At 31.4% G+C, this 54,269-nt stretch overlaps 3 protein-coding genes and 1 non-coding gene across 4 annotated transcripts; 2 read left to right on the forward strand and 2 right to left on the reverse strand.

Moving 5' to 3' along the window:
• Window positions 1–11,804: 11,804 nt before the first annotated feature.
• On the reverse strand, window positions 11,805–12,920 carry LOC109799279 (uncharacterized). The gene has a single exon (XM_020359826.2). The coding sequence runs from the start codon at window positions 12,918–12,920 to the stop codon at window positions 11,805–11,807; it is 1,116 nt and encodes a 371-aa protein (XP_020215415.2).
• Window positions 12,921–14,049: 1,129 nt separating this feature from the next.
• Window positions 14,050–14,155, forward strand: LOC114915939 (small nucleolar RNA R71). The gene has a single exon (XR_003804203.2). It is a non-coding gene; the product is annotated as a small nucleolar RNA R71 (small nucleolar RNA).
• Window positions 14,156–17,399: 3,244 nt separating this feature from the next.
• Window positions 17,400–21,025, reverse strand: ANNAT4 (annexin 4). Its single transcript, XM_020359469.2, has 6 exons — window positions 20,870–21,025; window positions 20,423–20,598; window positions 19,250–19,468; window positions 18,240–18,464; window positions 18,020–18,088; window positions 17,400–17,906 (listed from the first exon to the last, which is right to left on the reverse strand). Exons 1-6 carry the CDS (start codon window positions 20,913–20,915, stop codon window positions 17,700–17,702), a joined length of 942 nt encoding a protein of 313 aa, XP_020215058.2. The 5' UTR covers window positions 20,916–21,025; the 3' UTR covers window positions 17,400–17,699.
• Window positions 21,026–29,319: 8,294 nt separating this feature from the next.
• ANNAT3 (annexin 3) lies at window positions 29,320–35,991 on the forward strand. The gene is made up of 6 exons (XM_020358661.3): window positions 29,320–29,509; window positions 29,857–30,002; window positions 31,072–31,299; window positions 32,157–32,369; window positions 32,623–32,712; window positions 35,522–35,991. The coding sequence occupies exons 1-6, from the start codon at window positions 29,434–29,436 to the stop codon at window positions 35,732–35,734; spliced, it is 966 nt and encodes a 321-aa protein (XP_020214250.2). The 5' UTR covers window positions 29,320–29,433; the 3' UTR covers window positions 35,735–35,991.
• The last annotated feature ends 18,278 nt before the right edge of the window (window positions 35,992–54,269 follow it).

Consider the following 54,269-nt stretch of genomic DNA (forward strand, 5'->3'; position numbering starts at 1 on the left):
ACCCAGTGGCCTATCTGAGCACCACTCTCCCAAATCCAGTGGCCTCCCAGAGCACCACTCTCATATATCAGTGGCCTATCCAAGCACCACTCTCAAGAGACTCTATGTGAGCTCTTCCAGTTCGAAAATATTTTTCCTCTCCTCAAGTCCTAGGCTAGACTCATGCCATAGGCATCACATGCAATCATGCATCATACATCATAATGGTCTGCCCACCATCATGATCAACAATCATACACATGTCATAAGACATCACATGCAATAATGCATCATACATCATAATGGTCTGCCCACCATTATGATCAACAGTCATACACATGTCATAAGACATCACATGCAATAATGCATCATACATCATAATGGTCTGCCCACCATTATGATCAACAGTCATACTCATATGAACATATACGCATGTCATATCATATTCAAACATTCATACGTATCATCACAAAGCATACATATGAATCACACCTCACCATACATCATATATCATACATACATGATCTAAAACTTCAACTTTAAACATGCATAAGCATCAATTCATTCATAAACTTATTCACGCTCGGCGTAGCCTGAGCTCGCCCAGCCTAATCCCAGCCTGAGAGTCCCAAGACTCATCCACGCCTAGCGCATTCAACCTGCGCCCGGCCTAAATTCCAGTAACAGAGTTCACAAACTCTCATCCACACCAACAAATCCAGCCACATGCAAACACAAAATACAATGCATAGGCTCCATACAACTTAAATAAACCTAGAATCAACATGCACCCATCTGATGCATCAAATTCACCAGAAACCCCATTTTTTTTTTCCAAGACTTTGAACAATTAGCGAATTCTCCGATCCAGCCATGGATCCTCAACTTTCATGCATCAATTGAGTTTCTAAACTCACATGCAACTTAAATAACAAACATTCTAGCTTCCCTTACCTGAAGGTTGGCTAAGAATGGCCAACAACTGTGACGAAAAAGAATTCCTTTCCAAAACTCAACCCGGAACTTCAATCCTCCCAAAGCAAGCTTTCTAATCTGAATTTCAAGAAAAGTCAGAAGGAGTTAGTGATCTAGAGGAGAAAAGGAGTCAAACAGAGAAATTTGGGAGAGAAAGGAGCTCACTGACCCAGAGACCTTCTCTCTAAAACTTCTCTCTAAAAACTCCAAAACTCCTGAAGGCCCCCAACCCCCTATTTATAGACTTTCGGATTGGCCCAGAACGGCCCGTACCGAGTTCGAAACGGCCCGTTCCGAACTCCCAAATCACGCACAAAATTCACACCCAGAACGGCCCGTTCTGGGACTCATCCGGAACGGCCCGTTCTCCCTCCAGAACGGCCCGTTCTCCCTCCAGAATGGTCCGTTCTCCTTCCCAGAACGGCCCGTTCTCAACTACAATATGTAGTTCAATTCAGTAGCTTGGAACGGCCCGTTCTGGGCTACTGAATCAGCTCTTTTTTTTTTTTAACAATGTTACAATACTCCCCAACAAATAGGAATTTTCGTCCCCGAAAATAGGTCTACCTGAAGAGAGGAATGGATATTGTTCCTTGAATTGACTCTCCACCTCCCAGGTAACCTCACCAGTAGCTGCATCCCAAACAATTCTCACCAAGCTGATGGATTTGCCACAAAGCTTCTTCAACTTGTGATCCACCACAGCTACCGGTCTCTTCTCATAGGTCAAGTTCTCTTTAACTTGCACCTCATCCATCTCTACCACTTGACTCAGATCTGGGATGTACTTCCTAAACTGTGAAACGTGAAACACATGCTCTCCCTCATCAAATTCTAGAGGTCTCCTCCTCCTATCGGCATAGGACTTTCATCAACTCTAGGTAGCCCTCAACCTTTCCTGAATCTATCTCACCATCTCATTAGTCTAAAAAACTAACTCTGGACCAATCACTACTGACTCACCCTCCTTATACCAACATAATGGAGCCCTACACTTCCTAGCATACAAAGCCTCAAAAGACATCATGCCAATATTCGAATGATAACTGTTATTGTAGGTAAACTCTACCAATGGCCTCCTAGCTACCCAGATGACCCAACACACAAGCTCTCAGAAGGTCCTCTAGTGACTGAATTGTCCTTTTCGACTGACCATCTGTCTGTGGATGATAAGCGAAGCTCAACCTCAACCTCGTCCCCAAAACCTGATGCGGAGTCTGCCAACCTGGAAGTAAACCTTGGATCTCTATCAGAGATAATACTAGAGGACACTCCATACAACTGTACTATCTCTCTAATATACAACTGTGCAAGCCTCTCCAAGAACCACCTCTTGACAGGAAGAAAGTGCGCACACTTTGTCAACCTATCAACAATCACCCAGATAGAGTCACTGTTCCTAGCTGTCCTAGGCAACCCAACCACAAAGTCCTTAGTGACACTATCACACTTCCACTCGAGAATCTCCATTAGCACTAAGCTCAAAGCACTAAGCTCAAAACCAGCTGCCTTCTCAATACCAAGCAATCCCAAAATCCTCAACAACTCTAGATCATGTAATTGCTTAGTTCCCACCTGTCTTAAGAAATCATTAGTTATGGTGATCATACCACAACTAATATGATCATGAACAACCACCACCTCTAGTCTCAAATCTCTAAACTACTCAATCAGCTCCAAGTCCTTAATCATCATAACCGACACATGAATGAATTTCCTACTCAATACATCTGCTACCACACTCGCCTTTCCAGGATATACATCAACTTTGAAATCAAAATCCTTTAGGAATTCCATCCACCTCCTCTGCCTCATATTCAAACTCCCTTTTATCACTAAATACATTGAATCTCGCATCATACAGATAGTGCCTCCACGACTTCAAGGCAAGCACCATAGCTGCAAGCTCCAAATCATGAGTAGGATAATTCCTCTCATGAGTCTTATGTTGCCTCGAAGCATACACTACTATTCTCCCTTCCTGCATCAACACACAGCCCAACCTCTGGTGAAAAGCATCACAAAAACATATCAAAATACTCACCAGTGTCAGGTAACACCAAAATTGGAGAAGTAGTCAATCACTCCTTCAATTCCTGAAAACTTTTCTCACAAGCGTCCATCCAAACAAAAGTTGATCCTTCCGAGTCAGTTAAGTCAAAGACATTACTATTCAAGAGAAACCTTCTATAAATCTCTGATAGTAACCCGTTAACCCAACAAAACTCCTAATCTCCGTAACAATCCTCGGACACTCCCACTGAATCACAGCCTCGACCTTGGCTCGATCCACTACCATCCCCTCTGCCGATATCACATGCCCCAAATCTCACCTCAGACAGTCAAAACTCACCCTTGGACAGCTTGGCATACAACTACCTCTCTCTCAGTACCTGTAAAACCAACCTCAAATGCTCATAGTGATCCTCCAAAGATCTAGAATACACCAATATATCATCAAAACATCGAAGCTCCCCTCAGTTGATCCATCAACTCATCAATTCTCAAAAGCGGATACTTATTCCTTATCGTCAATTTATTCAGTTGCCGATTGCCGATAATCACACAAACGGCCCCACCATCTTTCTCTACTAACAGTACCAAGGCACCCCAAGGAGAAACATTGGACCTCACTACTATTTCTCCAACAAATCCTCGATCTGTTTCTTCAGCTTTACCAACTTAGCTTGAACCATCCTATAAGAAGCCACTGATACCGATCTTGCACCCAATACCAGGTCAATGCTAAATACAACATCACGCATAGGTAACAATCCCGGCACATCATCTGGGAACACCTCAGGAAACTCACTGACAATCTCAATCCCAGTGATGGCCCTCTCCATCTCAATCATTCAAAACGACAAACAACATGAAGCACTCAGCTCCATCTTTCATCAACTACTCAGCCTGACCCGCTGACAACAACACCTCATCCTCCAACTGAGGAAATACCAATCTTCTCCGAGCACAATCTATAAGGATGTGATGGGCAGATAACCAATCCATCCCTAAGATTATGTTAATATCTATCATGAGCAACCCAATCAGGTTCACTCAGAACCTCCTACCAAAACACCTCTATTAGGAATCTCACACACATCTCCAATGTCATCAAAGAAATTGAAGCCAGAGTAGATACATACAAAACAACGTGCCCTGCAGACACCAACAACCCAATCTCCCCACACAATCAACAAAAATAAATGAATGTGTGGCACCAGAATCGAACAAAAAATAAAACATCCTCACATGCTGCCTTCCCTTTCCCCTTCACCAAGTCTGATGAAGTGGAAGCCTCTGCACCTGATAATGTAAACACTCTCCCCGCAGTTGTAGGTCTAGGTGGCCTCGGGGCACTCCCAGATGAAGTCGGCGGTGTCTGACAATCTCTAGTGATGTGGCCTGGCCTACCACATCTGAAGCAAACATTCCCCGGATGAGAACAATCTCTAACCATATGTGATCTTCCACATCTGTAGCACCGCACCGACTGTGCTCCGCCCTGAGAAGTAACAGGTCGAGGTCCTCTACTAACAGCTCCTCTCTGAGACTGTACAGGTCTGTCATAGGGTCCCCTCTACTGGCCTCCCCTCCTGAACTCTAGCAGCCTTACCACTGCTACTACCACCCTCCAAACTCTCAAAAGTCTTTGCCTTCTCAACCAAGGCAGGAAACTCCACTATGGACATAGGGACTATGACCCTCTTCAGCTCGTGCCTCAATCCCTCTGCAAACTTTCTACATCTCCAAGCCTCAGATATGGCCTGAGAGTAGAAACGAGCTAAATGCTCAAACCTCATAGCATAATCTAGAACAGACAGGCTCTCTTAATGCAATCCCTATCAACAGGTACACTCCTGTTCTCTAACATTTGTTTGGTGTCTCTCCACCAGTACTCAGCCTCGCCTGCCAGTATACATATTGCATAGGCCAACTTCCTTTCCTCATAAGATCTCAAAACACTGAAGATCTTCTTCATCTCACAAAACCACTAATATGCCACATCATGATCTGAATCCCCCTTGAACTGAAGAAGCTAACATCTCCTGAACTCTGCCTGAGAGACCACCGGTCTAACTGCCTCAACCACAGCTCTACCCACCTCCATCTGAGCAAAGTAAGCACTTTACTATTGCATCACTATGGCCATCATCTCCATAGTTCTAGCGATCTGATCAAACTGAGGTCTCATCATACTAAAAGAATTCAAACATTCTTTTACTAACACTTTACCACTACAACTCACCAAAATTAACACATATCAAAGATATGACACAACAGAAACATAGAAGGATCACTCCCCACAGAGCATCCTAACAGACTCGACCGGCTCTGATACCATAAAAGTGTAACGACCCGCCATGGTCTCTACACTTAGTGGAATCGCACTACTACTAGTGAACTAAGGAAAATATTAAATTGGATAACTCATACATACAGGTATAGATAAGAATAAAAATAACCAAATTCTTTAAATACAAAATAAAATGCCATATATGTACAGTCATCCCAAAAATAATATTTCCTAGTGCCGGTCAAACAGACAAAAATCGCTACCCAAAATGGTAACCCTAACACGAGGATCAAACTCCCCGTCTCGCAGCGGTCACCTCGACTCCAAGCTAGCCCTGACCTCATACCCCACTCCAACACTAGCTAAGGACTTAGAGGAGACTCACCCAACCCAGTGGCCTATCTGAGCACCACTCTCCCAAATCTAGTGGCCTCCCAGAGCACCACTCTCATATATCAGTGGCCTATCCAAGCACCACTCTCAAGAGACTCTATGTGAGCTCTTCCAGTTCGAAAATATTTTTCCTCTCCTCAAGTCCTAGGCTAGACTCATGCCATAGGCATCACATGCAATCATGCATCATACATCATAATGGTCTGCCCACCATCATGATCAACAATCATACACATGTCATAAGACATCACATGCAATAATGCATCATACATCATAATGGTCTGCCCACCATTATGATCAACAGTCATACACATGTCATAAGACATCACATGCAATAATGCATCATACATCATAATGGTCTGCCCACCATTATGATCAACAGTCATACTCATATGAACATATACGCATGTCATATCATATTCAAACATTCATACCTATCATCACAAAGCATACATATGAATCACACCTCACCATACATCATATATCATACATACATGATCTAAAACTTCAACTTTAAACATGCATAAGCATCAATTCATTCATAAACTTATTCACGCTCGGCGTAGCCTAAGCTCGCCCAGCCTAATCCCAGCCTGAGAGTCCCAAGACTCATCCACGCCTAGCGCATTCAACCTGCGCCCGACCTAAATTCCAGTAACAGAGTTCACAAACTCTCATCCACACCAACAAATCCAGCCACATGCAAACACAAAATACAATGCATAGGCTCCATACAACTTAAATAAACCTAGAATCAACATGCACCCATCTGATGCATCAAATTCACCAGAAACCCCATTTTTTTTCCAAGACTTTGAACAATTAGCGAATTCTCCGATCCAGCCATGGATCCTCAACTTTCATGCATCAATTGAGTTTCTAAACTCACATGCAACTTAAATAACAAACATTCTAGCTTCCCTTACCTGAAGGTTGGCTAAGAATGGCCAACAACTGTGACGAAAAAGAATTCCTTTCCAAAACTCAACCCGGAACTTCAATCCTCCCAAAGCAAGCTTTCTAATCTGAATTTCAAGAAAAGTCAGAAGGAGTTAGTGATCTAGAGGAGAAAAGGAGTCAAACAGAGAAATTTGGGAGAGAAAGGAGCTCACTGACCCAGAGACCTTCTCTCTAAAACTTCTCTCTAAAAACTCCAAAACTCCTGAAGGCCCCCAACCCCCTATTTATAGACTTTCGGATTGGCCCAGAACGGCCCGTACCGAGTTCGAAACGGCCCGTTCCGAACTCCCAAATCACGCACAAAATTCACACCCAGAACGGCCCGTTCTGAAATCAGAACGGCCCGTTCTGGGACTCATCCGGAACGGCCCGTTCTCCCTCCAGAACGGCCCGTTCTCCCTCCAGAACGGTCCGTTCTCCTTCCCAGAACGGCCCGTTCTCAACTACAATATGTAGTTCAATTCAGTAGCTTGGAACGGCCCGTTCCAGTTTGGGAACGGCCCGTTCTGGGCTACTGAATCAGCCCTTTTTTTTTTTTTAACAATGTTACATTTCTCTCAGTTCCACTCATCATTTTTATGAACATAAACATTGATATCATCTCTTCATTACTGCTCTTTGAGAGAAAATTAAGGATCACAAGGACTTTTGAAGGTTTTACTGAAGCTTGGCTAAAAAAAAGATGGTTTTTCTAGTCAGGAAAGTTTAAAACTCAAGAGAGCAAAATGAAAGTGAATCACTCTTTCTATTCAACTCCAACCATTTCTCTCACAGCCCAATTTCTTCCTTCTATTAAACACCCTACTTCCACAAGAATGTATGACCAACTTTTAAGAATCCCCCTCTCTCTTGAAACTTCATGCACAAGTGCTTGCTTATTTTTCTTTTGATTTTCATTTTGAATTTTTTTTATTTTTTTTATTATTTTTTTTTTGAAAATGAAAATAAAATTACCAAGCATAAGCACTACTTTTGATTTAAACTTGAACAATGATTTTGCTATAAGGGCGATTCTTTCCTTCAAAGTTTGCACTATCTTGATTTCACCATTTTCCTTCAACCTTGACAATTTTAACAACTCCCCCAACTTAACCCCCAATTCATTTCCATTATGCTCTCAAGAGTTTGGTAAGGGTGGAGAGTTGGTATTAGGAAAAGGCTAAAAGTTGGCTGAAGGTTAAAGCTCAAACAAGTTTTTCAAGAAAGAGATTCAATCATGGTTTACTGTTTAGCTCTAGGCTTAAGAAGGATTCAATTTTGAAAAATGAAATGCCTTGATCCCATCCAAAACTTCTCACAAGAGCAGTTATTCAAGACTCAACCAATGCAAACACATATATTATGATGATGGCCCTCAAAGAAAGATATGATCTATGCACTGTTTAGTTTCTTTCCTTCACCGGTTTGGCTAAATGTTCAATTATTGATCTTTCATGTCATGCTAATCAAATACCTCACAACTTCATGATCAAACAAATTGGATGAGTACAACCTCAAAGCAAGTCTCAAAACAAACCATTTTAAGGTGAATCAAAAGATGTGTTTTCACTTTTTGTTGATCTAAAAGCCATCTCATTTCCTACCTTTCAAGAATGATTTTCAATTTTTCCCAAATTTTTTTTTTTGGTGATTGTTAATTCACAAAAAGTATATAAACCACCAGATAGTCCAAACAATTAACAAAATAGAAACTAAAACAACTAGAATTTAAAATGACTGAAATTTAAAATGGCATAAAATTAAAGTGGAACTCCTCTTTCTCAGAACGAGGGTGACAACGACCCTCCATCATCTCCTTCTTTATCATTGTCTGCTCATGCTCCTGCTCCCCACCATGAAGTTATTCACCTTGATCTCCACCCCCTCCAGAAAATATAGGACTGTCCCCAAGCCAGAAAATTGTATCTTAGAATTGTTCCGGTGTAGGCCATGGGTATAGGCTACCACTTTCTTTCATTTATGATCAACCGGAATTTCGTGGGTTGGTCGAGAACCACCACCTCTTGAGCATGCTATCTAAAAATTAAAACCAACCTTGCAACCAAGTTAATCCATAAGTTGATCATACAAACCAAGTTGAACACAATTCTTCACGGGGCATAATGAATGATTGAAAAACAGTCTAACATGTGAAACGCTCAAGTTATTTCAAAGCCACCAATGAACAAGAAAATATTTCAACGAGAATTTTTCACATGTATTTAAACAAACAGCCACCAATGAAATGCTATTAGCACTAAATCCTACTTGCTTCCATGATCAGCCCACCACAAGATTCTTTTGATTTAGAAAAATGAAATCAATTTTCACTTAGGCATTTTGTCAAGCATATAGCAAGCAAAAACATGTAATGGTCATGCATGTGCAAGGTGGATTATTAAACATCCCAAAATTCAAACATTTCAGTCCAAGAAGAAAATGAATCATAAATCACCTCTCCATTGATCAAAGAATCTACCAAAGAATCATAAATCACTAGTGCAAAAATTGGATTTAAAATCGGAGTTTTAAGATCGGTTATAAGGTAATCGATCTTAAAAGTGACGCGGTGGCAATTTTGTAAATAAAATGAACACTTTTAAGATCGGTTCAAATTTAACCGTTATTTTATGACCGATCTTAAAAGGTATGTCTGACACAACTTTTAAGATCGGTTACAAAAGAACCGATCTTAAAAGTTGTATCAGCCATAACTTTTAAGATCAGTTATAAAATAATCGATCTTAAAAGTACTTTTAAGATCCATTATTTTATAATCGATTTTAAAAGTACTACTTTTAAAATCGGTTATTTTAGAACTGATTTTAAAAGTAGCACTGTTAAAATCGGTTATTTCAGAACTGATTTTGTATGTAGTATATAAAATCGGTTCTTAAATAACCGATTTTAAAAGTATCGTCAGAAACCTTTTATATTTCCCTCCAATCTCATTCTCTTTAATCTTTCCCTCCATTCGTTTTTTACTCTCTCGCGCTCTCATTTTCTAAAGAGGTAAATTTCATTGTTGTTTTCGTTTTCGTTTTCCTCTTCTTATGTGTCTTTTTGTTTTCTCATGCGCTTCTCTTGTTTCTGTTTTCGTTGTAGGTTCATTTTCGCTAAATTTCGAAGCTGGAACGGCCTGTTCTGAAAGGAGAACGGCCTGTTCTGCATGGAGAACGACCCGTTCTGCATGGAGAACGACCCGTTCTGCTTTCAGTACGGGCCGTTCTGATTTCCTTCTTCAAATAGTCTTTTTTACAATCTGGAACTGCCTGTTCCAGTTTTGGAACGGCCCGTTCCAGTTTAATTTTTTTCCTTGGCCAAAACTTTTAAGATCGGTTATAAGACAACCGATCTTAAAAGTTAACTTTTTTTAAAAGTCTAACTTTTAAAATTGGCTCTTTTAAAATCGGTTATGGAACCGATTTTAAAAGTGAAAAATAACCGATTTTAAAAGCCTTTTTTCCACTAGTGAATCTTGGTCATGAAAGAAAAAGAGCTCACTCACGTTTCTCATGCAATGAAGAGAAGAAAAATGGAACCTTGATGCTCTTTGAGGCTTCACCTTGAAATCCACGTGAATAGGGTGCTCTTTGAGGCTTTTGAGTGAAATGATTTAAGAAAAATGGAACCTTGGTGCCTAAAAGTGGGAACTTTATTGAGGAAATGTGAGGGAACGTTGAAGTGTGGAGAAGTTAATGGGTTTCATGAATGAGAGAAAAAGAAAGACGAAGAGGTAGAGGGGGAGGTTCAGTTTTTAAAACTGACTCAAAACTGTTCCTCTCCTTTTTATTTAAAACTGACTTCGTGCCCCACAGCTCAAGCTCCAATACCACCGCTGCAGCGTTGGGTGAGTTGAAGTGTGAAAAGGTTTTCCAGAGAGCTGGGGCTATGGCGTTGGTGCCAGCGCTGGAGCGGTGAGAATATGAAGATCCAAAGAATTGGGGCAGGGAGTTAGCTTCTTGGCTTAGAAGTTGGGGCTTCAACTGTGAACTTGTTTTCCATCTGAGAAATCCTTGCAGAAAATTGATGTTATGGCCATGAAATTGGCGCTTCAGCGCTGGTAGTTTTATATACAAAAAGGGTCTTGGCAGAAAATTAGCACCATGGCTGTGAAATGGGCGCTGTAGCAGTGAAATTTTTGAACTCAAGAAAGAGCTCCAGGGACTTGGCGTTATGGCTGCAGTTTTGGCGCTTGAGCGCTGGAAATTTAATATGCAAATTGTGCTGAGACAGAAACTTGGCGCCATGGCTGTGACGCTAGCGCTTGAGCGTTGGAATTCTAAACACACAAAGATGACCAATAGAGAGTTGACGCTATGGCTATAGCTCTCCATGCTGCAGCTGTAAAATTGTTCATGCAAAAAGTCCTTGACAGAAACTTAGCGCCTTAGTTGTGACGCTAGCGCGGAGCGGTGGGATTTGGTTTCTCAAAAATCAGCTACACTACCTATCATTCAGCATTCTATATTCCCCAAACTCACACTCCTTACCAAATATTTTAACTACCTAATTTATCATACCACACCAACAGATTGCCTAAGACACTCAATTGAATCAAGCTAATATAATTAGCATAACAATTACAACATACTATTAATCTTGCACGCACAAATGACTTTTCTCATGCTAGCACAACAGGCTCCAAATTTAAAACATTATAAAGATCAAACAACAACCACTATGAAATCAAATACCACTATGAACTAACATACTTCACTACACATCACCAAAAACACAAACAGACCCTCAAACAAAATCAGCAATCTTAACACACTTTAAGACAGTTCAATCATCAAATAACATTCATTTTGAACTCAAGCAACTCTATGAACAAAAAAATATTAACTACTAACTCTTCTATTTAAAACGAAACTCAATTTAAATTGTAATTAAACATCAACATCAACAGAAACTCAACCAACAAACAACAAGCAGAATGAACTCAGACAAAAACACACTACAAACACATGTTATTACAGACCAAACTCTGAGGCTCCAACTATTACACACAAACACACAATAAGCACAAAATAAGTTGTCAGCAGCTTTAACACATTATATATCATTCACATACACAACAACATGCATTATAAGACCACACTTAGCTATGAACAAAATCCATTAACAATCACTATTCAACACACAATTCGGAACTTAAACCAAGAATTAAACCAGAACATGCTAATTTAATGTCTTTAGCTTGACAATTCATGTATGATCATGGCTCCTTCAATTGAGTGATGGTGGTGAGTCTTTCCACTTCACCACCCAGATAATGCTTGAGCCTTTGACCATTGACTAACCAAGTCCTTCTAGAGACAGGATCTTCAAGTTCAATTGCTCTATATGATTTGATAGATTTAATTGAGAAAGGGCCTGACCACTTAGATTTGAGCTTCCCAGGGAAAAGTTTCAGCCTAGAATTGAACAGCAATACTTGTTGGCCAGGTTGGAAGTTCCTGTTCAGAATTTTCCTGTCATGGTATATCTTGGCTTTGTGCTTGTAAGATCTAGAAGACTTATAAGCCTGCAACTTCATTTCTTCTAGTTCATGCAATTGGAGCTTTCTTTTCTCCCCTACTGCCTTCAAATCATAATTTAAGGCCTTCAAAGCCCAAAATGCTTTGTGCTCCAACTCCATAGGGAAATGACAAGCTTTACCAATGACCTTATCCAATTCTTCGTTAGAGATAGGCAAAGCCTTCTCCAGTGGCGATGAGCTCTTGAAATCATTTTGAGTTTCCAAGTACACATCATCTAATACATCAATTCTAAACCAATCTTTGTTGCCTTTTGGAAAATTCGTTGTTTCAAATACATTGAAACTCACTTCCTCATCTTGGACCCTATCCTTTAGCTTTCCATCATCCATGTCAATGATAACTCGAGTTGTCTTCATAAAGGGTCTGCCCAATATCAAAGGAACTTCTACATCCTCTTCCATATCCATGACTATGAAATCAACCGGGAACATAAACTTATCAACCTTCACTATCATATCTTCCACTATACCATGTGGAAACTTGATGGATTTGTCTGCCAACTGCAAGGTCATTCTTGTAGGTCTTACTTCCATTTCTCCTATCTTCTTCAGCATAGATAAAGGCATCAAATTAATATTGGCTCCAAGGTCTAAGAGTGCCTTACCCACTGATAAATTACCAATTGATACTGGGAGAGTGAAACTGCCTGGATCTCTTGATTTCTGAGGTAAAGACTTCTGTATAATAGCACTGCATCCTGCCTCAAGCTCCATAGTCTCTTCTTCAAGAATTTTTCTCTTCTTAGTCAACAATTCCTTCATGAACCGAGCATAAGTGGGCATTTGTTCCATGGCTTCAGTGAAGGGAATATTAATCTGGAGCTTCTTTATGATATCTAGAAATCTCAAGAACTGTCTTTCTTTTTCTTTCTTAGAAGGAGCATGAGGGTAAGGTAAGTTTCTTACAACAATAGTGGAAATGACTTCCTTGCCCTTCTTTTTCTTTTTCTCCTTCTCAACTCCATTCTTCTATTTTATTTTCTCACTATTTACACTTTCATTTTTATCGTTTTCTTCCTCATTCTTCTCACACTCTTCCTCAACCTCCCTCAATTCAACATTTTCTTTCTTTTCATTTTTCTCACTTACCCCAACATCACTACCTACCACCTTCCCACTTCTTGTTGTTATGGCTTGGCAATACTCCTTGGGGTTGGTCTTGGTGTTGGCTGAAAATGGGCCTCCAGACATGTTAGCTAATTGCTTAACTAGTTGACCCACCTGTACTTCTAAATTCTTGATGGAAGCTTCAGTGTTTTTCTGGTTGTTCATAGACACCTGCATGAATTAGTTCAGAGTCTCATCCAATTTACTGGTTCTTTCATGCATAGAGGGATAAACAGGTTGATGTTGTTGTTGTTGTTGTGGTGGTGGCCTATTGGATGGTCCAGCTTCATTCTTCCATCCATATCCCTGGTTGTTATTTTTTTTCCAACCTTGATTCCCCTGCATATAATTGTTAGTATTATAATTATGGGAATTAAAATTACCTCCTTTCGGTTGGTTACCCACGTAGTTGACCTCTTCTTCATTTGAGTTCTTAGAACAATGGCCATTGGGATGATCTCCCCCACAAAAATCACACTTTAAAGAAGAATTTGATTGAGCTGGGGAGGAAGCAATGGCATGAAGCTGCTGTGGTATTTTGGCCATCTGCTTAGTCAGTGCTTCAATCTGTTGAGATAACAGCTTGTTATGAGCAAGGATTGCATCACTAGTACTGAGATTAAGAACTCCTCTTTTATGAGATTGATGTCTTCCATGCTCTGCTTGGTGATCAGAAGATGCCAAAGACTCTATAATTTGAGTAGCTTCCTCTGGGCTTACAGACATCATGGTTTCACCAGCTGCTGCATCTAATAACATCTTCACCTCAGGCTTGATTCTATTAACAAAGAAATTGAGTTGAGTTATATCTTCAAATCCATGGTTAGGACATTTTCTAAGCAATGACTTAAATCTCTCCCAAGATTCACAAAATGGTTCATCTGCACCTTGCCTAAAAGTTGTGATTTCTGATTTGGCCTTAATATACTTGGATGATGGATAGAATCTATTAACAAACTTATTTTCCACATAACCCTAGCTTGTCAAACTTTGATTAGGGTGAGATTGTAACCAAACTTTAGCTTTTCCTATTAGAGACAATGGAAAAAACCTCAAGTATACAGCTTCCTCATCACCTTCAGGTATTCCCATTGTTCCACATAGCTCATAGAAATTTGACAGGTGTGAGTATGGGTCTTCATGATCTAGGCCAGCAAATTGTTATGAGCTAACCAAAGTAAGGAAGGCAGGCTTCATCTCTATAGCTATAGAAGTATTTGGAACTGTAATACTGGAGAAATGCCTAGGACCATGTTGTTGTGCGTAATCACCTAGGGTCCTTCTGGGAGGTCTGGCTGGTCCATGTCCACCATTATGAGTTCCTAATCCCTCTTCAGCCATCTCTGATTCAAGGAATGGTTGATTTGATGAAGTAGAAGAACTTGGAAGATCTTGTTGTTGTTTTTGGATTCTCTCTAATTGTCTAAGCCTTCTTGTCCTACTGTTGTTCCTCCTTGCCGTTCTTTCAATTTCAGGGTCAAAATGTAATTCCTCGGCTGGAGTTTTCTGTCGCATACAATTTCAAGAAGTCTGCACAACAAGGTGAGTCCACAAAACACAACAAGACAAATGCATCTATATATTATAAATATTCACAAAATGAATTATTTACACAATTACAAAATCACAAGAACAAGAGTTACTAAATAGCACCAAATCCCCGGTAAGGGCGCCAGATTTGCAAACACACCACTTGGCAAGCAAACCAAGTTTCGATGTAGTAATTAAGTATCGTCCTCAGGGATTTGAGAGTTTAGTAATTCTTACTCCAATGATTAATAAAGAGATTTTGATATGATTGAAAGTGAGCTAATGTGAAACAAAATTAAAATGGTAATGTAAAAGTTATAAGAAAAATTATATAAAATAAGGATTGGACCCAGGAGCACTTGCTAACTCTTAAAATTCCTTAAAATAAATATGATTTCATCTTCATGATTTCCACGTTCATTTAGTAATTCAACAAGATCCCTCAAAGTTGAATCCTAAAGTGATTAATCTAAAACATGATTCCTCTATGTTTTATGATTAACACTTTGCATTAAGAACAATGACTTGAACAAGGTGATTAAACAAATCAAGTCTATTCCTAGAGCAAGAGATGTTTAGGTGAAAGATTCAGTTCGGGTTTTCAAAAACGTTTTCCAACCGGATTCAAAAATCAAATATCATATAACGGGTGATCAAGCCGGTATAAGCATTAAAAGTAGAATCAAGCACAAGTAATGAGAATGAAATGCATATATAGATTTAAGAAATAGAAGAGTTAGTAGTTACACCAGGACCAATCCTCAAAAGATTTAGCCACACATGGCCATTACAAGATCAGAGGAGTAGAAGAAGAAATCACAAAGTAAAAGATGAAGAGAAGGGGTTGATCTTCGTTCCCAAATGATCCAACTTCCCAATCTTCACTCTTGCCCTGTTTTTCTCCTCTTCGTACTCCCAATCCTATTTTTCTCTTTGTGTTTCATGATGCCCCCTGTTTTTCAGATTTTCCCCTTTTATATGAGCTTAAAACAGAGGCAAAAAGTGATTTTTCCTCCCACAGCTGCAGCTGTAAATCCACAGCTATGGCTGTGAAGGGTCCTTCAGGGTGAAGAAACCTCCAACGCTGCAACTGCAGATCCACAGCTATAGCTGTGGCAAATCCTTCATGGTGAAGTAAGTCTCAGCGTTGCAGCGGTGAAACCACAGCTATGGATGTGAATTTCTGGAACTTTTGTTGGATCCTGGGTGCTCCATGGCTTTAGCTGTGAGTCCACAGTTTTAGCTTCAAGTCTCTGGAACTTCAAAATTGCAATCCATATTTCCACAGCTATAGCTGCAGAACCACAACTATAGCTGCAAGTTTCTGACCTCCTAATTCCTTCCCATATTTCCACAGCTCGAGCTCCAGATCCATTGTTATGGCTGTGGATCTCTGCCTTCTCAAATTTTCTGCAAAAATGGAAGAAATTCCTTAAGATTTTGCTACTACTCTTCTACCCTTTTAGTATAATTTGATTCTTCCAATTTAGGGGGTAAAATAACATATATAAATATCTACAATTACCAAAAAGAGTACCAAAAGTTGAGTGTAAATGAAGAACAAAAGACACTCAACAGTAGCGACATTCTAAAAATGTTGACTTAATTTTTATATATTTCATATTATTATTATTTTATTTAATAATTAGCTTACCAAGTAAGGAACTATAAGGCAAATATTTCAATCTCTTCACTTTCAATTAAACTCAAGATTGAGGAAGTAGTGTACGATCCAACCAAGTTATTTGATATAATTGAGTTATGACCAAAAACGAATGATGCCCGAAGTAGACAATTATTGTATTTGTCATAAGGTTGGTTATAGTCAATTAGGGTCGATTATTAGAACATCATGTGTTATGAGAAAAAGTCCAATACAATAACAACTCAATAAAAGAGCAATATACAATGGAAATAAGATCTCCCAACTTACAAGAATTAGTATGGAGCACCAAAAAATAGAGCAAAAAGAAAAGGTAATCCAAATACACAAGAGACAAAAAGATTTTGAACGTGAAAAACTCTTCAATCTAAAGGTTAAAATCATAAGTTGCCCAAACCAAAGAGAATCTCCACTATGATCAACAAAGGGTACAAGAGAGTATCCAATGAATGCACCAAACAATGCTTACGATCAATCAAAAATATTAAGCACAATTGATTACAAATGACAAACAAAATGAAAACTCCAAAAATAGAGTCGTTGATACGGACAGGTTTTTTCTCACTCCAAATCTATTGTCCAAATTTTAGTCTAATTCAACAAAAAACAAATCTCTTAATGCAATATGAAAAATTTTGCAAGGTGGGAATGAAAAAATGCACAATGACTTTTCCTCTTCTCTTCTCTTTGTATTTGTTGTCGTTCTCTCTCAATAATAATTATCTCTCTCAACTCAAATCTAACCTTTTATTTTCGCTTGATTAAGTGAGATATAAAGGACTTACATATTTGAGTCTATTCCTTACATAAGAAAAGAGCTCAAAACCCAACAATGTGAAATAACTAGGTAAATAATTAAGTATAGGAATAACTGAACAAACCATATTGTTGAGTGTGTTTTGTAGATACTTCCCTATCTTTTCAAAAAAGAACTAAAAGACTCAATTCAGACAAAGATCATGCAGAAGAAATGGACAAGAATATCAAAGATTCTTTATTACTTGAAGAAAGGTGTATTGCAATTTTGTAAGTACAATTGGGATTGTAACAAGATGATAGAAAAGGAAATTTGTCTTGGAAGAAATACGTGAATAGTTTAATTTGATTACACTTCTCACTTTTCTGGAAAACTAATAATACAAGATGAAGCATCATGCAATGAAAATGATCAACAACAATCCAAGGAAAATTAGACGAAAAAAAATACACTGGATAGAGATTAAACTTGAAGTTCATCTTCCAAGGTTTTGTTCTCTTTTTATTTTCTTCAATTAGCCTCTTGCAATCAAGTTTAGCAAGAAATCCTTGTAGTTTCCTCTAGCAACCTCTTCAACTTTCTGTGGTAAAGAAACTCCATATAGGTTATGGTACTCTGCTTTTATGTCCTTTATATCAATGTCAGCTCGAGTAACAATAACACGAGTAAGTGATTTCTTAGTATTCTTGTCCACATCAATTCTCAATGCTGCATCCAAAACCTGGGGACAAAAAAGAATGCAATTTATAATAAAGTTTATTATTATTGTTATAAAATAAAAAGGGAACACAAAAGCAAGAACTTCGGGTGTTGGATTCTAAACTTGTAACTTACCTTACTGAAATATATCTGTGGGGTACAAAGGCATTGCACAGTCTCTTTAAATCTTAAATCATCAAGGTCCTAGCCATACGCATTGAAGGTTTAATTAGGAATAAAATCTCATCAAATTTGAAGTACAATAGAACCTCAAAACTTAAGGTAGCATATATAAGAGAGGATCATAAAAGAAATTCAAATGGCATAATTATTGGGCATTAGTAGTTTCTATTACCTCATCAAGGTTCTTGCCAGATATCTCTTTATAGTGCTTGTAAACTGCTTGTAGATGTAGCTTGCTTCTTGTTGCCAATATCCTTATTACTTCATCATCCTCATTAATAGGCTTCTTATGAACATTCTTAATGGCATTGGAAAGGATTTTGGCCTCTGATTTTGCAGTGTCATCTTTAACCTTCGATCCTTCATATCTATAGGCACTCACAAGGGCAACCAATAGCTGTTCAAAAAGATAATAGTGTTAATTTGACTTAGATATACTATTATTTTTCGAAGGACATACAAGTAAAATCATGCCCATAAAATATTCACCAAAACCTTCTTTTGTAATATAACATTTACTTATTTTATCAAAACAATCTTGCATCTAATATTTAAGCTTTGACATTATTGTCTACAATGCATCATTTAATTATAAAGACCATATAAAGTGAAGCAACAATAATTAATAGATTTAACAGCGATACATTCACATATAAAACAATTTTACGCAGTTATCCAAACACAATTCACCAAAAATGATAAATTTGTTGACTTTTATAATAACTAGTTTAAAAGTTATACAAAATGTGATTTTTAATTGGTTGATTATGTAAAACTTTTATACTAACAATGCATGAGTATTAAACTCGTAATATTTTAGAAATTTCAATATAAATTGTCTTATAATGATAAAACCTACAAACTAAGAAATTATCGTATGATTTAAGGCATTACGTATCTATGATCTTGATTGATCTTTAGAGCATCTCCAGTAGGGGTTGCTTATAAACAACTCCTGTGCCACATCATTGTCACATCAGTTTTAGTCCACTTTATGAGTTGCTTAAAATTTAGTAAAGTTGCTAAAATTTAAGCAACCCATAAAGTGGATCAGAACTGATATGGCAATAATGTGGCACAAGAGTTGCTTATAAACAACCCCCACTAGAGATGCTCTTATATGATATGTAACCAAGTATTGTAAAGAGATCCACAAAGATCATTGGTGCAAGTGTAGCTCACCTTTCGTTCGATGCCATGGATGTGAGAAGCAACATCTTCTTCAATGGAGTGATCAAAGAGAGAATGATAGGCCTTCCTAGCTCCCAAAAGCTCCTCTGAGGATCGTGTGCATGCGACCTCAACCAACACTCCATAGGCACTTGGGCCCTTCTTTAGGGCCTCTTTCACTAAACGAGCATCTCTTTCCCAAGGGTGCATGGTCCAAAGCACCACAGCATTCTGATTAAATCACTCACATAATAAGGGACCACGTATAATACTAATTATTCCAACTTTGGTTCATTATATTTCATTAGCTGAATCTTGCTTTTCAGAGTGTTAACAATTAATAAAGCCTAGTGATAATTTCCTGAACGTCTCATTACATTTTGTCTTTAATATTAATACAAAAGGGAATTTATTAATGATCATAAAAATAATAAATGAGTATTACTTCCATGAGTTCCTTCGTGTAACAATAACAAGTATACATTAATGAAAAGATTAAAAAAAATCCTAAACAAGAAGGACACGTTTGCTCTATTAAAAATGTGAATAAATATTTTGTGACAATAATTTTTAAGAAAAATGTGAATATCTTTTTGTTACATATTTAACATTTTTATAGAATTCATTACAAAAGTGATTTTGAGTTAAAAAAAATGTTTTTCTAATCAAAATATAAAACATTAGTTTTTAAAAAATGTTTTGTTTAAACTTTTGAAAGAAAAAAAAAAGAATCTGGAGCAAAATTTTGATTATTTTGACAAGTTACTTTTACTACTGAAAAAAAAATGTGATTCTATTTATTATAACTACCTTTTAAGAAAAAGTGTTTTACATAAGTATACTCTATTAAAAACATAGACTCACCAAAAAAAAAAAATATTAAAGGGATATAGCTTTTACTTTTCATAAAATCTCTAAATTATTCACTTTTTATATATTTTAATTTAAAAAATTTTAAACAGACACGGTTATTGTCAAACCCCTTCAGCAGAAAGAGATGATTAATTAACCAATTAACATTCTATATATGGTGATATATGCATTTTAGTTGGCACCTTCCATACATATTCTTATAAAAACAATCTGACTTTGACTTTACCAAATATATTATTAAAAAAATTAATATCTAGTCATGAAAATAAATTTCACAATTACTATGAAATCCAACTGATTATATACATGTACCTTAAAACGCACGAATTCATGCTTGAGAAGACGAACATAGTGATCATCACACCTCTGAAAATGACGTTCATGATCCTCAATGAACGAATGTGGTGTGTTCTTCCTGAAAGATTCTCTCTCTTGAGGATCCCATTTTCCCAGTATTGTTACCAATGATTTCTCATCCACTCCATGCCCTGAAATCATCAATCACTGATAATCAACATAATTCATATATATTTTCTATTTTTGACATATTATCTTCTTGTTTAATGTATGGTCATTCAGACATTAAATATGGACACCAAGAGTTCAAATCTTGGTTAGTCTCTTTCGTTAAACTCAATTATTATTATTTATTTTTTTTGTCAAAGGACATGCATATTTAACAATATATTGGGGGAAAAATAAATAATATATGAGGTAAAATAGTAGAAGCTTAAGGGAGTGTGAAACAAAAGAGAGAACCTGAGAAAGCTTGGGTGATAGCTTCTAACTCTTGATTGAAAGCCATTCTGATTCTTCTGTGTTTGAACTTTGAAGTTTGATAGAGTTGAGACAATTGAGATACTGCTATGTCCAATAAATGGTATGGTCACTTTATAGGACCACCCAAAGGCTATTTTCGTCATTTAAAATGTAATAAACAAATATCAAGTGAAGCTTGCTTTATTGTTACAGACACAGAAATTAACAAGTAGTTCAAAATTATTAAATGTTCATGATTTTAACCAACTACAATATGACATGTGTTTAAATTTTTTAATTTATGAAAAAAAATAATTAAACTTAATTACATGTCATGTAAATATTAGTTTCAATACCACTTAATAATTTCTTATTGTTATGGCTTTTGACCAATGTAGTATGAAGATGTGAAATATAAAATAAAAATAAATAAATAAAAGTTATGTTTGTACATTAAAAAAGGTTGTGCAGTGACTCATTTCTCCTTGACATCATAGTTGTCTGAACACGAGTTTTTCTGAAGTACTGAAATTAATTAGTAAAAATGTATAAAAAAAAAAAATAGTGAGTAACAGTATAGAAATTATTCTATCGAGTATGTTCTAAAACCGTACTGAATTTTAATGAATTGTAACTTAAATTGTGATAACCAAAAATTATGGTGAATTTATAACTCAAAATAAATATAAATATAAAGTTCAGTTATATATAAGGCCAGCTCAACAAATGATATAAAAGTTAAAACTATTAAAGAAAGAGACAGATGAGATAGAGAATTCATTAATTATTTTGTTGTAAGTTACATAATGTTCATATTGTTGTTGCAATCATGCCCTTCATTTTAGAGTGTTTAACAACATAGGCCTCAGGGTTATTTCAATTTCTAATGTGACCACTTAAAATGCTAATATTTAAATATAATGCAATCATCTATTTAAATGAAATCAAAAGAGAATTTCATATGAGAGAAACTCCAAAACGAACTTATTTTAAAAGCTTATATTTCTTTCATATGATTTTTTTTGTGTTTTGGTGTGTTTGAGTTATTTGTAAAAAAAAATTAATTAAGAGTTGATTATATTTATAATTAATTATTATTGTGATTAATTAATAGAAATGAGTTTTAGATTTAGATATGTCTAATGAAAAATAATTTTAAGACGATCTATTTTATTTAAAACATACAAAATAATAACATTTTTTTATAAACATAAAAAAGTTAATATGAAGTTATTTGTAATAAACTATATTGTATTTAAAATAATTAAATATTAAAGTAAAATGAAAAATTAAAAACTTTGATAAAAATAAGTTTTTTATTCGATCGTTCCATTTTTAAATTCATTTATCAAAAATAAGTTGTTAACTTTAAATCATAAAATCCTTTTTTTTTTATTTTTCATAAAGGTTTTTTTTGTTAAAATGTAATAAAATTATAAGCTAAAATTTTATGTAAATATCAAACTCACATGAATAGGATCTAAGAGAATTTTATAACACCAGAATTTTTAGTAGCAACGAAAGAAATAAGTGGAAAATAAAGTGAATAGAAATAAAAAAATATATATATAAGAAAGAGAAATATATTAATAGAAATAACTAATATATAGTATATTTAAAAATGTTTGATTTAAAAGAAATAAAGAAAAATAGAAAAGGATAAAAAAAATAATTTTAATTCACTAAATTAATAAAAAAGTTAATCAATTAGAAGAACTTTTAATTATTTAATTAAGGTTTGCTTTTAATAAACTAAAGTTTACTTTTCAGTGAATTTTTGCTGGAAAAGTTAATCAAAACATGAGTTGTTTTTATTTATTTTTTTCGTTATTTCTCCTTTCATTTGAGTAGAAATATTTTATAGAGGGATTTATTAATTATTTATTTCTTTTTTCTCTTTTTCACCTTTACTTTTTTTACATTACCTTTATTTTTATCTAATTCTCGCATACCAACCAGTGTTAAGGATTAGGAATTAATTAATCGTACAGCCTGGGCATATTATCACGAGGTATAAACAGAAAGAAAGAAAGATTGACCAGGAAAAATAATTTTTTTATAAGTTATATATATATATATATATTATCATATTTTAATGGAGAATATACATAAATAATTATTTAATTTAACGTTTACATTGGAGAAGTACAATGTAGAACTTGATATTGATATTTATCACACCTATATAATAAAATATATCAGAAGAAAGCTAAAAAATAATAATTAATTTGGATCATGTGTTTTGTTGACTAAAAAGAAATCTAGAAACTGATATGATACTTCTCACCCTTTAATTTAACGATTACAGATCAAAACTACTAAAATATAGTAGAACATTTTAATCTAATTAGCTTGAATATCTTTTTCTCCAACAAAATTATTGTTTTATTATATTTTAATTTGATTCCTAAATTTTTTGTTTAATTTTTAATCTTTGTAAAAAAGAAAATTTAGTCCCAATTGAGACTTTTCCAGTGTTTTGGATAACCTCTCAAACATTAGATGGTTTAAATTAAATTCACTTAAAACAGTATAAAAAAATTTGACTTATGATCTAAAATGTTAAAAAAAGTCACGATCGACAAAATTGTTTTTAATATATATATATATATATATATATATAACATAGATCAAAAGTTAAACAATTTTTTTTTAAAAAAATGGTATATTTGATGAAGAAAAAAAAACATATTTAAGTGAATTTAATAATTTGGATCATGTGTTGTCGACTACAAAGACACAATCATAGATAGTAATTGAATAGAAATTAAATAGAGTTTTATCGTAAAGAGCAATTTCAAAGATTTAGTGGTTATATTGATATTAGTGTGATAGAAGAATATCATTTTTTCTCCAACATGCATGATGAAACATTATCATTACTAAACAATCAAAGAACATCTAATTAGTCCAAACAAAACCTTTCAAATTCCAAAGTTAAGAATATATATATGTATGAATAATTTGGATGACGACAATGTTGTTAGCTGGCATTTTCCCATTAAATTAATTAATTGTAAAAGGGCCCATGTCACGTCAATGTATGGTGGGTAAGTGATGATAGGATATAATAAAATATATGAATAATAAATGCATCCATGTGAATAACGTTGTTTCCAATTCCAATTCCAACATGAGTGGACCTGAATGGATAAAATTGTTTGTTGTTTCCTTGTCAAATTTGAGAACTCCATATTCTCTAAACTAAAAAAATCATGAGTACCTCGGATGATACCTATCACAAAAACTTTGAAGTGTTAAGCTAAAAATAAAGAATAAATATCCGTTTTATATATAAAAATACCCCCTTGTTAAAATAAAATTAAAATATAATCCTTTTAATAAGATGTTTTATAATTTTTTATAATAATTTTTTTTTAATCTTTTAATTCTATTAAAGATTGTAATAATATGTTTCTTGTTATTAGATAATGAAGAGAGAGCTCTTCAATTAATTTTGATCGATAAAAAATTATTCAATTATCATTTATCAATTTTATTGATATTAGTATATAAATTTTGTTTTAAAATAATATTTTTACTTTATTCATGAAAATTTAATAGTAAAAAAATAAAATTAATATATAATAATTAATTTTATAAACTTAATAAAATTAATTATCATAATCATTCATGTTTATCCGTGTGTATTTCAATTAAAAATGTCTTATTTATAAAGACTAAGTTATGATTACAATCAATATTTAAGATTTAAATTATTTTCAATTAATAATGTTAGAATTTAAAATTTAATTTTTAAAATATTTATATAATTAAATCAAATAGAAAAAAAAAGATTTCCAATTAATAAACATGGCTATATATAATATTAGTACCTTGTTCAATAGTATATCAATTAAGCAGTTCATTAAGAAATTCATAACAAAATAAAGTGTAAAAAATTATTAATTAATATATTTAAAATATACTTATTTTTTTATAATCAAGAGTAAAATAATATTCTTATTGCTGTTTTTTTTTTTTTTTTTGGTTTGGTACTATTTGTTTTTGTTGTTTCTCTTGTTGTTTGTTACATATAGGGATAGTATTGTTGAGTACATCAATGCTACTCATGACAAGAACTTAGTAAACTAAAAAAATTATGTGCGCGTTGAAAAATATTTTTGATTTTAATTATATTAAAATAAACATATATAAACTTAAAATATTTAAATTATTTTATGTTATATTATTTTATGTCAGTATTGTAACCTTCTTAGTATACCAAGTTTAATTTTTATAAGAAAAAAGCTCTTCATATCTTAAAACTACTTTGAAATAAGTAAATTATTGCAATTGCATCTTTGCTAATATAATTTTTTTGGAGAAGCAATCTTTTTTTTTTTGTCAAACACTTAAAATTGAAACAATTATTTACTTAAATCAAATAAATTAAACCAAACATTTTCTCAAATCAATATATGCTTCGGTACACTTAAAAACATTCATTACTTCTTCAGATTTGTATTAAAAAAAATTGTATAATATTTTTTTCACACAAAAAAATCTAAGATTTTATCTTAGACTAATCATGTTTTGTTAGAAAGTAAATAATATTTTTATATAATAACTAGTGGGTGCGAATAAAATAAAAATATATAGTAAGATGTTTAATATAAAGAGAGAAAAAACAGTGCTATATTTTTTTAAACATAATATATATATATATATATATATATATATATATATATATATTTTTTATAACTCTGGTTTTTTATAATATAATTATTTTTAATTGACTTGAGAATTATTTTTGCACCACTTTATTTGAGACTTTTAGTGATAAAAAAATGTCATTTTACTTATATAGGTCAACTTAAATAATTTTTTTATGACCCATGCTGTATTCCAAATAAACTCATTTAACACAATGGAACTCTTCTCTTATTTATTAATTTATTCATCATTCATATATACTCCAAACTTTAATTAAACTCCCTTGGGACAGACAGCATTTTAATTTTTTTAAAATATTAAACATTTTAGCTAATAATTTAATATGATTTTTATTTACTATTAGAAATATTATTTTAACGAAGCTTAAAAGAAAAAAATCATCGATTATCATTCAAACACTTAACTTTTCTTGATTAGCCTGTTTATAAACGATTATCATTCAAACTTTCATTTTTGTTTTGAGTAAATTAGAACATAAATCATTGCTACTCTCCAAGGCGATTTCAAAGGACCAAAATAATGAAAATCCCTACCCCATCATATTCATTCATTAATTTATTGATGCACTAAGAATTTGTCCTCAAGGCTAGAAGGTTAGCATCATTTTGTTTATTCATAACAACTACTATATTATTTATTTTGAAATTTTAGATAAAAGTTTTTTTTATATTAATTTTGATTTGTTATTTTACAAAAAAAAAATTATGGAATTTCAGACATAGGGTTTAAAATGAACCCTTTCTTTCAAACCGTTTTTTTTATTATATAATTTTGGTAAAAACTTTGAAGTAAACTATATCCATACGCATACACACATGCACATTTAATTGTTTATATTTACTGATCTTAAAAGATAATAATGTATAACATATATATGTTTTTAATTATGTGAATTATGTGGGATAAGGATTCCTAAAGTATATTCATGCCACATTGTCACCATGACAGCATCATACTGAATCTCATATTGAATTTCATAATTGAACTTGCAAGTTATTAAGTTTTTAAAAAAAGAAAATAATATATAATTGAACTTGCAATGTGCATGCGAATTTAATTGAATATTTTGCGTTAGTTTGCTTTACAACTACGAATTCTGATAAGAGTTACGATAATAACGGAATCAATAAAAAAGCTAAACTCAGATTATGAGTTGGTCATGATCTGCAACTGCGAAGGTTCTTCTCCATGTGGCTTTAAGGTTCTTCCAACTTTTTTTATTAACAATATTAATTCATATATGATTCAACTAATTATAAAAAAAAAAAAGTGTTAAATAAAGTATTAAAAAAGATGGTACCCACTAACACTTTCGAAATTTCTTTTATATATGCACATGATGCACACTTTGCATATATTTTACGTAGTTTATACAACTTTTTTTTTTTTTTTTTCTTTTTCTTCTCTTTTTTACATTTTGTTATGCTTTCAGTATATGTCTTTATGTCGGTGGGAGATAGTTAAAGAAATTACTAAATAACAGAAGTGGAACTTGCAACCATTGTACACAATTTCTATTTTTCAGAGAATAAAATTTAAATTATATATGTAGTTAAACTAATTCTTATCGTCAAAAAAAATTCTCATAAAATTTTTTGTGTTAAATAATCATTATATTTAATATATATATAAATTGATTTAATTTTTAAAAATACAACTAACTGTATTGTAATTCCTTCAATGAAACTAAACGATTAATATGGAACTAAATTGTCTATAAAACTGAATATTATATATACTAAATGGTATTATAATTTAAAATGATTATTAATGAGGGAAATACAAGGTTATGAAAATCCTATTTAATTTTTAATAAAAAAACCCTTTTTTATAGATCTAATAACGAGTATTAGGTATTTAACTTAATGATTTATTATTATTATTATTATTAGTTAAGTCAAAATACTTCATATTTTTATATTTTATTTAACAAAAATATTTTAAAATTGTTAATATTTATTAAGTCAATCAGTATTCTACTTGATTTTTAAAATTTAAGATTTTAAATTCAAGTCTTATATTTATAAAAATAATTAATTTTTATATTATATTTTATTATTTAAAAATTTAAAAATAAATCATTTAAAAAATAGATGATAAATGTTATGGATAGTTATTATATTATTGTTGTTGTAAAAGTAATGTCTCTATATTTTAAAATTAATAGAGTAAGTCGTTGAAGGAGGAAGTTTGAGGTGAGACAGAAATGATTATAACTTATAAAAGTGAAATAATTTAAAACTTGTGAAAAATATATATTTTTATATATAAGTATAAATTATTGTTGCTTTAGATTTTTTATTTTGAATGCGGAGAATGTGTTCCACAAGTTTTGGTTCATGGTAGGTATGAACGTTGAAATAAAGAAGCACGTCAATTCACACTACATCAACTTCAATCATGGCTACAAGTTAGAACCCATCGATAATATTCAAAATAATGGAAGAAATTTAACATAACAACAAATTTATTTGTAATTTTTTCTTCCATTAATTAAGTGTTTTACATATTTTTTAAATTAGTCTAGGTTAAAGTCAATCATCAAAATAATTTACTATAAGCTTGCACTTAAGATTATAATATACTTCTTGACAATTTTTAAATATTTTTCAAAAAAATAAATTCTATAATATTTTAAAATGAATAAAATATCTAATTATTAAACTTTATGATTAATGTGCTAAAAGAAATACTCCGATTTTAAAGTGATTTTACACTACCTTGTCTTCTATATATATATATATATATATATATATATATATATATATATATATATATATATATATATATATATATATATATATAATTAGACACTATAACTTATTCTCTAATGATTAAACATTATTTTTTTATAAAGAAATATCTCTAAATTGTAACTGTGAAACTCTGAAATTTAATTATTATATTTATTTTATATTATTATCTAATTATATATAAAAATTACACCGACTTACATATCATAAACCATTAAAGAAAATGTTAAATAATACGAATTCATATCGTACAAAATCGAATAAAAGATATCACATTCACATTCATAAATTCCGTCAAACTCTTTGTTTTTAATTTTTTAATTTAATATATTACAACATGTGGATTCGAAGTATTTTTTTCAAAAATATTGTCGCATCGTAAACATCACACAACCATGAAGCTCAGATTCTGAAACTACATATTCCTTTCGTTTTTTATTCATAGTGTTTAAGGTTTTGGATCGGACTTAAAAAAATTATTAATATTTTAATTTTTAAAAATATTTATTACTTATTTTCTTATTTTATCCTCTATTTTTTTTATAGTATTTTATTGAAAATATATTATCTTTTTAAATATAATATTAATTTTATATAGGTAGTTAGAAAAAAAATAAATAAACATTAGAAATAAATAGACACATTGTTTAATAAATATATATTAATTATTAAAGATAAAAATGAAAAAAAAATTAATAAATCATTAATTTTAGTAAAATAAAAATAAAAAAATATAACAAATTCTTATAGAATGATTATGAATTAAAAACAGAGGGAGTATGTCATAATTAAAACAAATTGAACAGTTTTGAGGGATAAACATGGGAAGACTTCCTTGGATCCAAAAAATAAATATGTGAATATTGTAGGGCGGTTCCATGCAATTCAAGAGAATGAAGGGGCACAAGCAAAATTTCATAAACACAAAGGACTTCAATTGGAATTTCTCAATTTGCACAGGGAAGGGCAAAATGGTAAATGAGAAAGGGTTATGAAATTCTTAATTCTATCGAAAATGTTGGATGATACTTAAGGGAGGGAACAGCAACTGAAACATTCAAAACACGTGTGAACTGTTTCTCTTAAGTTGGATTAGTTGTCACTGAAAAAACTCTCCTTCACTTGCTCAAACAAATGGCTTCATTGAAACTTCCAGAGGTTGTTCCTTCTCCTACCCAAGACAGTGAACGACTCAGAAACGCTTTCCAAGGTTTCTCTCTCTCTCTCAAAACAGGGACATATATTGAAAAACTGATTTTTTAAAATATTTTTTATGATTTAAGTTATTGCTGAATTTGGGCAGCAAGAATTCTGTTAAAAAAAACACTGAAATTTTGTAGTTTTTCGTTTTTGGGGTAATGGGTTTTCCACAAACATTATTGTGTGAAATTGTATAAGGTTCTTTGGTTTTATCTTTCCAATGGAATGTAATGAGGTATTGTCAACGCTTATGCTTGTTTTTTAGTCCTTTTTTTTTCCTCTCGGTTTATGGTTATTTGTGTAGGAGTTATGTTTTTCGTATAAGATGGTTGGTGATAATGGTGAAACTTGATATAGGATTTGGGACTGAAGAGAAAGCGATAATATTGGTATTGGGACACAGGAATGCTCAACAAAGGAAGGAAATCAAAGAAACTTATCAACAGCTTTACAATGAGTCACTCATTGATCGTCTCCATTCTGAACTGTCTGGTGATTTTAGAGTATGTCATGGTTTCTGCACTTAATTGGGTTTCTGTTTTCTTTTGCTTTGAAGAAAGTAATTCTCTAACATTGTGTTCTGTTGGCATGTCGTAGAAACTAACCGAAACAATGTCATGCCACTTTTAGTGATTATGCTAATTTGGAATTGTAGTTTTTCTTTGGAACAAATTGGTCAATTATGCTTAGCCTGTAGGTTTCCAACCAGCATTGAACAATCATGTGCTCTTTTGCCTACTCTGGATTTCATTTTTATGTTAATTTAATTCATGGGTACTTCAAATTTCACCCAATAGCTATAGCTTGCTATTGGAATGAAAAAACCATGGGATCTAAGTACATTACGTGGGTAGATTCCAACCAGATTTGATCAAACTTGTTCTTCATGATTAGTTGGCTATTCTAAATGAAGGGAAGTAAACAAAAACATTATGTGGGTATCTCATAAAAAATGGCTTTTTGGTTGGAAACGTTTTCTTTTTTAAATGCTCATGCAGAATTGGATTGCATTTTTTACTTTGTAGATTTCTCGCTTACCTGAATGTTTTTTCATTGTTTCAGTTTTTCCTCTTGTAGGGTAGCTTAAGATAAGGTCACATAAGATACTTCATTTTTCAAAAAGAGAGGCTGTGAAGAAGAGAGAAAATGATCGATAAATGGGTTATATATTTCAAGTTCATCTATCAAATATTTTATATTTACTTCTTCGTTCTTCTGCCTATCAAGGCTTTGGTTAATTGTCATTGTAGATGTCCTAATTTATCAGAAGTGATACATTCTTGTATGTCAGTGCAGATTAATTTGATGAAAGTGTGATTTGGATGCTTCTTTGTCTGTCATTTAGAAGGAAATTACATAGCTCAAGAAAATATATCGATCAATCTTACATCTATTTAGACAAGATATTGATGTTTGTACTGACAATTGTATAGGTTTTGGCACATCATTTCATTTCATGGATAAAGTTTATTGGATTGTTGACTTCAATCTGATTTCCAAAACATGCCATTTTTTCGAAGTAATCATGTGATCTACTATGAAAACGTGACTCGAACTTGTGATGCATGACAGAATGCTGTGATTCTCTGGACTTATGATCCTGCAGAAAGGCATGCAAGACTAGCAAAGGATGCATTGAAGACTAAGAGGAAGGGGATTAAACACCTTCAGGTTTTGGTTGAAATAGCATGTGCATCAACTCCTAACCATTTGGTGGCTGTGAGGCAGGCTTACTGCTCTCTCTTTGATTGCTCACTTGAGGAGGACATCATAGCCTCTGTTGCTCCACCCCTTAGAAAGGTAAGAACATTTCAAAACATTTAGGGTCTGTTTGGATAAATTTCTCTATAAGCACTTTTAAGAGAAAAATATAGGGAGGAAAAATGAAACAAGTTTCTCCATAAGTTAAAATTACTTTATACATATCTAATTTGTAGAAGCTCCCTCGTATAACTTCTCAAAAAACTTATTTCTAACTTATATATAAGTTAGTTTTAACTTATGAAGAAACTTATTTCATTTTTCATTCCTATTTTTGTTTCCTTGAAGGACTTATAGAGAAGTTTATCCAAACAGGCTTATACTTGGATTTGTCTAGTCAATCAAGTGTCTTTCAAGCAAGAAGTAGCTATTTCTTAGTTAAATGTGAATTAAATGTTCCAAAATTCTTAGCACTTTGATTTAAAGGCTCAACGCCTCTTGTTTAACCTCATTTAAGTAAATGAGTGTAAAAATGGGCAATGTTCTGTTGTAATATGAAGTAAAGCAAGAGAGTGAAAAAGATATTACAGAAGAACTTGGTCAAGTTATTATCAGGATGTTTCTTAAATCATGCATTTTTCTTCACCAATCTAATGTTCTTCTTGAATAACTAAGTTATGATGTGAGGATACGCAGAAATACTAAAATTGGTGATGGAGATGAGGAAGAAGAAAGAATACAAATTAAGTTTCAAACTGTAATTTCTATAATCTTGGTTCAAACATGAAAATTATGACTTGAATCGTGGATTACAGTTACTTAAGATTCATGGAATCTTTGAAAAAGCTATTAAAGTCAGAATTTATTATTGCATTCATGATTCACACTAACATTAATTAGTTTCCAATTTGTTCTATGATTTCCTCTCGAAATGTGATATGCATATTGTTGTGCAGCTTTTAGTGAGCCTAGTAAGCTCATACAGGTATGATAAAGTAGCTGTAAATTTGGAGGTTGCCAAGTCAGAGGCATCAAAACTACATGAAGCTATCAACAGCAAGCAATTGGATGATGATCATATTGTTTGGATACTTAGCACCAGGAATCTTTTCCAGCTCCGGGAAACTTTTGCATGCTACAAGAACCTCTACAAGAATACATTGGAACAGGTTTTGCTTTAAATTTTTGGGTTCTTAAATGATTTTAATTTTGATTCGCTAACATTGCTACTGATATATATCTTGTCACTTGATTAAAAGCAACTAAATTATTTCACTTAAAGTGAAAAGCTTCAGTTACTACAATGATTGATAATATTTTGTTCATTACTAATTTAAGTATCTACATTGATATAATCGATCAGATTTACACACAAATATGTGTATTTTTATCTATTTGGAATTTGGATGATTTTCTTGACAGGGCATAAAAAATTGTGGTAATGGTGATTTGGAATCTCTCTTACATGTGGTAATATGGTGTATAGACAGCCCCGAGAAACATTTTTCAAAGGTAATTACAAATTTTCTCCTATTATTATGTAGCATTATTATGTAGAAAACTTAAATGCTAATGCCTTATCATGCTAAGGTGTCAACTCATGAGAATCTACTGATCAAGTACATTCTCGAGATTTATTTAAAATCTGCTTTTCCCCGAACTATACTCCTGCATAGACAATTAGTGACTCCTAAATTTCTAGACATTTTATACAATAAATAGTGCTGGAAAAATGGAATGATATCAGTTTGAATTTCTTTTTTTGTGCATTGTATGTCGTTGTGTAGGCTTTTGTGTACCAAGAGTTTACACGCGCCTACATTGATATGATATTATTCACTTTAGACTTAAATCTTCGTAAATTTGTTTTTGATCATCACCCAAAAGGTCTCATACCATGCTTGTCTAAGTCAATCACCTAGTCGAATCGACTTTGATATCACCTGTTAGGCACTGGGAAGTTCACACATAGATGTCTCTATATTGGTATGGTGTTGTACACTTTAGACTTAAACTTCATGGATTTTTAATCATCATCCAAAAGGCCTCATATAACACTCATCTAAGTCGATTACCTAGTTGAACCGTCAACTTTGATATCATTTATTAGGCATTCGGAGTTCACACACGTCGCTCCAACTTTTATATCATCCATAAGGCACCGTTGGAGACTTTGTAGGTGCTTATAAATCCATGTTTCTCCTCTTGTTCTAACATTTTAGAATTTTATTTGTTTTTCAACAATCCTCCTCTCAAACAAAAAATCATGGTTTAACCTCCCTTCCTTGTACTTCAACTCCATTGAGTTCTTCGGCATGTACAATTCATTAGTTCTTGATTTAAAAGCGCATGGTGACTTGAGCTTATTTCGTAGAATTTTCGCATTTGTCTCATTAGCAATAAAATTTTAAACGTTATCATCCACAAATTACGTGATAAAGCCACACACCTATTAGTGTTCCAAGTCCCATTCTTCATCAGACTTGGAATGCGGCTTATTAGCAACAAAGATAGGAAGATGCAAAGTCTAGACAAATAACAAGTCTTTCATCTTGCCCTTTCACAAGTGATAATTTGTTTCATTCAAAAAAGTCATCTTTGTGTGTGCTTTCATCATTCAAGCAAGCCAAGCAATCCCTTAACCAAAGAGCTCTTATGCCACTCAAATAGGGGAAAAACTCAACACAATAACAACTCCTCAATGAAAGAGCAATAATCATCGAAAATAGAATCTCCCAACTTGTAAGAATTAGTGAGAAGTACTGATAAGATATAGCAACAAGAGATAACTCAAATGCACAGAAGACATATTTCTTTAATGCAAGGGTAAAATCCACGGGTTATCCAGATCAAATAAATAGTACAAAAGAGTCTTTAACAAGTGCACAAACAATGCATACACCTAGCCAAACAAATTAAGCACCAATGCTTACCAATGAGAAACAAGAAAATGAAAACTCCAAAAATAGAGTTGTTGATACGAACAACTTTTCCCTGGGTCTAGACATCTATTCGATGGTCAAACTGTTGAATATGAAGAAACACATAATGAACTTGTTCAAAATATCCAATTGTGAATGAATCTCTTTCTATTTGAAAAACATTGCCTAGTGAAAATGCAAAAATGCACAATAGTTTTCTCTCTTCTCTTATCCTCTATTTATTTGCCGTTGTTCTCTACAAGGATTTAGCCTAAAATTGGTCTTGTTTCGAGATAGACCAAATCTCCTACTACCGAGGCTAAATTTCTAAGGTAATAATTTTCAGAATTTTCCGTTCAAGTAGTATGAATAAATACAATAGATTCCTAATATTGAAGGGTTGTGTGACAATTGGCAACATCTCCTAGGAATTCTAGAATTTTCTGGCTTTCTAGGAATTGAAATAACAATAAGAAAAGAAACAGTAATTCAATTTGGGCATACGAGCTAGATTCTAATATTTGAAGTCCTTAACTCACCGGATAAGATTCTTTAGAAATACTTCTATGAGAGAAAAATAAGTTGAAAAATTGAAATAAATTTTTTCATAAAATAAAACTAACTTATGTATGAGTTGAAAATAAGATTTTAAAGAGACTAATAAAAGAGTTTCTACAAATTAACTTAGGCATAAGCTAATTTCAGCTTATGAAGAAACTTATTTCATTTTTCTCTCTTATTTTACTCTTTTAAAAGTGCTTTTGAGGAAGTCTATCAAAACACGCCCTAAGGCTTCATGCACAGTCCTGCTTGTGGATGTTTTTGGCTATGAGCTAGGGGGTCTCTCAATAATGAGTCTTGTCTCAATCCTAATTTGATTCTTCTCCACTTAAAGTATGATTGTCTAAATTTTCTCAACCTTCTAGAAAGAGTTCTTTTTCTTAAGGAAAATGTTCAACTAAGATTTTGGTTTTCGCCGTAACATGATTGTATTTGTATAATTTCTCAATTTTTTTTTCGCTTTTTGTGATAATAATTCCTTATCCATAAGTAAACATCTTTTTTATTCCTTTAGATATATACAATTCATTGTTTTTGTCCTTCGAAATAGTTTTCCAATTCTGAATTTTGACATCAATTTGTTGTTTTGGAGGACCAATTCTATGCAAACACTTAATCTTGGGAGAATCAAATTAGTTACTCTAATTTCTTTCAAGTTGCATTAAGACTATATACTATAATCATGACTTCATAGGATCGAGCCCTGATCCTTAGTTAAAGAACATAAGTGTCTAACTACTTGGACTAACAACTTTTGATTGTAAGATTCATTATGAAAATCCTCAACTGCAACAATTGATTATGTTGTCATTTTTCTTGGCTTTTATGCACCTTAAAAGGTTGTAAGAGATTCTATTCTTGGGTTTGGAACCGATGAAGATTCACTCAACAGAGCAATTATAACTCGAGCTGAAATCGACCTGTTGAAAGTGAGATTCGAATATAGCAACATGTACAAGTCGAGTCTTGATGATGATGTTGTTGGGGACACCTCAGGGGACTACAGAGATTTTTTGATGACTTTGTTAGGGAAAGGTCCCAATGAAGAGTGACACATTATAACCAACTAGCACCTCTCATGGTGTTCTGGGATTGCTTGTAACCTGAATTTGATGGTCTAGACTTTGTAACATATATGTTGCTCCTTTTTATTTCACAAGAACCAGAATTCAAGATTGAAATCAAAACCATTTGTTTGTTATTCTGCATTGACTTTGTGTAAATTAATTGTACCTTGGTGTCTTCTCCAAAATAAACCGAATGAACTTGGTGTATAGTAATTAAATAACAAGATATTTATGATGTGAAACATAGCAGTTGTTGTGTTGCTTATTTCTGTAGTTCCTAGTTTTTTCTCCCTAAACAAATTATATGCTTCATTTACTTATTATTATAATGAAACACTAGTCAATGACTTACTATTAAAAATTATGTAGTTTCTACAGTGTTTTTTGGCACTCCTAAAGACTATTAGAATTTCTAGCATCCAAAAAACGGTTTCTTCCTTTTATTCAAACTAGTAGTACATATACTCGTAAGATGTACAGGATAAATGGTGTAAACAAACTAATATTTTTATTATTTTAAAAATTAAAATTAAAATTTATAACTAAAAATAAGAGTTATATATATATATATATATATATATATATATATTATTGAATATATCTTTTTATCAACATAACTATTAAATAATATTAATAATACTCTTAAACTTGTTGCTACAATTTTATAAACAAAACTTTTTTAAAATTGTGTAAGAAAAAATGATTATATATCTAATTTTATTTATCAAACAAGACAGTGCTACTTGAGATTATTAAAACTTCATAACCTGGTGTAATAACCTAATCAATAAAAGTTCATTTAAAATTAAATAAATATAATCAAATTTATAAATTATGCTTACCTATAAATTTATTTCATAATGTATTGCAATTAATTTATAAATAAAATTTTATTATTAATGTTGTTCCTGCCGTAAGTCCGCTGTCATCGTTAGGGTCACCGCATCCGAGGTATTGTGCGCTTTGACTCGTTGGGCCGTCACAGTTTTATCCTTTAAAAGGCGCCTCGATGGGTTAAGGAGGAAGGGTGTTTATAAACTACCCTTAGCCTTGACTACTAAGCATACCGGAATACGGTAATCCTAACGATGACAGGGACTTACGGTAAGAACATTGACACTAGAAGGAGGGCCCAGGCCACTCTTGCCCCTTAGCATCGATTGGGGGGCTTGTTCCGGTGCCTAAAAGTCTCACATCGCTTAGGAGTCGAGACTAAGAGTAGTTTATAAACACCTTTCCTTCTTAACCCACCGAGGCGCCTTTTAAAGGACAAAACTGTAACGGCCCAACGAGGCAAAGCGGACAGTATCTCGGATACAGTGACCCTAACGATGACAGCGGACTTACGGTAGGAACAAATGTATTTACAAACAGAATAAAAAAAAGTATACTAAATTATCTCCTAATTTGGATTGACTTTTTTGAGGAGAAAATTGTTCTAATATTAACTTTATATAATAAAATTTCATAATTATTTTTAATTAATTTATAAATAAGATCTTATTATTAATATATTTATGATCCTTTTATTAGTAAAAAATAGTTTATTGAATTATCTTCCAATTTAGCTTGACTTTTTTGAGAGGAAAAGTTGATTCAAAGTTAACAATTTTATATAATAAGATTTAGACCGACTTTTTTTTTTTTTTTTGGGTTGTTATAAAGTTAATAACTTTATATAATAAGATTTTATAATTAATTTATAAATAAAATCTTATTATTAATATATTTATGATCTCTTTATTGAGTAAAAAATTGTTGATTGAATTATGTATCAATTTGGACTTACTTGTTTTTGGGAGAAAAGTTGTTCCACCATTAACAACTTTAAAAGATAAGATGTTCGAGATAAATAGTGTAAAAAAGTAATTTTTTATTATTTTAAAAATTAAGTTAAAAGTTAAAAGTAATAATTAAGAGTTATATATATATATATATATATATATATATATTATTGAATTTTTATTTATCAACAAGGTTACTAAGGGTCCGTTTGGACAAACTTATTTAAAATATTATTTAATTTTTATGTTATAAGTACTTAAAATTTAATAAATTGTTGCATTTGAATATACGTTTTAACAAACACTTATACAATTATAAAGTGTTTAGATGTATAATTATTTAAGTACTTATAAAATATTATCTCATTTTAAAAGTTAAAAAAATTACAAATTAAATTTTGACTAAAAGAAAAATAAAAATATAAAATGTAACTAAATAATTTTTAAAAATGGTAATATACATCACAATAGTATTAAAAATGATAAAAAAAATTACATTTTAGTTTATAAGAAAATAAAATAAAATACTAAAATATGATAAAACAATTATATAATCATGATTCAAAATTAAGAATCCTAAATTTTAAAAAAGTAAAAATAAATTTTAAATATTTTATAAAATCATGATTAAAAAATTATTGTATAAATATCAACCAAAAAATTATTCGAAATGTGCTACTTTAGAGAAAAGAAAAATTTTATGAGATTTTTTTTAATAGAGAAATGTGAATTTTAAATCGCCATAAAATGGAATTTTCATAAAATAATCAAAAAATACATTTTTTTACTTGTCTCACATTTTCTAACATTTTTAAACCATGAAAAATGCACTTCATTCTACATTAAAAATTGATGCATTTTTATTATTTTAAAAATATATTTAAAATTATTTTTAAAGTGCGTTCTTATTATAAATCGACAAATAACAATCTATATATTTTAGACATTTATTAAATTATTATTAATTATATTAATTATTGAAAATTAATAATGACTATATTATATTGTTATTTATTTCAAGTAACTGTTAAATAATAATTTTACTTATCGAATTCTATAATTACTTATTTTAGTAAATTTTACCTATAATTATAATAATATTTACATGTTTTGTATATTTCTTGTTTAAATATAATTACGCAAAGATACATTAAATTAACAATCTTCAACATTATAAAAAAATCAAGACAACATATAGTCATAGGTTTAGCATGACACATATTTTTCATTATTAAGACATTAACATCCATCAACTCTAAAACATATCCAACCTATTAAGTAACTCAAAAAATCAAATTCATGCATGATCAATTATCAAAAGCAAAATATGTAAATTGTCCCAAAATTAATCTTGTTTCAAATGTAGAAACATAGATTCAAATTCATGAGTTCATCATGTCCAACAAAAAAAAATAATACTATCTAATGAAAATCCTTCGTATGGTGTTGGCATGTCATGTCCACTCCCTTCATCCTATAAAATACAAATTGTTTAATGTTATCCTTATTAATAAAATATGCATAAAATATTAAACTTTTAAGTATTGATATAATTTAATTTAGTACAAAAACATATAAAACACTTATTGCTACATTGCTACTACCAAACATAACCTCTAACTCAGTAGGAATATATCCTTCCTTCATTTGTATGTAAGAAAGCATGACATTTTTTAATGTCTTAACATTTTCTTGAGAAGTTGTCAATTGATCCTTCAAATTAATTACTTCCTTTTTTAGTTGAGAATTTTCGGTTGAATCAAATTTTGAAGAACTACACCCTACACCACTAAATCTTGTGGATGATTGAAATGCAACACTATGTAGACCTCCTAATCCTAAGTAACATACACATCCAACATGATCATTTTCCAACACTTTACTAATACTATAATTAGTTGAAATTTTATTAGATTTTCCACTTTGACTCATTTCTGTTGACGTCTTCTCTTGAAAGAAAAATGAATGAAAATAAATATTTTACATCAATGTTTGCTTGGTCACATTATTTTACATATTTATAAAATTTCTTAGAAACAAAATTTTCAGATTGCTCAAACAATCCTAAACTTCTTGTACCAAGGTTAGGATCTAATAAAACTGCCAATACAAGGTTAGTAACCAAGTTCTGAATCCTAATTATTTGATAATAAAAATACTCATCACTCTAATTTTTGTATTCATGTTTTTATTTTTGCTATTTTCCTTGTTTGCAGAAAAATGCAAAAGTTGTTATTATTGATAGCTACGAAGATGTTCCTGCCTACGAAGATTTTTTATCCATTACTACATCCATCCGACTAAGCTCAATAAGAAGAAAAAACTAGATAAGTAAATTAATTTTAAAAATGGCTTATATAAAAATGAAAATTAGATAAATAATTTAAAATATATATAAAAAGGATTTAGATAAGTAATTTTAAAAAAAATTCATGGTTACCTAAGGTGTAGCATTTAGTTAATGCAAGTGAAGTAAATTGAGAGAAGCTTTTTAGTTAATCTAAGAGAACAAAAACCTACTTTAGTTTAAATTTGTATACAAATAAATTATTTAAAAATTGACATACATGAATTAATTAGATAAATGATATTTTACCTATAAAAAGAAAAAAATGTATTTATAATCAGAATACAAACTATAAAAAGATAAATAAGAGTTAAAATCAATTTAAATTTTAGTTAGATCTAACATATATCAATATTCTATTAGTTAATGATATTAGTTAATCTACTTTATTTTTAAATATTCTATAGTCAATTATTAATATTATATTCAACTAACATAAATATTATATCAATATTAAAATATTAAAAATTAGGATAATAGAATTAGTTCTGACAAATTTTTAATAACTTTGTTTTTACTATAGTCTTAAACAATGTAATATACTTCCTTTATTGAGGCATATGTTTGGATAACTTTTTTGAAAATAGCAATGAGATATGTTTCCATGAGTTATCTTCAAACCTTTTTGCTTTTTAAAATACTTTACATTTTACCAGCCAAACCTTTTTGGAAGAATATTTTAAATACTTTTTTAAACATAAATATTTAACATATTCCCTATAATTGTTCAAAATTATGTAGAATCCTCATCACTACTTATCAAGGATATCCTATTCCTTAAAGTAATATGGGTAATATAATTTTTTTTAATCACAAATAACTAGCCACATTTAATTTGTTTGGACATTCAACAACTTATACTTGTGCAGTAAGATTTTGAACCAACATACGATGATCAAAAGGAAGGTGAACACTAGCCTTGATTGCAATAACATTCATGCTTGTATCCCCTGTTTTCATTCCACACAATGAACAAAATAAGCTAATATGCTAATGCATGAATACCTTTATTTTCTTTTTTGTGTTTCTACACTCTTTAGGCATCAGTCAAAATAAATTAAAAGAAAAACAAGGAAAATAAAGATATGTTGAATTGTTATAAGACACAATGACGTGTATAACTATTGAGTAGTGTCAAACATAATAGTTAACATACTGAAAAGTCAAAAGCATCAAACTGCAAATTAAAATACAACCAAGTATCAAATTGGATTGAATTACCGTCATTTTTTACACCAATAAGCAGCTTTGTCTCTTCTCCGGTTGTTATCATTGCATTATATTAAATGCACAAACAAATTCAATCCATTATGAAACAAAACAAAAGAATGCATTATGAACCAAATTTTTGTGCCATGTACTCGTTAACTTCTACAATCTTTGATTATATCAATATTTAGATACTGACTTAAGGTTACTTTGTTGTGAAATCTAGACATTCATGAACTTCTTGAGAAAAAACATAGATGGATTTAGCATGGACACTATTCTCCTTGATTTTTTTGAGGGGTCTTTAATTATTCACAAATGGATGTGCAAATTGAGTGGAAGTCCTTAAATAGTGGAAATATTTAAAAGTTAAATAGTTAAAAAAAATAATTTTCTTCCCCTAGTTTGAATCTATTCCTAGTCAAAAACTCATCTTCAAGTTTTCACATAATTTTTTTGTCGAGCACAAATCTTTCTCTCTCAATGTCTCCAATGTCTAAGCAACCCTTCATGTTTCTTTATTATATAATTAAAATCTCAAACACTATTCATACAAGCACACACAAAACAATCAATCACAGAAAGTGACACCACCACCATCATCCAAAATCTGAACAAATCAATATGGTATTCCTAATCCAAACTTCAAACCCAAATTCATATTTCACAAATCCACACACCTAAATCCCATTTGGTGCATTCGAAGATCCAAATGATAGTGATTTCTTCAAGGCCAAACTGCTCCCATATGAGACCATTGGCGTGTTTGCTGTTGGGTTAGAGAGTTTAGTCCCTTTTAAAATGTTTATTCCTGAGTTTCCCTCATCATTCTCTCTAGTGGAAAACTTCTGTGGTGGAAGTCTAACAACACTGTAGGTGGTGTTGGAATCAATAGAAAAGAAAGCATTGCCTGAGAAAGGAAAACTTCTAAAGGCAATGGTTGAAGCTGGACCAATGCTTTAGACCCTTCTCTTCGCAAGATCATACCACTCCCACAACGGCAACACCCTCTCCACAACTCAACTCCATTGAGATCCCTCTAGTGGCCATTTCACCTCATGACTCTACCAAACTTTCCCTTTCAACAATAACAAAAGGGACCTTGTTTTCTCTCTAGTCACTGACTCACCATTTTCAAAGACTAGAAAGCTTACACCTATCACCCTATTGCATTTACTCATAGCAGCAAAAACAACAGAAATTTACTCAATTCATAACAACAAGAAATTCAAAAAATCCAACAAAACCTGTTGCAGTATAAAATCCACAAAAATTCAAACAAAGCCTTTTGATAAATCATACCACTATAATGTTATTATTCAAACTCATAACCTTCCTCTGACAAATACAGTCCAACACAACATTCAAACAAACCTGAAACAGAAAAAACTAGTAGAAAAACCCAAATGCACTAACCTTTGTGTGCATTAGCAGATTTCGTGATTAAAACAAATAACTTTTCATCGTGTCTCATTAGCCAATTTTGAATTTCAAATCAATTTTCATCGTCTCTCTTTTGCGTGTAGGTCCTATGGAAAATGAACTTTAATGTGTGTGGGTTTCGTGAGAAATGAGTTTAGTGAGTTTCATGTGTGGGTCTAGGAAATTATTTTCCTGAGTTTCAATTTGATGTTAGGGTTCTTAATTTGTTAACAAAATAAATTATTTTCTATTTTCTTCTAAATTGATTTTATAATTATTTTATTTTATTTTTTAAATTTCATAAAAGAATTGCTTTAGTCACGTGCAAGGCACGTATAATCAACAAAAGAAAATTAATAAAAACTATTGAACATTCTGAGGGTTTAAAACTGCCAAAAAAGTGTCAACACTTATAGCGGTTACCATTCCTAGGGTTTTAAAACCGTCAGACAGTTTCAACACTTGTAGCGGTTATCATCCCTACCACAAATTGTAACCTTTTTTTTGGTGAAATTGCAAAAAAAAATGCTAATAATTACATTTTTTTTTACAGTGATTTACTTATGATTTGATTAACAATTAAAAATAAATTTTATTTATTAAATAAATAATTTATGAGTAAGTTATAAATAAATTTTATTTATCAAATAAATAATTTGTGAAGATGATACTTGCGTATTTTTTTTTAATTTTATAATAATATTCCTATATAGTGTATTACTTAATTAATTTTATAATAATATTTTTTATTGATTATAATATTATATTATTATAAATATGTTAATAGTATACATTTAATGTTATCAAATACTATTGTCTGATAAAATTAATAATTAAAGTTTATGATATAATTTATTATACATATTAATTATGATTCGTTTGAATAGAAACTTTGATATTAAAAATAGAAGTTATTATATATTTTAATATTATTATGGTAAAGTGTGTGAATTGTGATGCATTATGAGTGATAAAAGTAGCATACTAATTTTATGCATAGGATTGATAGTTGTTCAAAGTAGTCAAAGCTACTATCGCACTACATTATAGACATGAAAATTCAATTACTCAACACGTACTAATTTATCTTATTAATGAGTAATGACATAGAGTTTGAAAGTGTCATGATTAACTCTCAATAAAGGTACATCATTGCACATATGTTATGGTCCACAATTTTTTGCACATGTCTAAAGGATATTAATTAATTAATTATATTATTACTATTACTATTACTATTGTTAAATATTATTTATTATTTTAATTTAAAAAATATATATCATTAAACAACCATGAGAAAAATAGTTGAATAGGGTGATCTAGTGAATAAAACATTATTTTGTGTCCATAACATATTGAGTAGTATGTGTCTATATTAGGAAATGATATAAAACTCCATCAAATTTTGGTTACATTTTTTTATATTTCTATTTGACTTATTATTTTAATAAAATTTGTCTTTATAAGGATTTTTTTACAAGTATTATTGTATTTACGTTTTATCGCTTGTGACACCATTAGTCTCAACACTCAAATGTAATGCCTATAGTTTACCCATATTTTTTTTTGAGGTATATTATATTGTGTTTTTTTTTACAACTATTAGATCGATAACTATTACACATGGCAAACTAGTTAGAAATCATGCAATGCAAATGTTAGGTAAAACTAGTAATTGAAATATATTTGTATTTTAACATATCACAGGAGTTGCAAAATTGTGTTGTTATTGTTGTCTCTTTACCGGACAAAGTCAAGATCCCCCATTTTTTTTACTCCATTTGGGGCAAGAATTAAACAATAATGTCATTATTGAAGATAATATTGACACTCATTATTCGATAAGCATTGTTATGGAGCACCATGATGACAAAATAATTGCATTTTTTTGTGATGGAATCAACGGATCTAAGAAATACAAATAACAATGATTTGTGTTTCACAATTTCAATTCTTAGGAATAATTTTTTTACTGCACATTTATACCCATTATCTACTCCATATGACCATATTGCATGCAAACAAATATCCTTAAATAGGTCATCATCAACAAGCATGCTATTTTGAATTTGTAAGACGTATATAAGGAGAAAATTTTCACGCATAGTATTTGCAAAAGTTGTCAACCTTTGGTATGTATTTAAACAATAATGTTATTGGTTTAATTGTCTACAATCACGTGTTTAATTTAATTTTTACTATTTCTCCTAATTTTTGAAGCCCATACCAGTTGTCATAAAGAAGAAGAAATTTCGTCCTCGACCTAGAAAAGTTTCGCTGGTATTGGAAAACGATATACATATTAAGTGAAAGATACTTTGGTATAAAAAATAATATGGATTTGGAAATGGCTAGTATGAATTTTGTAGAAGCATTACTTTAGTTGAATACAATGACTTTATATTTAATTTTAAATTTGATGTATCCTTTGAACTCTATTTTATTTTTTTTGATATAGAACAATTTAACACTTGGTAAATTGAATTGAATGTATACATACCTTTTTATTTTGTATTATGAGAGTACAAACTAAGTACGTAAACTTTTTTAGTGTTGAGGATGTGCATAGATGGTATTCAAATTAGTGTTGTCATGTCAATGAAATCATATCATATTAAAAATGCGTTATTAATTTGTATCAATTACAACCTCAAAAGCTTTAGGGTGACATATGTGACGTGATTCTATGTAACAATTTGAAGGCAATATTGGTTGTGATAAAATGATTAGACAATCACATCATTGGCAAATATGACATTTTTTAATTAAAATTCATTTTATAATTACAACTGGACTAAATGATTGAATGACATATTACTATTGGAAGATCATTACAATTAGTTACATATGAAGGAAATTTTTTGGTAGCAACTATAACAAATTGCCACTGGTCTCAATAATTAATACAATTATGCAATTGATACACACATATATAAATGCATATTTATATATATATATATATATATATATATATATATATATAGACACATACATATATATATATATATATATATATATATATATATAATTCTTTCATCCATGTTAAACCACAAAATATTAAGATTATTATCCATAGTAAAGGCAAAAAAAGCATGAATTGAGTAAAAAAATTCTCAAAAGATCTATTTCATCTTTAAAGAACACCTTCTAGGAATCTACACATTTAGCTTGAATGTAATGCCCAGTAAATGGGTATAAAGGTAACAAGTATAAGTCATATGAATCTTACAATGAGGCCAAGAATGTGTGGCTATCTTGCAACAATAGTGGTATTCACACTCAAGGTCATAGAGACAAAAACCTATAGAAAACAAACCAAGGCTCCCTATGGTCATCCATTTTCTTAATATTCTTGCAATTTAAAATGGTGTGTTAAAAAATAGTGTCAAATAGTGAGCTATTATTGGACAAAGTGCACAAGAGTGGTTTTGTTAACATTTCTCAATTGAAAGTATTAAAAAAAACATTTTATACATTCTCCTCTATTAATAGGTCTAATTACGTGAAAAATAAATGTCTTCCTTTACATTAACTACTTTCTACTTGTATATCCTCTATCAATACCCTTTGGACACATACTATTCTTGTTTCCATTTAAGACTAGGAAATTTGATAAAATGGACGACATATGAACCTTAGAAACTAGGAACCATATTACCCAAAATACTTTGTAATTTAAGGAACTATAAAGAGTAATAGTGAATTAGACAACAAATTAAACTTGTAGTTTTCTTTCACAACTTATTCAAAATAACATTGCCAATTAGCACATTTTGATAGAGTAGAACACAATATTATATGAAAGTTTTCACCTTCTTAATAGATGAAATCAATCCATGAATATATCTAGGAGTAGTATAGTTAACTCCAACTGCTACGACTTGTCTACATGAATCAACTACTAAAGCACATTCAAAGATAGTTGTCTTCACTAACCACATTGCTTTCTTCCTTACAACAAAAAGAAAACCAAGCAGGAGTCTCTATGCCTTCTTCCTCAAGTAGTTGAACATAAACCTATTTACCAAATTATAACCAAAATCAATAAGATTGCTGAAAATCTCCAACTTTCTATGGTATTAGTAAATGAAAATTTACACTGCATTTTGCACATTATATTATAGATTCTTACAAGCATCGACATAAAAAGCAAGTAACAACAAAGTGAGTCTGTTGTTAGTCAATAAATACCTGTGCCTCCAACCTATTTGGAATTGTTTACATATATACAAACTAATCAAAATGACAGTTTTTTTGGAAGTCCTGCTTTAGACAACACTATCTTACACTCCCTATTATTGAGATGCAAGACCCATTGACACACCAAATGTCTACGAATTTCATTAACTTCAACCTGCAAAAATACAAATTGCATCAAGATTTTAAAGATGACACTTTTTTTGTACCTTCAATGAGCACATCCTCTTCCTTTTAGACTTCCTCATTATCAACATCAACATTACTTCCTTTTCCATCTCCATTAGAAGTATCATTCTTACAAAAATTGATATTGTTGTCATCGTTTAGATTAACAAAGGATTCCTAATTCAAGTTTTCAATTTGCATCAATGTACAGACAAATTGTATATAATAACATTTAACATTCAGTAGCAACCACTAATATAATTTCTTCATCATAAAGAACAAATTACAAATATTTTAAGCAAAAATAATAAATGAAGGAACAAAAAAAACTTACATTATAATCAAACACAAAAAAAATGGAATAAGGATTCTAATTTTCAAAAATATCACAGCTAATAAGGATATTCACATACACGAGCCACAACAACAATTAGTAAGAATAATGACGATCATAGTAATTTGTGAGACAATGTACTTTTTTAAGGTAACCAACCAAATAATATTCAAAGCACAATCTACATTTTGGGTTTTAATAACCAAACTTTGGAAACACATTCACGGAATCACAAATGTAATTTTAGGTAATGAAACTAAGACATTGTACACAAACAAAAACCCTTCTTTGAAAATGATACACATGGATTTTCCTTTACACATGTTTAAGTTTTGGATTCAAATATTTGGATACATGGGTTGGATCCTAAAATAGGTTTATGAATTTTGTAGAATCTCAAACACATCAATGAGATGGACAAAATAAGAAAACATGTCACAATCCTATTAGCTATTACAACAAAGGGCACTAAAACCCGTCTTCGAAAATGGGCACCCAAGGAATCATGGTACAATAGACACCCATACTAATACACGACTTATAATTAGTTTTAATAATTAATTATTGTTTGTTGTGTTAGGATGAACCACCTATGGTCGTGCTAAGATTTTGCAATCGCTTATTTAGCATGTTTTCTATCTCTACTACCACTTTTTTTTTCTAATGTCTTTTGAAGTTTTTCTTGTATAAGTTGGACCCCATGCTTTTCTAATATTGTAATGTATTATCCCGTGTTAATGGTTAATTCAAAATTTCAATCTTGGATATTCGCAACTTTTATACAATAATATTTTACTTAAACTCGTTAAAACAAACTAATATTAAAATATCATATTTACATATTATATTGAGTATATTAATTTTTCATGTGAATAAAATATTGTTGCAATAATTTCTATTAAACCTTTTAATATTGGAGGGTTAAAGTAATTAAGTTAATTTTTTTTAGAAAAAACAAAAAGTAATTTAAAATATGCACATGTAATGGTGATGAACATCTTAAACAAGTAACAATGATGGTTTAATTGGTAGTCCAGCCCAAACTATTGTCACATGTAGGCCTAAGTAAGCACCATTACTAACTCAAAGAGCTATACTAATTATACAAATCCCTTTACATTAAATATACATGCCCATCATAATGGGTGTATGACAACACCTTACAATGTGGTTAATAGTTCGTTGACGTGCAAATATTTTTTGTTTGAGATGAAGTAAGGGTATACATCAAATGGTGGGGATAAACAACTAATTTCATTGAATGATTTTGAAATAGCTAACTAAACATGTTTCTTCATGAAAGATTTTCATTTGACTTATTTAATAAGAGACAAAAAAGCATGTTTGTGAGGTGGAAAAAAGATGTAACATTATGTTGGTGAAGATTTCTAAGCTTGAGACTGCAATTGATATTAGGTTATGGGAAATGTTGTCCGAGTTGAATCCTTTATTCCATGTCACTACCAAAAACCTATTTTTTTTTTCAAAAACCACCATTAATCTCTTCCTAGACTACACCTAAAAGATTTTTTAATATAAAGAAAACCATGATTAGTATACCTTGTCATCCTTAGAATGAAGCATCAAAGGCTAAAATCACACCACCTACGTCAATTGTAGGTTGCATGTCTATACTAAAACATAGTAACAAATTGCAACCAAGCCTCAACACAAACATTGTTAACTTTTGAATCGCTCTTCCATCGTTTACACCACCAATTGTATGATGTTTTCTATTAATAAAGTAACATATTTTTTGTTATTAATTGGTTTGAGTTCATTTATACCTATTTCATGTTATTATATTAGGACAATAAACACATACAATCTTATGGTTGAAAGTAAATTGTCATTTACACTGTCAACAAAATTCCCATAAGGAAATTTAGTAAACTTTGACCTTGACATTAATGAATAATGGACCAAAGTTACTCTATTAACACAAAATTTGATAAATATGAATTTTTTTAAGGTTGTGGTTGTATGTTTTGGTTTACACATTTATGAATATAATTATCATATAGTAATATGTTAGGATTTATAGTTAGCTAGTGAAAAGTCAGAAAAATATTTTTTTCTTTCTATAATAATAATGAAAGAACACATTATGAGTTAATTATATATTAATAATGTTATGAATTGATTAAAAAATACCATGTGCATCACATAGATCATTGATCTAGTCTATAGTAATGGTAATATTCTATAGGGTGTTACAACTACTAATTCTAACTCAAACTAAATGACATTTGATAAAATAGACATTCCTTGGTATTATTAATTACAACAGTTCTCTCTTCACATACAAAGGAGGAATTTTGGAACTCAATTTTATCGTCTATCATACTAAATGCTTCCAAGGTTAAGAAGTAAAATCTCCATCTTATGAGACTAAATGGGTTAAGACATTTTCCTAAATGCCAACTCTGAGATAATAAGGTTGATTCTAAAAAAAAAAGGTGACATCCATGGAGTCATAAATTTTTTTGGTTTGGGGTGAATAACATTTGTACTCCTATTTCAATATTTTGGTCTACGAGAATACTCAAGGAAGATAATTTGAAGGATTTTGGTTAAGTTTGCTACGATGAAGGTTTAGGTTGTGGACAAAGGCTAACTATACAAGTATTTTCAAAAGGAATGACTGTAAGGATACAATTGGTAGGGTATAACAATGGAGTGATATGTGTTAAAATTGAGGATTTGATAAGACATTCTGTTTGAGATAGGTTATGAAGAGGACAACTTATCCCTAAAATTGTTTGGTACATTTGTATCTAATATGAGAGATTTATTCACATTTAGGAGATGTGTATTCTTTCTCTCAACGATCCTATTTTGTTGAGGGTTATATACATATGACCTTTAGTGTATGATTCCATGTTTTTGAAGGTAGGAATTTGTTGTAGAGTGATATTACTATCTACTATTGTCACTCTTAAGCACCTTAATTCTAGTTTGAAATTGTCTTTCCACTATAGTTGAAATAATTCAAATATTCTTCCAACTTTTGATTTCTCCTTCATTATGAATACTTAGATGACTCATGTGTGATTGATCATTAATGATGGTGACAAACCATCTTGACCGACTGACATTGTTGACCTGTCATGGTCCCCACACATCGTTGTGAATGAGTAAGGCTAAAATGGTTTGTAGGTTTGAGGTGGGTTGAAGTTATGGGTGTGTTTGGACAATTGAAAATTTTCACATTGAAATAACTTTTGAATTTTATTGAATAATGTGAAAAACATTTTTTTTATAAGTATATAAAATTTGGATGGCCTAGACAATAATGCTACAACATTACAAAATTTTTACTACTTGGAAAAAAATTAGAGCTATCAAAACAGGTAGCCCAACCCGACCCACCACGGGTTGAGCATTTGGTGGGTCAACCCAACCCGGCTCATTTATTAGTGTGCTAAAAAAAATTGAACCTGGCCCGGCCCACCACGGGTTGATGGGTTAAACGGGTTGGATCACGTAATTTAAAAAAAATGTATTTTTTAATATACAACTAAAGCCCAAAAAATCTAATTAAGATATCATAATTAAATGATAATTCTAAATACAATCAAATAAAATCTAAATTATCTCATGTAGACAAATATAATTAAAAATCATCTCAAATTTTAAATACAACCTAAAATCATCTTCAACTTCAAATACAATCCAAAATCATAAAAACTACAAATTACAATCTAACATTAAATCATTGTTGTCACTTGTCCATCTATAACATTAGAGTCTTGAATGGAGCAATCCAAAATATATTCATCTATTGAAGCATCTTCTTTATCCCCATCTATAATAAAAAAAAATGTTAACTAATAATGATAAAAAATTAAGTAATAAATTATTAAATTAATTTCATAATACTAATAAATGTTACCTGTTGATTCAAAACCATGCAACTAATTTTGAGTTAAAATGAGTGCCTCAACATTCTCTAGAAGAATGAAAGAACGATATTTTTTTAGCACACGAGAACGAGACTAAAGGCAGACTCACTAGCAATTGTAGTGATTGGAATGTTAAGCATGTCACAAACCATCTTAGATAAGTTTGGATAACGATCTCGACGATCCCTCCAATAATTCAATACATCCAACTTATCAAAAAACTTTGGGTCAAGATTCCCTTCATCTAAATAAAGATACAATTCAGACCTTCCAGTTTCATTAATATATTGACTCAAATAATCAACATATTCCTAAGACATTATAAGAGAATTTTAAGTCATTGATAAGTAAGAAATAATATGTAAATAGAATAAAGCAAGTTGTGTTGGAAAATTTGAGAAATAAAAACTTACATCAAATGCATCCATCACTTGCTCATCATTTGTAAAAGAAGCAACATGTGTTGAGGGGGAAATTTGAGAACTTAAAGTATTTAACTCATTTGAATGTAATTTGACATATTCTTCAAACAACTTGTACATCTTCTCCTTTAAAATATTAATCTTTTCTTCACATGTAGAAGGATCAATCTTTGAAAAACAGAATCGAATAGCTTCAAACTTCATTCGTGGATCAAGAATAGCCCCAATAGCAAGAATGTCACAATAATGATCCCAATACTTACTAAACTTGTTCATCATATTCAATGCCATATCTTTAATTGTCGGATCATCACTTATGGCATTTTCTCGTAACAAACATTCAATTTTCCAAACTTGCATGAAGTAACGATTAGAAGTTGGATAAGGTGAACCTTAAATCAAATTAGTCATGACATGAAATGGCTTCAAGAACTCACATTTTTTCAGCCTTTTTCCATTCATCATTTGATGGACAATGAACATAAGCTCTATCATGGATAGCCAAGCTTCCAAAGGCATGTCGATATCTAATTGCACTTTCAAGCTTAAGATAGGTAGAATTCCACCTAGTAGCAACATCCATTCTCAAACCTACTTTTGTATCAATACCCCTCACTTGAATAACACATTCTTTAAATGCAATTTTTCTTGCCTCCGATCCACTCACATACTTAATACTCTCTCTAATCTTGTGCAAAGCATCAGAAGCCACCCTTAAGCCCTCTTGCACAATAATATTCAAGATATGTGCACTACACCTTATATGAAAGTAATCACCATTACATATCAAATTATTTTGCAATTTCAATTGCTCACTCAAAATTTTTTGCAACACCTCATTGGCACTAACATTGTCTAATGTGATAGAAAATATTTTCCTATCTATTCCCCAATCAAGCAACAAAGCAAATTTTTTTTGTGCCAAATCATGACCAGTGTGTGGAGGTTCCATTTACAATAGGCAATAATCTTGCTATTCAACTTCCAACTAACATCAACAAAATGAGCAGTCAAACAAATATACCCTTGTTGAGTTATAGAAGTCCAAACAATCAGATGTCAAACAAATTTGGCTATGAGATTTATGCATTGCAACTTTCACCCTCTCTTTGTGTTCATGGAATTTCTTTGAAATATTAGACACGACTATATTCCTACTTGGAACTCTTCTGGATTTAGATATATAAGCAATTCTTTAATCCACTTATATTCAATAAAATTATATGGAAACCCATGTTGAATAATAGCCATTGAAATAAGATCATCTACAACTTTTTGGTCAATTTCCCTAGACCTTAACTTCCCAACATGATCAATTATCATTTTCCCCACATCATTATCTTTTAATTTTTTTAGCACCACACACTTTGACAAATGACGCAACATTGTTGAAGTTCCTATTTTTGTCCCACCAACAACATACTCAACACCACATGCATTACATTTCGTCTTTTCTTTACCATCTTTTATACCAATTTTTGTAAGATGATCCCAAACTTTAGAAGTAGTTACCCTAGGTCTTTTACTTTCTCTATCAGCATCAATACCCTCATTTTCAATCTCTTCTGCAATTGATGGAAAAGCTTCATTCAAATTATTATTAACACATTGTTCATCTATGATGAAGTTTTGGGAACACTCCACTTGGCAAGCGGACCAAGTTTCGATGTAGTATTTAAGTATCGTCCTCAGGGATTTGAGGGTTTAGTAATTCTTACTCTAATGATTAATATGGATACATTTATATGATTGAAAGTGAATTAATGCGAAGTAAAATAAAATGATAATGTAAAATTTATAAGAACAATTATAAGAAGCAAGGATTGGACTCAGGAGTACTTGCTAACTCTTAAATCTTCTTAAAATAAATATGATTTCAAGTTCATGACTTCCACGTTCATTTAGTAATTCAACAAGATCCCTCAAAGTTGAATCCTAAAGTGATTAATCTAAAACATGATTCCTCTATGTTTTGAGATTAACACTTTGCATTAAGAACAATGACTTGAACAAGGTGACTAAACAAATCAATTTTATTCCTAGAGCAAGAGATGTTTAGGTGCAAGATTCAGTTCGAGTTTTTAAAAACGTTTTCCAACCGGATTCAAAAACCAAAAATCATACAACGGGTGATCAAGCCAATATAAGCATATTAAGAGAAGAATCAAGCACAAGTAATGAAAATGAAATGCATATATATATATATATATATATATATTTATTTAAGAAGGAGAAGAGTTAGTAGTTACATCCAACCAATCCTCAATGATTCAGCCCTTCATGACCATTTACAAGATCAAAGGAGTAGAAGAAGAAATTACAAAGGAAGAGATGAAGAAAAGGAGTTGATCCTCGTTCCCAAATGATCCAGCCTCCAAATCTTCGTTCCCACTTTGTTCTTCCCCCTTCGTGTGCTCCCAATCTTGTTTTTGCTCTGTTTTTTCCTGTCCCCCTTTCAGTTCTTCTATTCCCCTTTTATATTAGCTTCAAAACAGGGGGTAAAAAGTGATTTTTCCTCCCACAGCTGCAATTGTAAATCCACAGCTATGGCTGTGGAGAATTCTTCAAGGTGAAGTAACCTCCAACGCTGCAGCTGCAGATCCACAACCATAGCTGTGACAAATCCTTCATGGTGAAGTAAGTCCCAGCGCTACAATGGTGAAACCACAACTATGGCTGTGAGTTTCTAGAACTTTTGCTGGATCCTGGGTGCTCCATGGCTTTAGCTATGA

This window comes from Cajanus cajan, chromosome 8, assembly GCF_000230855.2.
Source record: "Cajanus cajan strain Asha chromosome 8, NIPB_CcT2T_4, whole genome shotgun sequence".
Lineage (NCBI taxonomy): Eukaryota > Viridiplantae > Streptophyta > Magnoliopsida > Fabales > Fabaceae > Cajanus > Cajanus cajan.

Coding starts and splice junctions, on each gene's coding strand:
- ANNAT4 (XM_020359469.2), bottom strand. CDS start 20,915: ATGGCTTTCAATCAAGAGTTAGAAGCTATCACCCAAGCTTTCTCAG. Junction 19,469..20,422: donor ATGAATTCGTGCGTTTTAAG/GTACATGTATAT, acceptor TGATTTAATCAG/AATGCTGTGGTGCTTTGGAC. Junction 17,907..18,019: donor CACAGATATATTTCAGTAAG/GTAAGTTACAAG, acceptor TTTTGTCCCCAG/GTTTTGGATGCAGCATTGAG.
- LOC109799279 (XM_020359826.2), bottom strand. CDS start 12,920: ATGGAACAAATGCCCACTTATGCTCGGTTCATGAAGGAATTGTTGACT.
- ANNAT3 (XM_020358661.3), top strand. CDS start 29,434: ATGGCTTCATTGAAACTTCCAGAGGTTGTTCCTTCTCCTACCCAAGAC. Junction 30,003..31,071: donor AACTGTCTGGTGATTTTAGA/GTATGTCATGGT, acceptor GATGCATGACAG/AATGCTGTGATTCTCTGGAC. Junction 31,300..32,156: donor TTGCTCCACCCCTTAGAAAG/GTAAGAACATTT, acceptor ATTGTTGTGCAG/CTTTTAGTGAGCCTAGTAAG.